This window comes from Oncorhynchus kisutch, unplaced genomic scaffold, assembly GCF_002021735.2.
Source record: "Oncorhynchus kisutch isolate 150728-3 unplaced genomic scaffold, Okis_V2 scaffold1012, whole genome shotgun sequence".
NCBI lineage: Eukaryota > Metazoa > Chordata > Actinopteri > Salmoniformes > Salmonidae > Oncorhynchus > Oncorhynchus kisutch.
The window spans coordinates 794-72882 of record NW_022262957.1 but is presented as its reverse complement, the minus strand read 5'-3'; the positions used below and the strand labels follow the sequence as shown (position 1 = coordinate 72882).

Genomic DNA, 72089 nt, shown 5'->3' with positions numbered 1-72089 from the left:
CGGGCATTGACCCCTGGAGCTGTACAACTATTGCATCAGCGTGCATGAAAACCTATCGTACACACTATCTAACTCCTGAATCTATAGCTATCCCATCGCCAGACAACTACCGACGCCAATTCAAGGCCTACTCTAGTGGTTCCATTCAATGGTTGGAGTACTTGGCCCAGGATAAAGATATTTTTATCCAACATGCTTTGAATCGGGGGGAGAAGGCTTTTGGGCCTTACCATGTAGATGGATACACACAGATTGACGGGGTTGAGACAGTGTATGAGTACAACGGTTGTTTCTTCCACGGTTGTAAATTATGCTTTGTCCCCCAGACCATGTGTGTCCTAACCCAAAAGACTTTTGGGGAAATGTACCAAGAGTTTCAAGACAAACTGAATTCTTTAAAGGCTACTTACGGGTTAAAAGTTGTGGTTTTGTGGGAGCACGAATGGACAGCCCTCAAAAAGGCAGATCCTAGTGTTAAGGCCTTCCTTACCCATTATGACCCTCCAGAGCCCCTGGAACCGCGACAGGCCTTGTTTGGAGGCCGGACCAATGCTTTGACATTGCGTTATGTAGCTCAACCCGACGAGACAATAGGCTATGTAGATTTTACATCCCTATATCCTCATGTAATGAGTTCCTCATTCTATCCTATAGGGCATCCTGAAATTATTCACAGCGACTTTGACGAACCCCAAAATTATTTTGGTTTAATCAAAGCGACTGTCTACCCTCCTAGGGGGCTGTTTATACCTGTGTTGCCTTACAAGGGTCCTAAAGGAAAACTTTTCTTTCCCCTTTGTCGCACATGCTGTGAAAACCACAACCAGGAAAACCCCTGTGATCACACAGATCAAGAAAGAGCCCTGACCGGTGTATGGGTCACTGTAGAATTCTCTAAGGCTTTAGAGAAGGGGTATCGTGTGGCCAAAATCTTTGAAGTGTGGAACTTTTCCAGGAAATCAGACACACTTTTTAAAGAGTACATCAAAACCTTCTTGAGATGCAAGCAGATGGCTTCAGGCTATCCTGCATCGGTCACAGATCAAGAAAGTAAAGACCAGTACATTCAAGACTACCATGACAGAGAAGGCATACTTCTTGACCCTGACAGAATAGAGGTCAACAAAACCAAAAGAAATGTGTCGAAATTGTACTTGAACTCCCTTTGGGGGAAATTAGCGCAGAGATGCAATATGCTAACAACTTCGATCATTAAAGACCCCGAAGAATTTTTGGAATTTGTTTTTTCGGACCAATACGAAATTTCACATTTTTCCTTCTTGAGTCAAGACATTGCCTTGGTGCAATGGAGGCGCCACCAAAAGTGGGTTCTACCCCCGGGTAATGTAAATGTGTTTCTTGCAGCATTTACCGCAGCCTATGGCCGCCTTGAACTGTACACCCTCATGGAACAGCTTCAGAGGCGGGTTCTTTACCACGACACAGACTCTGTGGTCTATGTAAGCAAACCGGGGGATTGGACCCCCCCACTTAGCAACTATCTTGGGGGTTTAACGAGTGAACTCGAAGAGGGTGACCATATTACAGAATGGTCCTCATGTGGTCCAAAAAGCTATGCTTTTAGGACTAAAGCCAATCACGTGGTGTTGAAAGCCAAAGGCGTGACTCAAAACTATGAAAATGCACCGCGCTTGGTCGAGGGGTTCGTAAAGGACAAGAATAGTGACTTGGAGATTTTGAGCTCCTACAACAAAATAGTGAGGGATAAAAAGGGGTTCCATCTAAGAAACGCACCACTCACTAAAAGATTCAGGGTAGTCTATGACAAGAGACAGCTATTGCCTGACGGTACCACATTGCCCTTTGGCTACTGACTTATGCTACAAGCCCCAGTGTGTCTTAAAGCTTAAGATATTATGACTGCTGTCGAGGGTTTTGACCCCCGGCTACAATTGCCTTTTTCAGCATTAATTGCAGGCCCTTCAAACAGTGGTAAAACTTTTTTTGTAAAAAGTATTTTAGAGAATTCTGAACATGTGTTATCTCAAAAGCCTGACAATATTGTATGGTGTTATTCATGTTACCAACCTCTGTATGATGAATTATTGAAGACAATAAAAATCAAGTTTGTTGAAGGAATACCCGATTCTCTGTCTGATGATGAACTTCTCCCCCCACATGTAAATAATCTGCTGGTTTTGGACGATATGCTATTTGCTGGTAGCGAACACCCTGAAATTGCACAAGCTTTTACCCAATATACTCATCATAGAAACCTGTCCGTGCTTTACTTGGTCCAGAATGTGTTTCACCAAGGTAAAAATAGTCGGACCATTAGCTTGAATGCCAACTACATGGTATTGTTTAAAAATCCTAGAGACAAACTGCAAATTAGCACTCTAGCTCAGCAGATGTACCCTGGACGGAAATCATACTTTATGGAGAGCTATGAGGACGCTACCAAAGAGCCATTTTCTTATTTAATCGTGGATTTAAAAGCAAATACTCCAGAACACCTTAGGCTACGTACAGGGCTGTTTCCGGGGGAGAGGCCTGCTGCATACCTTCCTAAAAAGTAAACGCTATGTCTCTGCGTTTAAAAAGAAACCTCCCCCTCTTGAGAAGGCTAGTAGGTTCTACAGCTAAAGAACGGAAGGCCATCTTGGGTCGCTGTTCTTCAGATCTCATATTAGCCCTATGTGAGATTGCTTTGAATCTTCTCAAAGGACGCATTCCACTCACCCTGAACCAATTGAAAAAATTAAGGAGACAAAAGACAGCAATCAAACTCTTTGCCAATAAAAGGGCCAGTCTTCAAAAGAAAAGACATAGTATACAACAGTCTGGGGGTTTTCTTCTACCTTTACTCAGTATAGCCGTGCCCTTCATCACCAGCCTTATTGCGGCCAGACGTGGGGGTTGAACACGTGGTGTGATGGCCACTAAAATGTACTTGGTGCCTCAACAAGAGTTGGATAGACTTAAAAAACAAATGCAGGGTCCTGAAGATATCAGACAAACAGCGGAAAATGATTTGGATACGGCCATGAAGGATGTTTTGAACCGAAAAGGATTGAACCCCTATGATAAGATTCAAAAATACACAAACCTAATGCAAAGGTATTTGACTCGGGTAAAGCAAGGGGAGAGAGAGACTAACCATTTAACCCTTTCCCTACCGGACCCTTTAACAGATGTCGAACCTAACGATAGCCCTGCCCCTGTAAGGCCTGTACCGTTGATCTTACCTAGTGGAGATAATATGTCGGGTGAAGCTCAAATGCCATTTGAAGATAAAGTTATGCATGACCTACTGACACATGTGCCTTTACGTAACAGGAAGAATGTTAAATACATTATGAACAAGATAAAAGACTCAAAGGGGATAGCTGCTTGGAACGACTCTGGAGAGTTTATCCTTCAGGGCTCTGTGGTTAGGGGGTCCCATATGCAGGACTTGCTTAAAAGTACCACGGCTGCCCACAAGGTTGCTGATGACCGAAGGCCTCCCGGCTGGCGTCAGTTTCTTAAGGCCCTGGCAATCCTCAACATCCCCCTCTCCGGTGTACCCAACCATAAGCTTCGTCAACAGATTCAAGCTTTAAAACAAAAGCCTTCAACGAGATACAGCACCCCTAAAGATGCCCCAACGACACCGTCCCCCTATGAAAGCGATGATGCTAACTCATTTACTCCCATGAACGTCTCAGGACCTTTTCCTAAACCCGATCTCTCGGCGTGGTTAGACTTTTGAAAATGACTTTTGAATGACTATGATTAAATTCAATACATTTTTTATTTGAAAAATAAGCAAGTTAACATTTGTGGCATTCTTGAAACATATGACGTGAGCATACGCCTTGATTACGCGTTCTTAAAGGACACACATTTGAACACTTTTGATATTTTCTAACAAAACAAGATACAAGGTTATCATTACTTCTTAAATCATCCTTATAAAGAGACATAACATCTTCAAAAGAAACTCCCCGGGCTCTTTGGCACAGGTAAAATACACAGTGGTGACCGCATGTAGTGGAAAGGTTATCTTGCACTTGTTTGATGTTGTAGTAGATCTTTGTACCGTTTAGGGTCAAAAAATCTTTAATAGATTTAGGGAAATGTGAAAAACCGGGGGGAAAGCCATAGGAATCAAAAAAAGTTGAGATTTTTCGTCCACCTTCCTGTTCTAATGTCATAGCTAACCAATGTTCACCAGGCATGTGTTTAGGATGGGTATTGACAATAAACATTGCAGGCCTCTCAGACCATATCTCAATAGGTAATTCATCACAAGCCAACACTCCACAAAATTGTTTTCCAATCAAGCGGCTCATGAGCCCGTCCAACTCTTGGGTATTCATGTCTTTGTTCAAAGGTCCTTAATAATAATCCACTAAGACCTGTCTTCGGGCATTCACTTCCAAGATTGAATCAGAGCATGCGTAAACAATCATGCTAACTGTACAGGCTAAAGGTGTACGGAAACGCATTTCCAGCCTGAGGTTACCTTGGGACACCACAGACAGATTTCCTGAGGTGTCATCATCAGGTGATAAATTGAAAGCATACAATGTGTAACCCTCTGCAAAATCATTTCTGTCAATAGGTAAAGAGAGATCTTTTAGATGTCGCCCTGTAGCCAGGAATAGATTGTAAAATTCTCGCACAGATATGTTGTTATTAAATTGTGGTTGGAAAGCCTTCGCCGGAACCTGACGTCCGTCCTGACAGAGCGCTACATACTCTGCATTGAAGTGCTGAAAATTAAAGGGTTTTTTATCTAAACTGCCCGTATTAGAGGCGTGATCAACCAGACCTATAACCACATATCTAGGTAAAGGGCCTAGAAATAGGTTTTCTTGACTGCAGATTCTACTGCCCACAGGTATGCTAAAGGTTTTCATGGTAATTCTTTGGAGAGGGTAAAGGGCATTTCCTTTCATCAAAGCATGTGAGTGACCCAGGCGCACGGCCGGAGATACAGATACTTTTTTAATAAAAAGGGTTGCCCCCAACACTTTCAAACTAAAATCCCCGTCTTGGGGAGACATCAGGCAAAAATCATCCTTGGCCCTGGTTAATTTTAATCTTAAATCAACCGAATTTAAGAGTAACCGTTCTTGAAAGAAAATGTCAGAGTGTATAGGGCCTAGCAAATGAAACTCTCGAGATTCGGCGCAGTAGCGAGCTCGTGCCGCTAGTCCTTTGTTTGCACCGGTGGAAGGGTCTGTCGATTCCATAGAGGCTCCTGCAGTATCCTTGCTAAACAGCCCGGCGCTAAATTGGGTTTTGAGAGTGTCTTCGGAGTAGTTTAGTAAACACTCCATGATGGCTCTATAAGGGTATGTAGCGCTGCTTTGACTGATTAGGCGTTCACCCAAAGTCACATCAACTTGGGAGAAAATGGTGGCCAAGGGGTAATTAATGAGACTCACTTTGGCATCGTCTGCAATATTAGACCCATCTCTTTTGGTCACTTTTAGACGTAAATGCACCAAGGTGTTGTTGAGGTCCAGATAGTTGTCACCATGGCCTGGTATGAAAAATTCGATAGGCCCGTTATCGGTAATAGCAGAGAGAGGGGCTATCTCCACATAACTGGATCTATCTATTGAATGCTGCGTTAACGGTGCCGTGAAAAGATCAAGTTCTGTCTTTATAGCTTCAGAGGACATTCGATGTAAAAGAGCCATGTCACTTATTCTTTTAGAAAATACTTCCTAGTATTCTTTTAGCCTGTTTTGGTACAGACCTCCTCACTTTACCCCGTCTTTGACTTACTGAGGTTCTTTTAACAGTTAACCGCCGCTTTTTAGGTGCCGGCCTACGCCTTAAACCAGGGGGTCTCTTTTTTGGCCTTCGAGACAATATCATAAGCCCCGAGCCTTCTTGATGCTCCACCTCTGGTGACGCCCTTCGGGTCATAGCATTGGCTACAACCTCACTTACTATATTTTTAGCCGCTGATTTTAAATGTGGTTTGGCTATGCTGAAGCCTCTCTTCATAAACGGTAAAACCATCCTGAAGAGGTTACGGAATATACCTCCTATCCCCGAACCATACATTGTCGGCGCTCCATGATATCCTGGTAGTCCATTACCCACTTGATCCACATAGTATGAAACATAACGGTTAGGGTCGAGCTGATGGTGCTCCATAACACTTTTATTTGTATTATGTTTATAAATATAATACAGCTATTATATATGTAGAGAGGTTTTGGTGGGTCTAAAGTGGAGTTTTACAATCGTTTTACCATAAGTAAATTCAATGTTTTCGTTCTGATCCGTTTTAAGCTCAACCAGAATGTTTTCAATATAGTTCTTGCTGACATGTACGTAGTGCGGCTTGTCATAATTGACAGTGACGATGTCCCCATCCTTGCCGTCTATATGAACTGTTCGCAGGAGGGGCACACAGCTGTCTCCGACCCTTTGATAGGTTATGATGTCGGTATAGACAAATATGTTGTAAAAGCCTGCATGTATATCCGCAGGGAATGGGAATAATTTATCGTTCACATACGTCCATTTATTGGGACCCATCCCCAACATGTAGGATAAATTACCGCTGGTCTTTATACCTCCGTTAGCAGGCCCTGAGATTTGTATCCTTTTATGGATTGGATTGTAGAATAGGAATATTTCCAACTTGTTCAGGGTTAGGTGTTCATTCAACTCTGAGACGATCCTGTCGACGGTTCTATAGAAACCTTTTTTAAGCTTAATAAGTATCGCAGGTTCCGAGAACCTTTTGCAATAAAAATCACGGTCCTTAGCTTTGATATTATACCAACTATGGGGGTATGTAATCTCGCTGAGACCTACTTCCCAAGCCTCTGATAACTCTATAGGCTTTGGAAAATTGGTTGTATACTTCGAACTCTGATTATTACGATATATCTGTGCCGACGCATTACTGGGGAGAGTCAGGTAGAAGCCGCTGTGTTCCATGATGCCCAACTGTGTACACGCGAATGATGCGCTAGTTATCATGACTAGGGGTTTAAATTAAGCCCTGTTGCCTCCACCACATCCTGCTCCAATACCCAACTGTTGAACTTTTGAGGCCAGTTTTTCCAGCGGACCAGTAACCATTTTTTACCCTTTTCTCTCTTCTGATCTAGAATCTCCTCCACGTGAAAGACTTTGTCTTTACCCAACTGGACCTTCTGTAATTCCTTCTCATAAAAAGATCCCTCTATAAGATCCCCGTCATAATCTTTTAATTTGTAGACCGGCGGAATGCGTGGCAGACATTCGGTAACGGTAAACAACTCCGAGCTAAAGCCTTGTTCGTATTTTTTGTCGAAAACACCCCTCAATTTTGATATACGCACCAAGTCACCCACTAGGAATTTAAAAGTCATTTTTTTCTTACGGCGAAGTGGGAACAAACCATACATATTTTTAAAGACTTGAAAAGAGTTTTCCGAAGAGACCTCCGAGGGCTTCATACGTATAGTCTTATGGTAGCTGTGGTTGTACCCGTTTACTAAATCCTGAACTATGTCTGTATATCGGTTGGTGTTGTGAGCTGTAAAATAGCGCCACATCCGCTCTTTCAAAGTCCTATTAAAGCGTTCCACAACCGAAGCTTTCAAATCAGAGCCTGTAGCAAAATGTACTATATTATACTTATTCATTAGCTTCTGAAATGTTTTATTAAAAAATTCTTTTCCGCCATCCGTCTGCACTTTCTTGGGGGCGCCTCCTGCCTTCAAGATCGATTCAAAGGCCCTGGTCACCTCTGCCCCGCTCTTATTTTTTAACACCCTTACATAGGCTAATTTAGAGAAAATATCTATAACCGTTAGCATGTAGCGATTTCCATCATTTTTATCGGCAAGGGACTGCATGTCACATAGATCCGCCTGAAATTGGGATAATGGATGCGTAGAAAAAACTCTATTTCTTGGAAAATGTTTTCTTACAGGTTTATGTAGAGTGTAGGCATCTTGCTCTGATAACCATTCATTCACTTTAGCATCGCTTAACAGACTACCTGTTTCTTCGACTATAGCTCTCTGTAAACGCTCTTTACCCCCATAAGACCCGGGGTTAGAGGGATTATAATATATGTTTTTCAACAGCTGCTCAGCCATCCTTCTTGCCTCTCTGAGGTACAATAACTGTAATGAGCCACTTTCATATAACGACAACATTTCAGTTTGTGAATTTTTATTTTAAGAATGCAACAATTATTACGTATACAGACAATTCAGGATTTGTTGCAAGATACAAGTCCCCGTTTTCTCAACAATCACAGCATGCAACACCCTGTATATATTGTTTAGATTTACAGGTTTGTTTCGCTGAATTTTTAAAACACACACGTCTGATATATAAGTATATAAACAACAAATATGATACACATTCACATTAAAGGGTGGTTCAAACAAATAATGTAAAATCTTAGCCAAAGTTATTTCTAGTTCTTCAGAATCCTCAACAAGCCTTGATACCATATGTGACCATTGTAAACTCTCGCCCGTATGTCGGACATGTTTCATGATTTGCTCCATTTTTAACACACGCTCTACAATAACCCCTGTATTGTGGGTTGTGTAGAACTTTACATTGTTCACTTTATTTTCAATAATCTGATGCATAACATTTGTAAGGTCTCTCAAAAGAAAAAATGTATTTATTCGCTCAAACATCGTAGACACATAGTTACCCATAGCTCTAAATAAACAAAATGTCACTCGGTCTCTTGGGATTTATTGAGCCAGAAAAGCATCACATCAGCCACCACAGCTTCCCTGTATTTGTTGTCGTCCACCAGGGTGTGTCGGATTTCTTTGAGTTTCTCATGGATGAAGATGGCCTCCTTCAGTTCATGTAGGAAGGCTTCGGTTACCCCGTAAACTCTAGGGATAGACGGCGCAATACCCATAGACTCCAGGGCGATGACCAGCGCTGGTATAAAACGGCAGGACCACAGTCTTTTCACCAGCTCCTCAAAATGTTTGAAAAAGTAGTATCTAGGAGGGTCGTAGAGGCAAGGATGACGACGCTGGCTGGGATGATTGATCTCACAGCCGATGCATTTTTCTCGTATATATTCGCCAATCACCACGTTTAAAAGTGTAGCTACAGAGGCCTTGATTGTATCCACAAAAATAGTACTGGCCACCCCATCAAACACATCCTCAGGCTGGGTAAATGTCGGGGGTGTCACGGGTCTTGCCAGGGGTGCGTAGAGTGTAGGGCTTCGTGGCATAGAGTCTTTAGTGTCGGGCCCCCATGACGTAGTGGCTTCCTCGTAGATGGTCTGGAGATCCATGGTGTATGCTGAAATGAAGAACTGGCTGCTTTTTTCTTTTTATTGTAGAACAAGGCCCTTGGGTATCTGGGGGGGCGGGGTTAAAGCATCCGCTTACTTAGTTTTCTTCTGACGCTGTATCTTCTTGAGGCTCTTTTGCATCGTAATCTTTACGATTCGTATATATTATGCACTTCTTTAAATGAACAAGGCTCTGACGCTGTTGGCTCTGTACAAAGAGAGCATCCAACGGTTGCAACATTTTCAATTCCAGTACATCCCAACTATTAAAAGGAATAAGCAGACGCAGTCGGGTATCCCCAGTCAGGCCACCACCCCTAAGGTTGTGGTTTCGGATTGCCTCGGTGCCGATATAGAACTCCACGCTCCCGCACGGTCGGCCATTCTTTCTTTGTATTTTCACCCTGTGAAATATTTGTCCTGAGGAGTCAGGGGTACCTTCCCAACGGGTCTCGTGGCCCGTGAACACACTATACCCCTTGGTGATAAGGCTCAGTTCAGGACACACAACCTTGCGAAAAACCGACCAGTCTTCAACACCATATTCCAAGCCTACAGTCTGGTCTGTATATTCTTCTCCTTCATCTACCGTATAGAGGGTCACTCTACAGGCCAGGTAATCAAAACGATACCCCCACTGCTGGCCATTAGACATCAACACTTGATCTGTCAGAGCATTTGCTGGCGGTATTTGGGTTCTATACACATTTAAAAAACGTTTTTTTGGCGCATCATATATTGCTGGTTGATACTTTGCCCTTGCTCTATGGGCAACCCGAGGGCCTGCTTCAGTTGTTACCGTCATCACTTGTTTGGTACCGATCCCAAATTCCATGGTTATTCTTAAGATCTTGTGCACTCTTAAACAGGAATTGTTCAGCGGCTTTATAAGGGGCCTTAACCAACCCAAACCGTGAGAAACAGTAACAGGTTGACCTGACACATGGTCACTTACTCAACCCTGGGCATGCACCCTTCTACATGACATAGGGTCATAAATCATTACATAGGGTCATAAATCAGGCTTGGGTCATCAATCATTAACGGCCTGTCAAATGGACCCTTACTCACCCCATAGCCCCCACCTAACCAGGCTTGCCTATCAGGCTTGGGTCATCAATCATTAACGGCCTGTCAAATGGACCCTTACTCACCCCATAGCCCCCACCTAACCAGGCTTGCCTGACCAGAAGACATGCACACGTCATCACTACATAGGGTTCACATAGAGTTCACATAGGTTCACATAGGGTCATCAATCAAAATTTTGACACGTGACATCTACTTTAATCTCTCTCATACACATGGTTAGAAGATGTTACTGGTCACATACACATGGTTAGCAGATGTTATTGGTCACATACACATGGTTAGCAGATGTTATTGGTCACATACACATGGTTAGCAGATGTTATTGGTCACATACACATGGTTAGCAGATGTTATTGGTCACATACACATGGTTAGCAGATGTTATTGGTCACATACACATGGTTAGCAGATGTTATTGGTCACATACACATGGTTAGCAGATGTTATTGGTCACATACACATGGTTAGCAGATGTTATTGGTGACATACACATGGTTAGCAGGTGTTATTGGTCACATGCACATGGTTAGCAGATGTTATTGGTCACATACACATGGTTAGCAGATGTTATTGGTCACATACACATGGTTAGCAGATGTTATTGGTCACATACACATGGTTAGCATATGTTATGGTCACATACACATGGTTAGCAGATGTTATTGGTCACATGCACATGGTTAGCAGATGTTATTGGTCACATACACATGGTTAGCAGATGTTATTGGTCACATACACATGGTTAGCAGATGTTATTGTGAGTGTAGTGAAATGCTTATGCTTCTAGATCCGACAGTACAGCAGTATCAAACAGATAATATCTAACAAATTCCACAACTAAACCTAATACACATAATCCAGTAAAGGAATGGGAAATATAGAAGTAGAAAACATGGATGAGCAGAAACACAGCAGCTAAGATGCAATATATAGTGAAGAATAGATAGTGAAGGATACAGTATTTACAGTTGAAGCTAAAGATTACATACACTTAGGTTGGAGTCATTAAAACTCATTTTTCAACCACTCCACAAATGTCTTGTTAACAAACTATAGTTTTGGCAAGTCGGTTAGGACATCTGTGTTAATGGGACAAGTAATTTTTCCAACAATTGTTTACAGACAGATTATTTCACAATCCCAGTGGGTTAGAAGTTTACATACACTAAGTTGACTGTGCATTTAAACAGCCTTGGAAAATTCCAGAAAATGATGTCTATAGCTTCTGATAGGCTAATTGACATCATTTGAGTCAATTGGAAGAGCACCTGTGAATGTATTTCAAGACCTACCTTGAAACCCAGTGCCTCTTTACTTGACATCATGGGAAAATAAATACAAATCTGCCAAGATCTCAGAAAAAAATGGTAGACCTTCACAAGTCTGGTTCATCCTTGGGAGCGATTTCCAAACGCCTGAAGGGGTCCTCTGGTCTGATGAAACAATAATAGAACTGCTTGGACATAATGACCATCGTTATGTTCGGAGGAAAAAGGGGGATGCTTGCAAGCCGAAGAACACCATCCCAACCGTGAAGCACACAGGTGGCAGCATCACGTTGTGGGGGTGCTTCGCTGCAGGAAGGACTGGGGCACTTCACAAAATAGATGGCATCATGGGGGAGGAAAATTGCGTGAATATATTGAAGCAACATCTCAAGACATCAGTCAGGAAGTTAAAGCTTGGTCGCAAATGGGTCTTTCAAATGGACAATGACGCCAAGCATACTTCCAAAGTTGTGGCAAAATGGCTTAAGGACAACAAAGTCAAGGTATTGGAGTGGGCATCACAACGCCCTGACCTTAATGCTATAGAAAACAGATCATTTTTACCCTTTTAAAAATAGTTATAGGGGGAGGTCCGGGGGATGTCTGTCTTTGAAAGGGTCATTGTAATATTTAAGATGTCCCCTTTACTGATGATCTAAACCTACAAGTCAAGGGGTCTGAATACTTTCCAAAGAACCTGTAAGTGATTGAGGAGAGAGCATAATTGCTATATTCTAATTAAAATCATTGACCCATAAGGGACCACATGACCAAAGGAATGCGTGACCCATGCAGAATTAAAACTATATTCATCTTAATGAGAAATATAATCGAATAAACAAATGTTTGCATAACCAAAGACATGAAAACGGGTGGGAACATTGTATTTAGCTAGGATTTCATAAGGCCAGGAATGTCATTGAGAATAACAATAGACAATAGTTAATGTTGCTAGTTTAGGGATTAAGATAGTGAAGGTTCATCAATGTTAAGCATGTTTTTTTAATTTGACGTGGAGACAACGTTTATTCAACCAGTGGGAGGCTTGTAAAAGCCCACAGGAAAGTGGAATGAGGAACTCTTCATTGAGACAATCATGAAACAGCAATCTGTGGGTGAGTTGTAGTGGATATTATAATATAAGGATCTGCTGGAGTCCAAGTCAAACCAAGATTCTTTATTTCTGAGCTCAGAGAGAACAACAGAGTTCGGTATTTGGTATTTTACTAGGATCCCCATTAGCTGTTGCAAAAGCAGCAGCTACCCCTCCTGCGGTCAACACAAAACATGACACATAATTGTCATGTCTCTCGTCGGAAGGCATGGACCAAAGCACAGCGTGGTAAGTGTTCATGATTTTTATTTAATCAAAAAACATTCGAACAAAATAACAAAGAGAAGAACGAACAGTTCTGTAAGGCAAATCAACTATACAGAAAACAACTACCCAAAAATCACAGGTGGAAAAAGGCTGCCTAAGTATGATTCCCAATTAGAGACAATGATAGACAGCTGCCTCCGATTGGGAACCACACTCCGCCAAAAACAAAGAAATAGAAAACATAGAAATAAAGAAACTGGAATTCCCACCCGAGTCACCCCCTGGCCTAACCAAAATAGAGAATAAAAGACCTCTCTATGGTGTGACAATAATACAGAACATCAATAGACAAGAACAGATCAAGGACAGAACTACATACATTTTGTAAAAGGCACACGTAGCCTCCATATCAATGCATACACACAAACTACCTGGGTCAAATAGGGGAGAGGTGTTGCTTTATCTGTTTTTTGAAACCAGGTTTGCTGTTTATTTGAGCAATATGAGATGGAAGGAAGTTCCATGCAATAAGGGCCCTATATAATACTGTACGCTTTCTTGAATTTGTTCTGGAATCTTGTGAACTGTGAAAAGACCCCCAGTGGCATGTCTGGTGGGATAAGTGTGTGTGTCAGAGATGTGTGTTCAGTGCTAGCCTCTCTACACTGGCTTCCTGTCAAAGCAAGGGCTGATTTCAAGGTTTTACTGCTAACCTACAAAGCATTACATGGGCTTGCTCCTACATATCTCTCTGATTTGGTCCTGCCGTACATACCTATACGTACGCTACGGTCACAAGACGCAGGCCTCCTAATTGTCCCTAGAATTTCTAAGCAAACAGCTGGAGGCAGGGCTTTCTCCTATAGAGCTCCATTTTTATGGAACGGTCTGCCTACCCATGTCAGAGACGCAAACTCGGTCTCAACCTTTAAGTCTTTACTGAAGACTCATCTCTTCAGTGGGTCATATGATTGAGTGTAGTCTGGCCCAGGAGTGGGAAGGTGAACGGAAAGGCTCTGGAGCAACGAACCGCCCTTGCTGTCTCTGCCTGGCCGGTTCCCCTCTTTCCACTGGGATTCTCTGCCTCTAACCCTATTACAGGGGCTGAGTCACTGGCTTGCTGGGGCTCTCTCATGCTGTCCCTGGAGGGGGTGCGTCACCTGAGTGGGTTGATTCACTGTTGTGGTCATCCTGTCTGGGTTGGCGCCCCCCCCCCCCCTTGGGTTGTGCCGTGGCGGAGATCTTTGTGGGCTATACTCAGCCTTGTCTCAGGATGGTAAGTTGGTGGTTGAAGATATCCCTCTAGTGGTGTGGGGGCTGTGCTTTGGCAAAGTGGGTGGGGTTATATCCTTCCTGTTTGGCCCTGTCCGGGGGTGTCCTCGGATGGGGCCACAGTGTCTCCTGACCCCTCCTGTCTCAGCCTCCAGTATTTATGCTGCAGTAGTTTGTGTCGGGGGGCTGGGGTCAGTTTGTTATATCTGGAGTACTTCTCCTGTCCTATTCGGTGTCCTGTGTGAATCTAAGTGTGCGTTCTCTAATTCTCTCCTTCTCTCTTTCTTTCTCTCTCTCGGAGGACCTGAGCCCTAGGACCATGCCCCAGGACTACCTGACATGATGACTCCTTGCTGTCCCCAGTCCACCTGGCCATGCTGCTGTTCCAGTTTCAACTGACCTGAGCCCTAGGACCATGCCCCAGGACTACCTGACATGATGACTCCTTGCTGTCCCCAGTCTACCTGGCCATGCTGCTGCTCCAGTTTCAACTTCCACCTGACTGTGCTGCTGCTCTAGTTTCAACTGTTCTGCCTTATTATTATTCGACCATGCTGGTCATTTATGAACATTGAACATCTTGACCATGTTCTGTTATAATCTCCACCCGGCACAGCCAGAAGAGGACTGGCCACCCCACATAGCCTGGTTCCTCTCTAGGTTTCTTCCTAGGTATTGGCCTTTCTAGGGAGTTTTTCCTAGCCACCGTGCTTCTCCACCTGCATTGCTTGCTGTTTGGGGTTTTAGGCTGGGTTTCTGTACAGCACTTTGAGATATCAGCTGATGTACGAAGGGCTATATAAATAAATTTGATTTGATTTGATTTGATTTGATTTGATGTGTGTAATTTGACTTGTAAGAACTTTGATGATATCTGTACATATATCAGATATATCAGATATATCAGATATACATATATCAGATATCTGTAAAGAATCAGTGGTAGACACCTGGCAAGTGCATGAAAAGGTCAACTGTACAAAGTCAGATGTCTGTGTGTTGAAACTATATTTTAGGTAACAGATGGATAAAGGGAACTAAGAGTTCCTGTTGATACTATGTTCCAGTCTTACTTCCAGTCTTACATGACTAGGTAGTGGATTAATTTGGCTTCCCTCCTAGGCTCATGTTAAAAATATGTCAGATAGGAGTGGCTATAGAGTCAGCTACTGTCCTCAGTAGCTTTCCATCTAAGTTGTCAATGCCAGGAGGTTTGTCATTATTGATCGATAACAATTTTTCCACCTCTCCCACAGTAACTTTACAAAATTCAAAACTTGCAATGCTTTTCTTTCATGATGTTTTTTTACATCATTCTTTATATCATTGATCTTGGCTTCATATTAAAGTTTATTATTTTTGTTGAGTTTGGTCACATAATTTCTCAATTTGCAGTATGTAAGCCAGCCAGATGTGCAGCCAGACTTATTAGCCACTCCTTTGGCCCCAACTCTTTCAAACATACAGTTTTTAAATTCCTCATCAATCCATGGAGCCTTAACATATCTAACAGTCAGTTTCTTAACAGGTACATGTTTATCAATAATTGGAAGAAGCAATTTCATATGGTAAAAACAGGTCAACACATTATAGGCAACAATATAAGACAATGGGAGCACTGTGTATGTTCTCTGAGTTGTGAGTCAATGAGATGTGAAATATCAATATACACGCTAAGAGAAGTAATTTCTCTCTTCTGTGTGGATTCTCTGATGACGTTTAAGTGATTGTTATGAGTGATATGTTTTCCCAAAATCTGAGCTTTTATCCTCTGTGTCATGTTCTTTCAGGCTTCCTAAATTGGCAAAAGCTTTGCACCCTGGGAGCAGTGGTAAGGCTTCTCCCCTGTGTGAATTTTCTCGTGAGCCTTCAGGTGTCCTTTGTGGTTAAACATCTTTCCACATTGTGAGCAGTGGTAAGGCTTCTCCCCTGTGTGAATTTTCTCGTGAGCTTTCAGGTGTCCTTTCTGGTTAAACATCTTTCCACATTGTGAGCAGTGGTAAGGCTTCTCCCCTGTGTGAATTCTCTCATGCTGTTTCAGATCCCCTGACTGGTTGAAACTCTTTCCACACTTGGAGCAATGGTAAGGCTTCTCCCCTGTGTGTATTCTCTCATGTTTTTTCAGATCCCCTGACCAGTTGAAACTCTTCCCGCACTGGGAGCAGTGGTACGGCTTCTCCCCTGTGTGAATTCTCTCATGCTGTTTCAGCTCCCATAACTGGTAGAAACACTTCCCACACTGGGAGCAGTGGTACGGCTTGTCCCCTGTGTGTATTCTCTCATGTTTTTTCAGATCCCCTGACCGGTTGAAACTCTTCCCACACTGGGAGCAGTGGTAAGGCTTGTACCCTGTGTGTATTCTCTCATGTTTTTTCAGATCCCCTGACCCATTGAAACTATTTCCACACTGGAAGCACTGGTGTCGTCTTGCTGGTTTGGACGTCCCTGGCTCTGGTTCCTCTGAGTCTGGTCTTTCTCCTACCAAAGACAGTGTTTTTAAAAATAGAGACCCGAATGAAATCTCCACATGATAAAACAACAGTGCTATGAGAGTAAATCCTAATCGGATCTCTCAACCTGAGGCCAAACAAATGTAGAGCTTCCTGTTTTACAAGTCAGAACACAAAAAACTAAACAGTTCTAGCACACTGAAGACACAGACTTTGCTAGATTCCAATTGAGCAGGTGGTTCTAAATATATAACTTTCATAGCTGTATGATACAGAATGCGACCTACACACTTCCTTAAACATAAAATAACTAAAGAAGTAATTTTGTGTAATAGTTATTACATCAAAGACACAAAGCACATCAGTAACATCTCCCCGTTGTCGAAAGGGATCGACACCTGCTGTTTAAATGGACCAATTTCTTATTTAGACGTTCACGGGTTTTCAACATTTTGACTATCGCTGATGTCATATTTTGGGTAAAGTAAAAAATTTGGTGAAATATTTGGAAAGATGTTCCTAAAACTGATAGTAACTACAATAAACAAATTATAAACGCAACATGTAAAGTGTTGATGTTTCATGAGCTGAAAAAAAAGAATTTTTTACATCCCTGTTAACATTTATTCTCTGCCAAGATAATCCATCCTACTGACAGGTGTGGCATATCAAGAAGCTGATTGAACAGCTTGATTATTACACAGGTGAACCTTGTGCTGGGGAGAATAAAAGGCCACACTAAAATTTGCAGTTGTCACACAACACAATGCCACAGATGTCTCAAGTTTTGAGGGAGCGTGCAATTGGCATGCTGACTTTAGGAATATCCACTAGAGCTGTTACCAGATAATTGAATGTTCAATTCTCTACCAGAAGCCGTCTCCAATGTCGTTTTAGAGAATTTGGCAGTATATCCAACTGGCCTCACAACCACAGACCACATATAATGACGCCAGACCAGGATAGAAAACACTGAAGTTTCTAAAACTGTTTGAATGATGTCTATGAGTATAACAGAACTCATATGGCAGGCAAAACCATGAGAAGAAAATCCAAACAGAAAGTGAGAAATCGAATTTCAAAACACTGCCTATTTAAATCCCTGGTAGTTATGGATGTGCTTGCACTTCCTAGGGCTTCCACTAGATGTCACCGTCTTTAGAACCTGTTTTGAGGATTCTACTATAAAGGAGGGGCTCATAGGAGCTATTTGAGTGAGTGGTCTGGCAGAGAGCCTGGGTCTCATGACGCGCGCTCCCTAGAGAGTTAGCTCCCGTTCCAATGCTTTTCTTCAGACAATGAAATTCTCCGGTTGGAACCTTATTGATGATATGTTAAAAACCTCCTAAAGATTGATTGCAGACATGTTTTGCAGACTTGTTTCTATGACCTGCAACGGAACTTTTTGAGTTTTTGTCATGGAGGAAATGGTCGCGCCTCATGAAGATGGATTACTGGGCTGAACACGCTAACATCAAGTGGCTAAATGATGGGCTTTATGGAACTTTATGGAACAAATCAGTCATTTATTGTCGAACTGGGATTCCTAGGAGTGCCTTCTGATGAAGATCAAAGGTAAGTGAATATTTAGTGTTTTTTCGAACTAATGTTGACTCCAAGATGGCAGAGTTGTCTTTGGCTGTTTTTGGGTACTGAGCGCCGTTCTCAGATTATGCTTTTTCCGTAAAGTTTTTTTGAAATCTGACACAGCGGATGCATAGAGGATAAGTCCATCTTTAATTCTGTGAATAACACTTGCATCTTTTATCAATGTTTATTATGAGTATTTCTGGGAAATTCACCAGATGTTTTGGAATCAAAACATTTCTGCACGTAACGCGCCAATGTAAACTGAGATTTTTGGATATAAATATGCACATTATCGAACAAAACATACATGTATTGTGTAACATGATATCCTATGAGTGTCATCTAATGAAGATCATCAAAGGTTAGTGATTCATTTTATCTATATTTCTGCTTTTTGTGACTGCTATCTTTGGCTGGAAAAATGGCTGTGTTTTTAGGACTTGGCTATGAGCTAACATAATCACATGTTGTGCTTTCGCTGTAAATCATTTTTTAAATCGGACACGGTGGGTAGATTAACAAGATGTTTATCTTTCTTTTGCTGTATTGGACATATTACATAAGTTAAAAAATATTTTTGAATTTCGCTCGCTGCCTTTTCAGCGGAATGTTCTCGTGGGATTCCGCTAGCGGAACACCTTTCCCATCAGGTTAACGACCGTTCCACAGGTGCATGTTCATTAATTGTTCATGGTTCATTGAACAAGCATGGGAAACAGTGTTTAAACCCTTTACAATGAAAGACAAGGTCCTGAAAAAGATCCGTAAATATTTTTGCTGAGTTTATTTTGTATATGTTTTATGGGTTGAAAAGTGTTTTTTCTCAGACATACAGTGCCTTGCGAAAGTATTCGGCCCCCTTGAACTTTGCGACCTTTTGCCACATTTCAGGCTTCAAACAAAGATATAAAACTGTATTTTTTTGTGAAGAATCAACAACAAGTGGGACACAATCATGAAGTGGAACGACATTTATTGGATATTTCAAACTTTTTTAACAAATCAAAAACTGAAAAAATGGGCGTGCAAAATTATGAGAGACAAAGGCCATAGCTGTAATAAAATAACAAATTAACTGGCAAAGCAGCAGAGCGAGGCCCGTATCCAGCAACGTCACGAGTCACGTTTTTGCAGCTGTTTCAGTACAACACTACAGGGAGAGAGAGGGAAAAAAATCCAGTGGACTAGTTTTAATGTATGGAATCACTTAGGAGTTTCTGGATTTTGGGTAAACTTCTCCTTTAAAGCATCAGACACCATAGTAATTCATCATTAGATGCTACAGTCCTCCTTTAATTGGGATAGGGGGCAGCATTTTCACTTTTGGATGAAAAGCGTGCCCAGAGTAAACTGCCTCCTAATCAGTCCCAGGTGCTAATTTGTGCATATTATTAGTAGTACTGGATAGAAAACACTCTAAAGTTTCTAAAACTGTTTGAATGATGTCCGTGAGTATAACAGAACTCATATGTCAGGCAGAAACCTGAGAAAAAATCCAAACTGGAAGTGGGATATCTGAGGTTTGTAGTTTTTCAACTCAGCCCCTATTGAAGATACAGTGGGATATTGGTTATGTTGCACTTCCTAATGCTTCCACTAGATGTCAACAGTCTTTAGAACGTTGTTTGACGCTTCTACTGTGAGGGGGGGCTGAATGAGAGGGGAATGAGTCAGAGGTCTGGCAAAGTGCCTTGGTCTCGTGAATATTTATAATGCTATTTCTGACTAATGTTGACTGCGCAACATGGTGGATATTTCTTTGGCTGGTTTGGGCTCTGAGCTCCGTACTCAGATTATTGCATGGTATGCTTTTTCCGCAAAGTTTTTTTGAAATCTGACACTGCGGTTGCATTAAGGAGAAGTTTATCTAAAGTTCCATGCATAACACTTGTATTTTCATCAACATTTATAATGAGTATTTCTGTAAATTGATGTGGCTCTCTGCAAAATCACTGCATGTTTTGGAACTACTGAACATAACACGCCAATGTAAAATGAGATTTTTGGATATTAATATGCACTTTATCGAACAAAACACACATGTATTGTGTAACATGAAGTCCTGTGAGTGTCATCTGATGAAGATCATCAAAGGTTAGTGATACATTTTTATCTCTTTGTGCTTATTGTCATTTGTGGAGCTTTCGCTGCGAAGCATTTTTGAAATCAGACACTGTGGCTGGATTAACGAAACTTTATCTTTAAAATGGTGCTTAATGCTTGAATGTTTGAGAATTTTGATTTATGAGATTTCTGTTGATTTGTATTTGGCACCCTGCAATTTTATTGGCTGTTGGCGGCAGAACCCCGTTCCCATACAGGTTAAGACTCCATAATGTTTCATCATTAGATGCTACAGTCCTCCTTTAAGACTCCATAATGTTTCATCATTAGATGCTACTGTCCTCCTTTAAGACTCCATAATGTTTCATCATTAGATGCTCCTGTCCTCCTTTAAGACTCCATGTTTAGAATGTGTCTGGAAGCGCTACTCTATTCTACTCTCATCCTTTCAGTTTTAATAATATTTAATAATAATGTTATAACAGGTAATAACTAACTTTAATAACTAGGGTTAATACCTGCCTGGCGCCCCAACAAAATATTTCTTTACCCCCCTCTAACAATACCGCTACAGAATTAGCATAGTAGGCCATGTAATTTAAGGTAATCTGAAATATTTAGGACTAACTTATTCCTTGCCACCCATTCTGAAACTCACTGCAGCTCTTTGTTAAGTGTTGCTGTCATTTCAGTTTCCGTGGTAGCTGACGTGTACAGTGTTGAGTCATCCGCATACAGACACACTGGCTTTACTCAAAAGTCGTTGGCATGTCGTTGGTAAAGATTGAAAGGTCATCATTTTTAAGGAAAAGTTTTTGTAAAACAAGCAGCTTACATTGGATCATCTTGAAACTCTCTCTCTGAAGCTAACTTTATCAAGGTTTTATATGGTCTATTGGTGTCTCTCTAAAGCCAACTTTATCAAGGTTTTATATGGTCTATTGGTTCCTCTCTAAAGCCAACTTTATCAAGGTTTTATATGGTCTATTGGTTCCTCTCTAAAGCCAACTTTATCAAGGTTTTATATGGTCTATTAGTTCCTCTCTAAAGCTAACTTTATCAAGGTTTTATATGGTCTATTGGTTCCTCTCTTTTCATTGGTAGAATCCTTTTCAGTGTTATGATATTCATAACATCCATATCCACCAGTCTATCTTCTTGTCAACTAACAGAACTATGCTGGTTTTCCTGGTAACAGATACCAGTGGGCAGATTGTATTTTATTTGGTCAAACTGAACTACAGCACTTACTTTGATGTGTCAAATCTGATCCTTTCTTCTCTTGTCGTCCTCTCACAGTTCCACTCAGCCCCGTTGTTTTCCTGCAGTCCACCAGCAGCACAGACAACCTCTTCATACCCAGCAGTAAGGCGCTACTGGGAGAGGTACAACACGGGGACTCCGGGAGGGAGGAAGGGCTAGCGTTGTCCTGGTAACCATAAAGAGGGGACACAGACACATATCATTATGGATGCTGATGCCACTGTTGTCATGAAGTGCTTTACAGAAATCCAGCCTAGACCCCGATAGAGCAAGCTGTATGCTAGACCAGACCAAGCTGTACCATCTGGTGTTCTGATCTGGAGAGACTCTTCTCTGCCTCGTCAGCAGGATCAGGATGTTGTTGATGCTCCCCAGAGGATCCACGATAGTCACGTCTCTCTCCTGTGTGAACGAGAACAGCAAACAGACGGTAAACTTATGACCATCTATTGCAATCAAGAGGCATGAATATGTCTAAAATGGCCACTTCCATCATGATTTTGTCAAATATTGTTTGTGTTGCAAATGTAAAGGGTAATTTCCACAAAATGGGTGCCTTTACACCCCTTTGATATTTTAAGTAGATTTTAAAAGCCTGTTATATTAGATGAGGTGAACTTTAATGTAGACCACATGGAGAATGAGAATTCAATACATCGAAGTCCCAAAAACATATGTACCAATGGCAGATTATCCCTTCAACAATTCCCACAGTACTGAACGACATATTCAAGTGTTGAACTGAAGTAGAATGCCCCTTTAAAACAATACATTATTTCAAGAACTACATAGTGTCCCTGTTTTTAAGACAGTACTCACTGGTGGTAGTCTGATCTTCAGCCTCCTCCGCTTTCACTCCCAAAACGTCTTCCTCCTTTTTGATTGAGATAGCCTCCTCTTCCTCTTTTACTCTAAAAGGTTCTTCCTCTTCCTCTTTTACTCTAAAAGGTTCTTCCTCTTCTTTCACTACATTCTCTTCTTTCAATGTTATGGCATCTTCCTCGTTTTTGATTCTGAAAGCTTCTACCTCCTCCCCTTCCACTTTGACAACCTCTTTCCCATCTTCCTCTTTCACTGTAATATCATCCTCTTCTTCTTTCAATGTGATTGCGTCCTCTTCCTCCCTTTTCATCCTGAAAGCTTCTTCCTCTCCTTTCACCAGAGCTTCTTTCTCGGTCGAGCTTTGTGAGCTCATGCTCCGGTCGATTAGCCTAATGCAGTATCAATTTAGTAACACATTTGCTAATTTAACAAGCAAATGACGTTAAAATGAACTAGTAGATGGGTAAACATAATTATATTCAAAACACTAAGAGTAATATACACACGATTGGTCTAAAGAGCTTCAAAGACTCAACTTTATGTTCGCTAGCAAAGCAACACGTTGGTTGAATCAGAAGCCTTTTGTCGCTGTTGAAGAAGCCTCCAGTTCCGTCCACTAGATTATACGTCACGCAAGCAGCATCACCTGAAAGACTCATACCGCCATCTGCTGACTGGAGTGGGTAGCAGACTGGAAAAATATTAATAACAATGTTTATTCTGGCAAGCAATGTCATGCGAAGAAATTTAAAAAGAACCAGATGTTATGTTTTCTCTTACTTATTACAGCCAATACTTTACTCCAGGGCTGACCTGCCCGTTAGACAGGATTAGGTGACAGATTAAAGAGTTTTCCACTTTTGTCATCGTTATTCTGAACCGACTGCCTGCAAGTGATCGTTAAATTTGCCTAAGTGATATGTATTTTCCTTCAAGTTTCTGAAGAGGAAACAGTCAGGAAATGCCCCTGTCTGAGTGCATTTGTCTACCACTATGTGTAGCTGTTAGCGATGATGCTAATGACAACCATCTTCTGGTTGATGGAAAAGCTTTCCCAAAAAACCTTGTCAATTAAATGTTAACTACAAAGTAGTCTATGCCTCCCTGGCAGAATGATATCATGACTATTTGCATCAATCCAGTTGTGATTTGTTCAGCAGACTCTGCAATCACATGTGTGCTACAGAGACACCACTAACCAAGCAAGGCTCATGTGTGCTACAGAGACACCACTAACCAAGCAAGGCTCTTGTGTGCTACAGAGACACCACTAACCAAGCAAGGCTCTTGCTGGTGTCACTTCAATTAAAGGGTATCTACACACAAAAATGAACATGTCTTAGATTTTTCTCAGTCTTCAAAAGTGGTCTCCTGATGTGGTTTAAGTGTTGTCGTGGACTTAGAACATCCAATGTTGTTGTTTTCTATTAACAGTGTGATTTAGAGAGAAAAACAGACAAACAGGGACAAATCAGAAACCTGGAAAAATGAAATGGAGAAAATGGAATTAGGTTCAATAAAACGGATTAGATAGAGATGTTATAGAGCCATAAATATTCTATACATTTTCTCCCATTACTGTATTATCTAGGGATAGTGTAGAGTAACAGCTGTTTCCTGAAGTGACCTTTAACCTCCCTGCTCCTCAATACTTCTTCCACTGGATCAAAGCTTCAGCCAAGTAGGAAACATGATAGTGGCAACACATGGAGTTGGGTTGGATAAAGTCATGGTAGGATACATGATAGTGGCAACACATGGAGTTGGGTTGGATATAGTCATGGTAGGATACATGATAGTGACAACACATGGAGTTGGGTTGATATAGTCATGGTAGGATAGATGACAGTGGAAACACATGGAGGATATATTTGTTGGATATAGTCATGGTAGTAGGATACATGATAGTGGCAACACATGGAGTAGGGTTGGATATAGTCATGGTAGGATACATGATAGTGACAACACATGGAGTAGGGTTGATATAGTCATGGTAGGATACATTGAGTGGCAAGATGGATAGGACACCTCACTGCACTCTATACTCTGTAAACTGGTTATCTCTGTATACCAGTCGCAAGACCCACTGGTTTAATGCTTATTTATAAAACCCTCTTAGGCCTCACTCACCCCTATCTAAGATATCTTCTGCAGCCCTCATCCTCCACATACAACACCCGTTCTGACAGTCATATTCTGTTAAAGGTCCCCAAAGCACACACATCCCTGGGTCGCTCCTCTTTTCAGTTCGCTGCAGATAGCGATGAGAACTGTCTGTCTATATAAGGTCCCACAGTTTACAGCGCAAGTCAGAGCAAAAACCAAGCCATGAAGTCGAAGGAATTGTCCGTAGAGTGCCGGCACAGATATGGGGAAGGGAGACAACAACAAAAAATGTCCCGCATTGAAGTTCCCAAAGAACACAGTGGCTACCATCGTTCTTAAAAGGAAAAGTTTGGAACCACCAAGGCTCTTCCTAGAGCTGGCCGCCTGGCCAAACTGCGCAATCAGGGGAGAAGAGCCTTGGTCTGGGAGGTTACCAAGAACCTGATGGTCACTCTGACAGAGATCTAGAGTTCCTCTGTGGAGATGGGAGACACCAACACTTGCCTAAATAGCCCATATGCCACCATAGGAAGTGTTATGTGTTTTTCGCGATGAGCCTTGGTCAATTTAGCTCAGTGTATGCCACCCTATCTGTCACCTTTTTTTAATAGATTTTTTTTCACCTTTATTTAACCAGGTAGGCTAGTTGAGAACAAGTTCTCATTTACAACTGCGACCTGGCCAAGATAAAGCATGTCTGTTCACACTGCTAACACAGAGTTACACATGGAGTAAACAATTAACAAGTCAATAACACAGTAGAAAAAAAAGAGAGTCTATATACATACCTAATCTGGGACCGAGAGACTGAAAAACAGCTTCTATCTCAAGGCCATCAGACTGTTAAACAGCCACCACTAACATTGAGTGGCTGCTGCCAACACACTGTCAATGACACTGACTCAACTCCAGCCACTTTAATAATGGGAATTGATGGGAAATGATGTAAATATATCACTAGCCACTTTAAACAATGCTACCTTATATAATGTTACTTACCCTACATTATTCATCTCATATGCATACGTATATACTGTACTCTATATCATCGACTGCATCCTTATGTAATACATGTATCACTAGCCACTTTAACTATGCCACTTTGTTTACATACTCATCTCATATGTTATACTGTACTCGATATCATCTACTGTATCTTGCCTATGCTGCTCTGTACCATCACTCATTCATATATCCTTATGTACATATTCTTTATCCCCTTACACTGTGTATAAGACAGTCGTTTTTTGGAATTGTTAGTTAGATTACTTGTTCGTTATTACTGCATTGTCGGAACTAGAAGCACAAGCATTTCGCTACACTCGCATTAACATCTGCTAACCATGTGTATGTGACAAATAAAATTTGAATTGATTTGATTTAATCCTGCCTAATAGGCAGGCCAATCCTGGAGGAAAGTATTGGCTGTAAGAAGTAAGAACATAACATCTGGTTATTTTTAAATGACTTCTTATGACATTGCTTGCCAGACTGAACATTGTAATTCATATTTTCCAATTTGCGTGACCCAAACCAGTCAGCAGATGGCGATATGAATTTTTCAGGTGATGCTTCTTACGTGACGTATAATCTAGTGGACGGGACAGGAAGCTTCTTCAACAGCGACAAAAGGCTTCTGATTTAACCACGCTATGCTTTGCTAGCAAACCTAAAACCGAAACATTGGAGCTCTTTAGACCAATCTTGTGTATATTACTCTTAGTGATTTCAACATAATTCTGTTTACATATCTACTGGTTCATTTAAACGTAATTTGCTTGTTAAATTAGCAAATGTGTTACATTGATACTGCGCTAGGCTAATCTCCCGGAGCATAAACTCACTAATCTAGACGGAGAAAGAAACTGGTGAAAGGAGGCAAAGAAGTTTGAAGAATGAATAAGGAGGCGATCACATTGAAACAAGAGGATGATATTACAGTGAAAGAGGAATATGGGAACGAGGTTGTCAAAGTGGAAAAAGAGGTAGAAGCTTTCAGAATCAAAAAGGAGGAAGATGCCGTAAAATTGAAAGAGGAGGAAGACCCTTTTGGAGTAAAAGAGGAGGATATCTCAATAAAAGAGGAAGACGTTTTGGGAGTGAAAAATGAGACTGAAGATCCGATTACCACCAGTGAGTACTGTCTTAAAAACGGGCACAAACTATGCAGTTGTTTTTAAAGGGGCATTATACTGAAGTTCTACACTTGAATATGTTGTTCAGTACTGTAGGAATTGTTTATTAAGTGGCAATCTGCCATTGGTACATATATTTTTGGAACTTCAAAGATGGATTTATTGAATTCTCTATGTGGTCTATATTAAAGTGCACTTATTCTAGTATAGCCGGGTTTTAAAATATAATATACAGTGCATTTCTACTTAAAATATCAAGTGGACGCAAAATGCACCCATTTTGTGGAACGGCCCTTTTACATTTGCATCACAGTGGTGGGAAAAGTACCCAGTAAAAGTGAGTCACCCAGTAAAATACTACTTGAGTAAAAGTTCAAATATACTGAAGTATCAAAAGTATATAAATCATTTCAAATACCTTATATTAAGCAAACCAGATGGTGCCATTTTCTTGTTTGTTTTTATTTTATTGACGGATAGCCAGGGACACACTCCAACTCTCTGACAATCTACAATTGAAACGTGTGTTTAGTGAGTCCGCTAGATCAGAGCCAGTAATGATTACCAGGGATGTTCTCTTGATTAGTGAGTGAATTGGACCATTTTCCTGTCCTGCTAAGCCTTTGAAATGTAATGAGTACTTTTGGGTGTCAGGGAAATGTATGGAGTAAAAAGTACATTTTCTTTATGTATGTAGTGAAGTAAAAGTACAATTAGTCAAAAATAGTAAAGTACAGATTCCCTGGAAAGCTACTTAAATAGTACTTATAAGTATTTTTTACTTAAGTACTTTACACCACTGATCACAAACAATATAAAAAAACCACAATTAAAGTGTCTAATTTAGTCCCCTTTTAGATATGTATTCATTCCTCCTGTAAGACTCTGTGATTGCAATAGATGTTGATAAGTTTACCATATTTTTGATGTTCTCATTCACACAGGAGACAGACATGACTATCGTGGATCCTCTGGGGAGCCTCAACAACATCCTGATGCTGATGAAGCAGAGAAGAGTCTCTCCAGATCAGAACACCAGATGGTACAGCTTGGTTTGGTCTAGCATACAGCTTGCTCTCAGGGTCTGGTCTGGGCTTCTGTAAAGCACTTTTTCAACAGTGACATCAGCATCCATAATGATATGTGTCTGTGTCCCCTCTTTATGGTTACCAGGACAACGCTAGCCCCTCCTCCCTCCCGGAGTCCCCATTTCGTACCTCTTCCGGTAGCACCTTACTGCTGGGTAGGAAGAGGTTGTCTGTGCTGCTGGTGGACTGCAGGAAAACAATGGGGCTGAGTGGAACTGTGAGAGGAGGAGAAGAGAAGAAAGGATCAGATTTGACTCATCAAAGTAAGTGCTGTAGTTTAGTTTGAACAAATATAATAGATCTTCCCACTGGTATCTGTTACCAGGACAACCAGCAGAGTTCTGTTAGTTGACATGAAGATGGACTAGTATCTTTTACCAGTGGGGCTGTCCCCGACTAATACAAATCTTGTTTGACTTAGCCACCTGTTCTTTTCACCAATCAATTGGTGCAAATGTTAAACATGTATTTCTATATATACACTACCGTTGAAAAGTTTGGGGTCACTTAGAAATGTCCTTGTTTTTGAAAGATTATTTTTTTTTTGGTCCATTTTAAAATAACATCGACAATCAAAGCCACAAATGCTGATGCTCCAGATACTCAACTAGTCTAAAGGAGGCCAGTTTTATTGCTTCTTTAATCAGAACAACAGTTTTCAGCTGTGCTAATATAATTGCATAAGCGTTTTCTAATGTTCGATTCGCATTTTAAAATGATAAACTTGGATTAGCTAACACAACGTGCCATTGGAACACAGGACTGATGGTTGCTGATAATGGGCCTCTGTAGATAATAATGGGCCTCTGTGTAGATAATAATGGGCCTCTCTGTAGATAATAATGGGCCTCTAGATAATAATGGGCCTCTCTGTAGATAATAATGGGCCTCTGTAGATAATAATGGGCCTCTGTAGATAATAATGGGCCTCTGTAGATAATAATGGCCCTCTATGTAGATAATCAGCCATTTTCCGCTACACCATTAGCAATGTCTACACCGTATGATAAATGTAATGTTGTTTTAACTGACAAAAGGACATGTATATCCTAACACGATCCGTGTTGTAAACAGCATTCTGCATGAATTACGACTCTTTCAACTTGCAACAAAACAATTTTATGAAATCAAATTTTGTTAGCAATCAAACGTAGCTTAACACGGTCAAGTTCGGTTTCTGTGCAATCCTCAGACACTCTAGAAGGCAACCAAACATGTTTCATAATTCTACATTACGTATTGGCTATACAAGACCTGAATTAGCCCATGAAGGTTCTTGGACCAATGACCACCTATCGTTTTGAAACCTAGCTAGATAGCCAATGAGCTGGGATTTCCAGCAGTATGTGAACGCTGTTTGTAGGACAAACAGCCATCATGCTAGAGCTGTGCACAACAGAGTTCATTCTCTGGTGAAAGGAAACCAGATGCACGGTAGTTTACGTTTCACAGCAGTTCGTTCTCTTCTACAGACTTCTCAAGTCTGAAAAAGTTAAACATGGTTACTAAGAGTGGAAAAGCTCAATCTCAGTCCAAGTATAATCATTTTGATGATATTATTGCAGAAATTGACCAGGAGAGTGACACAGAAGGAATGGATGAGGACTCTGTGAGCGACCAGAGTTTTGATTCCAGCGCGGAAGAAATGTTTTTGGAAGGAGAAGATCCACTTTTTGATCAGTAAGTAAAACAAGTTTTTACTTCTCATGCTAATGCAGTTGTTTAAATGGTTGCATATTTGTTTATATATATACACACACACACACACACACACACACACACACACACACACACACACACACACACACACACATACACACACACACACACACACACACACACACACACACACACACACACACACACACACACACACACACACACACACACACACACACACATACATACACACACACACACACACACACACACACACACACACACACACACACACACACACACACACACACACACACACACACACAGTCAGAGTTTACATACACTTAGTTTGGAGTCCTTAAAACTTGTTTTTCAACCACTCCACAAATGTCTTGTTAACCTCTCTGGTACAAGTGCGTCCCACCTCGACAACAGCCAGTGAAATTGCAGGGCGCCAGATTAAAAACAACAGAAATCCCATAATTAAAATTCCTCAAACATACAAGTATTATACACCATTTTAAAGATAAACTTGTTGTAAATCCAGCCATATTGTCCTGTTTCAAATAGGCTTTATCGCGAAAGCACACCAAACACTTGTAAGGCAGCCCCTAGCCACAGAACCATACGGCCATTTTCCAACCAAGGAGAGGTGTCACAAAAGTCAGAAATAGTAAACCCGAATGCACAAAGTCCAGACAAAGTTTTAGAAAAGTACAATAAAAGTTTGTAGAAACAGAATAAACAGTATTATTCTCTAACATGCTAATTCCCATCCTGAACCCGTATGAAAGCATTCAATCACACAGTATGAACATTAACTTAGGTACAGTCTCTTTTTGCTGGGTATGTTCCCCAGCAGTATGTTTTCTCCACGTAAAATAGTCTTTCAGCCACTGGTGGCTTCACATCCCTTTCTGGGTGCGCTTTTGGCTCGGTGAGTATTCTCTCTCCTTCACCCTCTATGTGCATTTTCTGTGGCCTCAGTCTGTGTGGCTGGTAGATCTGGAAGAGCTCTGAGGTGTGTTTTGTTCCTTCGTACCTCTTCTGAGCCTGTGTCCACCACATAGGAGCGTGGGGCATCCGCTTTCCTCAGCACTATTGCTGGTGTCTTTGAGTTTGTAATCCACACACGTTGACCTTCGGTCAGCTCTGGCCTCAGCACGGTGTCACCTATTTAAAGTCTCCAGTTTGAGTTTGTTTCAGCCGTTTGTCCCTCTCAGCGAAGGCCTTCCTGTTAGGCCATCAGGGTTTAAGCTGAGCCTGCGAGACAGGCAATGGGGAACGCAGCCTCCTGCCCATCAGGAGCTCGGCAGGCGACGGCCCATGATGCAGTGGTGTAACTCTGTAAGCTAACAGAGCCCTGTATGGATCCTTGTTCTTTTTTCAGCAGTCCCTTGACTGCTTTCACAGCTCTCTCTGCCTCACCATTACTCTGTGCATGGTAGGGGCTACTGGTCATATTCTGCCTCACCATTACTCTGTGCATGGTAGGGGCTACTGGTCATATTCTGCCTCACCATTACTCTGTGCATGGTAGGGGCTACTGGTCATATTCTGCCTCACCATTACTCTGTGCATGGTAGGGGCTACTGGTCATATTCTGCGGCAAAAGCAGAAAAGGAGCTCGCAGAGAACTGGGGAGCGTTATCTGTAACCAGGACCTCAGCGACCCCTTGCCTGGAAAAAATTGACTTTAATAACACCAGCTGATGTGGTTATGGGTGTCTCTGCTATGTCTTAAGTCTTTGTTTGGTGGAAAGGCTTTCAATGGAAAAACAGCCTTTCAAAATAATAGTACTTCCTGGTTGTATTTTCCTCGTTTTCACCTGCCATATCCGTTCTGTTATACTCACAGACATTATTTTAACAGTTTTGGAAACTTTAGTTTTCTACCCAAATCTACTAATTATATGCATACCCTAGCTTATGGACCTGAGTAGCAGACAGTTTAAAAACCTGTCTAGGACAGGCGTTCCTCTAGGGAAACGTTTAATCAAAAATTGCCCGAAATGTCATTATTATAAATTAAATCAGAAGTGCAATACACCAAATGAAAGCTAAACCTCTGGTTAATCTAGCCACCATGTCAGAATTCAAAAAGCTTTACTGCAAATGCGATTATCGATCAGAAATAGCAATAAAATTCAACAATTACCTTTTGAAGATCTTCTTTTGGCAACACTAAAGGTCACGACAAAACAATAGTGTCGTTTTGTTCAATATAATCAATTTTTATAGCCTAACAGGAAACATTTTGTAAACGGCTTGTCGTAAATTCCGTGTCCTTCAACTTTGGAAGGACACGGACAATTCCAACTTTGGAAGGACAATTACATTTGAATTACTCAATCTAAACGGACGTTTATCGAGTCATGTTTGGTTTCATTGCATTCCTCTGTTTGTTAGTAAAACAACCACACTTCATGGTTCTTTTCCGGGACATATTGACCGAAAGGAACTGATTTGAACACGGCAAACAATGACTGTATTTCGGACCAATGACCACTGATCGTCTTGAAATCTAGCTGGGTAGATAGCCAATGAGCTCAGGTAAACGACAACATGTGATGGTTCTATCCAGGAAGACTATCGTTTGTGGGAAACTCAAGCGTATAGACAACCATTCGCCATTGAAAACTCTACGAGGCAGCCACGCTGGTAACGTGCAGCATTTCTGTTTTGAGAGCATTTTCAGAGAATAATTATGGCAAGTAAATCTTTAAAATCGAAGGCAAAGACAAAGTATACAGATCTACACGATATCATTGACGATATTGATAGAGATAGTGAGAGTGAATTACTACAAGATGAGTCAGACCAGACAGTGACTATTCTTTTCACTCTAAATGGAGAAGATTCTGTTGGATTGGTGAGTAACGTTGTTTGAAATGAATAATATCAAATATTATTCATTTGAGTTGTTTGAGATATATATATATATTTTTTGCCATATATAAAAATATGACGAGGACATGAAATATAAAGTACACATGTGTATAAAGTAAACATTGCTCTACATTGTGGGTGTATCTGTGTGTCTGTATATATTACATATATTTTTACATGTCCATTCCATGTTTAGATAAAATACAGCACCTCACCTTAGTGGATGTTTACTTACTCTATATATAATCTGTGTCTGTTTTGTCTTTATTTCACAGTCCCAGCGATTCTGATTGGGAGCCCATACTGCCAAGGTGCAAATCCCCCACTGAAGCTGGTCCATCCAGCCGGACCCCTGCTGTCTCCGGCACCACACCTACCCCCGCCCGGCCATCAAGAGGTGTGAAGCCGGTGACAAAGAAGCGGAGGAAGGGAAGTGTGGAACCTGCTGGCAGTGCGGAGGAGGGTCGTTGGCACTCTGTACTGGAGGAGGATGTGGCCCCACCACCTCCAATTTTCAGACCAAAGAGGCCACCAGGTCCTCAGCTGGACATGAACTCCAAGTACAGCCCCATGCAACTTTTTCAGTTGTTTTTCACCTCGGCAGTTGTTGATTCCCTGGTGTTGAACACTAATAAGTACGGAGCTAAGAAGCAGGCAGGCAAGAAAGAGACATGGAAGCCCATTTCCAGGTCAGATCTTTTTTGTTACTTTTCTATGGTCATTTACATGGGTCTTGTGAAGCTAAAAACCCTGAAGGACTACTGGAAATCTGCACCCCTCTATCAACTGCCTTTTCCCTCCACAGTCATGTCATGCAAAAGGTTTCTGACAATCTCACGGGCGCTTCATATCAGTGACCCAGAAGTTGATAAGGACAACGAGACGAAACGAGGCACGGCAAGGTTTGATAAGCTCTGCAAAATTAAACCTCTACCTCGACATCATTGAGGCCTGCAATACTTATTTGCAGCCTGCCCAGAACCTTTCCATAGATGAGAGGATGGTAGCCTCAAAGGCCAGAAATGGCCTAAAACACTACATGCGTAACAAACCGACTAAATTGGGTTACAAACTGTTTGTTTTGGCCGATTCTGCGTGTGCATACACGTGCAATTTTTTTGTCTATGAGGGTAAGAACAGTTGTGCGACCGGTAAGGGATTTAGCTATGACTCCGTTATGCAGTTATTAGATTTTCAGCTGCTAGGGAAGGGCTACAAACTGTTTGTGAATAACTTTTACACAAGCCCTACCCTGTTCACAGACCTGAGGAAGCTGGATGTGTGGGCCTGTGGCACCATTCGGACCAACAGAGTGGGCTTTCCGAAAACCAGGGTGAACGACATGCCTAAGCAGGCTGAGCGGGGTACCATGAGATGGATCCGTGAAGATGGCCTGCTGTTTGTGAAGTGGATGGACACCAGAGAGGTGGCGATGTGCTCCACTATCCACAAGTCCTTCAGTGGTGATCACGTCGTCAGGCGTGTGAAGGACGCTACAGGGGCATGGACCACCAAAAATGTCCCCATTCCAACTGCAGTAAAGGACTACAACAAGAGCATGGGGGGAGGTGTGGGCCTATCATATGCGCTGATAGGATACTATAATGTTCTCCACAAAACCATGAAATGGTACAAGACATTGTTTTATCATTTCATTGACATTGCTGTGGTGAATGCCTTCATCCTCCAGAAGGAAATGGCCAAGAGCTGTGGACAGCCCCCCATCTCACAGCTAGCCTTCAGAGAGCTGCTCATCCAGGAGCTTGCTAGCTACAGCACTGTAGCACCTTCATTCCCCTCTACCTCTGTCCCTTCTGCTCCATCAACCAGTGGTGTGCACATGCTTAAATTCCTTATTGCAGGCAGGAATGAGTGCAAAAGGGGCTTAGTAAGGAGGCTTCGTTGTGCTCTTTGCCACAAGAAATCCTCTGTCGGCTGCACCACCTGTTCAGTGACCCTCTGCTTCACAGCAGAAAGAGACTGCTATGGGCTATGGCATCAGCAGCACAATATTGTGTAGAGGGTCTTCACATTATTGAACATTGAGTGTAAATAATTACCCTTGTTATTTTTTATTTTTTGAAATATTAATTTTTTTCTTCAATTTTTCCTGTATATTTTTCCTATATATTTTTCCTATATATTTTTCCTGTATATTTTTCCTGTATATTTTTCCTGTATATTTTTCCTATATATTTTTCCTATATATTTTTCCTGTATATTTTTCCTGTATATTTTTCCTGTATATTTTTCCTGTATATTTTTCCTGTATATTTTTCCTATATATTTTTCCTGTATATTTTTCCTATATATTTTTCCTGTATATTTTTCCTGTATATTTTTCCTGTATATTTTTCCGGGTATGTTTGAATAATTGTTTTGTATATAGTTATTTGCATCAATGTTTCGATGTTCCAATTCGGCCACTTGGGTACATTTGGGAAACTTGTGAGGGACACCTGGGTGACTTCATGCTCAATGGCATGTACCTCACTCATTCCTGAAGGTATCTGTCTGAAACTTTGGTCAAATACTGTTGCCTACTTATGTTCTTATTTGAAATTAGCCCCAGTATCATAACTGAATGTTTGGCTGTTCTAGTTTATTTTAAAGATGCAACAACATTAAAAGAACAGAGAAACACCTGTGTATTTTCTTCTACCAGATCTATGGTGTTATATTCTCCTACATTCAATTCACATTTACACAACCTTCAGAGTGTTTTCTTTCAAATGGTACCAAGAATGTGCATATCCTTGCTTCTGGGCCTGAGCTACAGGCTGTTAGATTAGGGTATGTCTTCAGGCGGAAATTGCACAAAGTAACCCGAAGAGGTTTTTAATAAGGTACGGTAGGTTGAAAGGTTGGTCAGTTGGTTGGTAGGGTCTGTCAGCTGACAGACAGAGAAGATACATAATAAAGGTGTGGTAAAGGAGAGACTATGAGTAAGAAAGTGATCAGAGTAACCATAGCAACAGAGGACATGGTGTCAGCAGCAGCTCTCTACAAAACCTCAAATGTTGCATCACTTGCAGTGGGCCTCAGAGAGACACATCTAGATGGCCTCAAATCTGCCCTTGGACAGATATAAATGAGCTGTTGGCTAAATCTGGTGCTACGCATCACTTCTCACTTCTGAGACTTCTGACACCATTGAAATCAGTAGACATGAAAATTACCAGCACTCTTGACTCTGTCCTGCACCAGGAGAGTCTAATGGACGAGAAACTAGAGAGAGAAAGATTTGTCCATAGCATGAACAGTTACAATTGATTTCCATCCAGCATTATAGCATTTAATCTCACAGCACATTAGTTGTAATGTCTGAGATGAGAGATTCATCATACCTGCTCTTGATGAAGAGTGACCACTGATATCTCCAGATGTCAGGATGTTGTAGAGACGGTTGTGGAGGTGTTTGGGAATGTTGTGAGGTTTGTGAGGGTGTTTGTTGGGGATGTTGTTGGGAGGGTTGTGAAGATGTAGAGGTTGAGGGTTGTGAAGGTGTTTGTTGGGGATGTTGTAGAGAGGTTTGGGAGGGTTGTGAAGGTGTTTGTTGGGGATGTTGTAGAGAGGTTTGGGAGGGTTGTGAAGGTGTTTGTTGGGGATGTTGTAGAGAGGTTTGGGAGGGTTGTGAAGGTGTTTGTTGGGGATGTTGTAGAGAGGTTTGGGAGGGTTGTGAAGGTGTTTGTTGGGGATGTTGTAGAGAGGTTTGGGAGGGTTGTGAAGGTGTTTGTTGGGGATGTTGTAGAGAGGTTTGGGAGGGTTGTGAAGGTATTTGTTGGGGATGTTGTAGAGAGGTTTGGGAGGGTTGTGAAGGTATTTGTTGGGGATGTTGTAGAGAGGTTTGGGAGGGTTGTGAAGGTATTTGTTGGGGATGTTGTAGAGAGGTTTGGGAGGGTTGTGAAGGTGTTTGTTGGGGATGTTGTAGAGAGGTTTGGGAGGGTTGTGAAGGTGTTTGTTGGGGATGTTGTAGAGAGGGTTGTGAAAGTGTGTTCTCTATGTTGATCATCGGAACTCATTTGAAGGTAACCTATACACACAAATGGAAGTACGGAGGTAGTTTTGTGCCCCCAAAAATAAGGAGTTAAATATATGTAAAACAATATAAAATATTACCTGAGCTTTCTTATATCGCCTAGATAAAGGACAGACACTTCAAAGTGTAAAGCCTTATTACTTAAAACAAATATATAGGTATTTTTTTCCAGTTATAAAATGTGTTTTCAATGCATTTCTATGGGCAATATTAGTAAAGCCCAAATTCAATATTTGATTTAAATATATATAAATATATATTCAGTACCAGTCAAAAGTTTGGACACACCTACTCATTGCAGGGGTTTTCTTTATTTGAACTTTTCTACATTACCAAGAGTGTTGCAAAGCTGTCATCAAGGCAAAGGGTGGCTACTTTGAAGACTCTCAAACATAAAATATATTTAGATTTGTTTAACACTTTTTTGGTTCCTACATGATTCTATATATGTTATTTCATAGTTTTGATGTCTTCACTATTATTCTACAAAGCAGAAAAAAGTAAAAAATTATGAAAATCTCAATGAGTGTGTCCAAACTTTTGACTGGTATTACACATATATATATATATATTTATACCTAAAGGGGTCCTAGAATAAAAAATCAAACATCTAAATAATCCACAGTATGGCCATCTTAAAACAATTCCAACCAATAAAATACAGCTACATTTGGAGAGGACAGCATTCGGAAAATATTCAGACACCTTGACTTTTTCCAGATGTTGTTTACGTTACAGCCTTATTCTAAAATGTATTAAATTAAGTTTTTCCGTCATCACAATAACCCATAATGACAAAGCAAAAACATGTTTTTAGGAATTTGAACTGAAATACTACATTTACATAAGTATTCAGACCCTTTACTCAGTACTTTGTTGAAGCACCTTTGGCAGTGATTACAGCCTCAAGCCTTCTTGGGTATGACAACACAAGCTTGGCACACCTGTATTTGGGTAGCTTCTCCCATTCTTCTCTGCAGATCCTCTCAAACTCTGTCAGGTTGGATTGGGAATGTTGCTGCACAGCTATTTTCAGGTCTTTCCAGAGATGTTTGTCGTGCCCTCTTTATATAGCCAAATTATTTTTCACTCAGGATGCTCCGGTAAACAGTGGTTGTTGTGCACTGCTGCCACCACCAGGCCTGGAGTCCATTTTGACTTTGTTGATAGCGAGCCGTGTTAGCTAGCCGTGTTAGCTAGCCGTGTTAGCTAGTTGTCCGGCTAAAGACGTAGCAGCTAGTTGGCTACTGATCAACCTATTGTGTGTATTGAACATTCTTATTGGACAGCCTTACCTATAGAGTAGCACCACCACCCATCAGCCCATTCTCTTCTTGAAGTCAAAGCCCCAGTGTATTGTTGCTATAGGAGTTTATGATTAATAATCCTATTCATTTCAAGCCACACTAAGATGTCACCATACTTTTCATTTAAAGCCCCACTATGTAAGACATACATCATCAGAGTGGGCCTCCAATTTAAATGTAAACAATGGAGCAAATGCATCACATGTGAACATCACTTTATTATCAGAGGAGTGTATTATGACATCATATAGAACTACTCAGACATTCCAAATATCACTTGATTATCGGAGGTGTGTATTATGACATCATATAGAACTACTCAGACATTCCAAATCAGGCTTCATCCATATCATGAAGGTGGATATTGATACAACCATTTCCAAAGTCATGACCGGGCTGATGGAAACAGGATATGCCTGTATACGTTTCTAAATGCCGACAGACGATTTGTTACTTCGTTTGACATGGTGGGGTCTTTTTGTGTCAGTAAAAATGTATAAACGAGAAATGGCGGCATTAATCCTTTATGCGCAAATATCGATTTAATAACGATCATATCTTAGTTAATTTGGAGTCACGCGATGATATATTGTGTGGTCCTCCCACTACGATTTGGGAAACCATGCAGTTTATTAGGCTACAGATTAAATAAATGATGAACTTCACAGGGTGGTGAAAGTGCATGTGTTGAGCTTGATGCTCCTTTCCAATACATGTTGATGGTCTTCTTCTGGTGACATGATGATGATTGATGCTTGGTTGCCATTTGACAAATAAAATAATGTCGCACTCATCCATAATAATCTCATCATGTCGGTAGCCTACCAGCACTGTATATGTGAGCTGTTGGCTACAGAGCGCGTGAGCACGACAAGAGCACGTTTGCTATATAACTCAACGGTTTTTCAAAACCCTCAGTAGAGTTGAAAATGCAATGGAAACCCATTTAACTTGCATTTTTCATTCAGTACATGGGAATTCAACAGGAAAACATTTTTTCCGTGCACCACGTCATCACGCAAAGACTTTTATCCGCAATAAATATGTTTGATGCAAACGTTTCCGGTGGGAAAATGCGTATATTGTTTTATGCAGATTTGAGAATATTCACATGAAAATCTGTCGCAAATTGCATGGAAATGTAGCTACTAATGTGGATATTGATCCAACACCTGCCGCTTATTCAAACCGTCCCACTGGGCACAGACGTCAGTTCAACATCTAGTTTCTATTTACATTTCTTTGATTCGTCAACTAAAGTGAATTCAACATGAAATCAACACAAAATGTCCACCGTCATTGGATTTAGGTTACCAGTAGGGTGAAAAACAAAATGTCACCAGTCAGCGGTTACCAGTTGTGTGAAAATTAATAAAAATACCTTATGTAGATGGATTTTTACATCCAATCCGTTTTCCACATTGATCAAACATCATCACTTGGATTTGTTTTGTTCAAATCAAATGTTATTGGTCACATACACATGGTTAGCAGATGGTGTTGGTCACATACACATGGTTAGCAGATGTTATTGGTCACATATACATAGTTAGCAGATGCTATTGGTCACATACACATGGTTAGCAGATGTTATGGTCACATATACATGGTTAGCAGATGTTATTGGTCACATACACATGGTTAGCAGATGTTATGGTCACATACACATGGTTAGCAGATGTTATGGTCACATACACATGGTTAGCAGATGTTATTGGTCACATATACATGGTTAGCAGATGTTATTGGTGACATACACATGGTTAGCAGATGTTATGGTCACATACACATGGTTAGCAGATGTTATTGGTCACATACACATGGTTGTCAGATGTTATTGGTCACATACACATGGTTAGCAAATGTTATTGGTCACATGCACAGGGTTAGCAGGTGTTATTGTGAGTGTAGTGAAATGCTTATGCTTCTAGATCCGACAGTACAGCAGTATCAAACAGATGATATCTAACAAATTCCACAACTAAACCTAATACACATAATCCAGTAAAGGAATGGGAAATATAGAAGTAGAAAACATGGATGAGCAGAAACACAGCAGCTAAGATGCAATATATAGTGAAGAATAGATAGTGAAGGATACAGTATTTACAGTTGAAGCTAAAGATTACATACACTTAGGTTGGAGTCATTATAACTCATTTTTCAACCACTCCACACATTTCTTGTTAACAAACTATAGTTTTGGCAAGTCGGTTAGGACATCTGTGTTAATGACACAAGTCATTTTTCCAACAATTGTTTACAGACAGATTATTACACAACCCCAGTGGGTCAGAAGTTTACATACACTAAGTTGACTGTGCCTTTAAACAGCCTTGGAAAATGCCAGAAAATTATGTCTATAGCTTCTGATAGGCTAATTGACATCATTGGAGTCAATTGGAACAGCACCTGTGTATGTATTTCATTATGGCTTCGTAATAAATTTGATTACATGTGTCACATAATAGGTCACATCATTTCTCAATTTGCAGTATGTAAGCCAGCCAGATGTGCAGCCAGACTTATTAGCCACTCCTTTGGCCCCAAGTTTTTCAAACATACAGTTTTTAAATTCCTCATCAATTTCATATGGTAAAAACAGGTCAACACATTATAGGCAACAATATAAGACAACGGGAGCACTGGGTATGTTCTCTGATGAATTGTAAGAAAAATGAGATGTGAAATATCAATATACATGCTAAGAGAAGCAATTTCTCTCTCCTGTGTGGATTCTCTAATGACGTTTAAGTGATTGTTATGAGTAATATGTTTTCCCAAAGTCTAAGCTTTTGTAAACATTCTCTGTGTCATGCTCTTTCAGGCTTCCTAAATGGGCAAAAGCTTTGCACCCTGGGTGGAGTGGTAATGCATCTCCCATCTGTGTATTTTCTCATGTTGGTTCAGGCTGTTTTTATGGTAAAAACTCCTTCCACACTGGGAGCAGCAGTAAGGCTTCTCTCCTGCGTGTATTCTCTCGTGCTGTTTCAGATTCCCTGAATGGTTGAAACACTTGCCACACTGGGAGCAGTGGTAAGGCTTCTCCCCTGTGTACTAGCCCGTGTCGTTTCAGGTTCCCTAACCGCTTAAAACACTTGCCACACTGGGAGCAGTGGTAAGGCTTCTCCCCTGTGTGTATTCTTTCGTGGTCTTTCAGATTCCCTAACTGCTTAAAACACTTGCCACACTGGGAGCAGTGGTAAGGCTTCTCCCCTGTGTGTATTCTTTCATGGTCTTTCAGATTCCTTAACCGCTTAAAACACTTCTCGCAGTGGGAGCAGTGGTAAGGCTTCTCCCCTGTATGTACTAGCTCATGGGCTTTCAGGAATTCTGACCTGCCGAAACACTTCCCACACTGGGAGCAGTGGTAAGGCTTCTCCCTTGTGTGTATACTCTCGTGCTGTTTCAGGGCCCATAACCGGTTAAAACACTTGCCACACTGGGAGCAGTGGTAAGGCTTCTCCCCTGTATGTACTATCCCATGGGCTTTCAGGGTTTCTGACCGGCTGAAACACTTGCCACACTGGGAGCAGTGGAAAGGCTTCTCCCCTGTGTGTATTCTCTCGTGCTGTTTCAGGGCCCCTAACCTGTTACAACCCTTTCCACAGTAAGAGCACTGGTGTCTTCTTGCTGGTTTGGACATCCCTGGTTCTGGTTCCTCTGAGTCTGGTCTTTCTCCTGCCAAAGACAGTGTTTAAATGAAAAATAGAGACCGAAAGAAACCTCCACATTATAAAACGGGTAAATCCTAATCAGATCCCTCAATAACCTAAGACCAGTTTTAACAATCTTAGTGTGGGATTGGGATTGTGGCTTAGTGGGGTTTTCTAGGTAAGTCTATGGTTGCCTGAAGTGGTTCTCAATCAGAGGCAGGTGTTTATCGTTGTCTCTGATTGGGAACCATATTTAGGCAGCCATATTCTTTGAGTGTGTCGTGGGTGATTGTTCCTGTCTCTGTGTTTGTTGTCACCAGATAGGCTGTATAGGTTTTCACGTTACGTTTGTTGTTTTTGTATTGTTCGTATTTTCATCGTCATTAAACATGTATCAGGAATACCACGCTGCATTTTGGTCCGACTCTCTTTCACCTAAAGAAAACCGTAACAGGGTGCCCTGAAGCCTTCTTCACAACAATTGAACCGCTCTCCTTGAAGTTCTTGATGAACCGATAAATGGTTGATTTAGGTGCAATCTTACTGGCAGCTATATCCTTGCCTGTGAAGCCCTTTTTGTGCAAAGTAATGATGACGGCACGTGTTTCCTTGCAGGTAACCATGGGTGACAGAGGAAGAACAATGATTCCAAGCACCACCCTCCTTTTGAAGCTTCTAGTTTTTTTTTGGGGGGGGGGGGGTCAGTTCATTTGCATGGCAAAGAGGGACTTTGTAATTCATCTGATCACTCTTCATAACATTCTGGAGTGTATGCAAATATTCATCATAAACTTTGCCGAAAGACACATGTTTTACATATAATTAAAGATACACTGGTTCTTAATGCAACCGCTGTGTCAGATTTTTTTTTAAATGTTACGAAAAAAGCATACCATTCAATAATCTGAGACAATGCTCAGAAGTAAATATATTTCTCCGCTATGTTGGAGTCAACAGAAATACGAAATTACATCATAAATATTCCCTTACCTTTGATGATCTTTCATCAGAATGCAGTGCAAGGAATCCTAGTTCCGCAACAAATCATTGTTTTGTTCCATAATGTCCATTACTAGTGTCCAATTAGCTACTTTTGCTAGCACGTTTAGTTCACACGTCCAAAAACTGCCGCTGGTCCAGGCGAACTCGGACAAAAACTTCAAAAAGTGATATTCCAGGTCGAATAAACTGGTCAAACTAAGTAGAGAATCAATCTTCAGGATGTTATTATCATATATATCCAATAACGTTCCAACCGGAGCATTCATTTTGTCTACAGAGTAATGGAACGCAAGGCGATATAATGACTGGCATTCTGCCAGACCAGTGACTTAAATAGCTGCCATCCGGTCCCACATTACACTAGAGGCTTCATTCCACGTTCTACTGACTTGTTTTTAAGTCGAAGACACAAAGCACATCAGTAAAATCTCTCCGTTGTCGAAAGGGTTCGACACCTGCTGTTTAAATGGCCCAATTTCTTATTTAGACATTCACAGATTTTCAACTTTTTGATTATCACTGATGTCATATTTTGGGTAAAGTAAAAAATAAGGTGAAATATTTGGAAAGATGTTCCTAAAACTGATAGTAACTACAATAAACAAATTATAAACGCAACATGTAAAGTGTTGGAGCTCTCCAAGCTCTCCAAGGTGGAGCTCTCCAAGGTTGGAGCTCTCCAAGGTTGGAGCTCTCCAAGCTCTCCAAGGTGGCATAGCAGTTCAGACGTCTTTTGTCCTCGTCTTGTCGTGTCCTGTATATATATATATTTACAACTTTTTCACATACATTTTATTTTTATTTTCCATCAACTCATCTTCAAAACACTCTCCTGCAACCCGCCTCACCAATGTATATTTATAAAAAAGTATTATTTACCTCAGATCTGTAATCCTCCAAGAAGCTAGCCAGAAACTCCAAGAAGCTAGCCTGAAACTAGCCAGAAGCTAATCCAGAAGCTAGTTCAGAAGCTAGTTAGCTCCTTTACTGGCAAATCGTTAATATTCAGCTAACCACGGTTTGTGGTCATCAGCTATCCTTTAGCTCGAAAATCTATCGCCAGTTCTGTACGGCGCAGCGCGGCTCGGAACGGAACATACCGGACCAATTTTTCTCTCCATGTCCCTGGACATTCATACCCGGATCTCACAGCTAGCTAGCTGCTATCCGTGTGACCATCGGCCTTCGTCGATTCCGGAGCAAACATCAATTGATCCGGAGCTAGCAAGCTCCGTCAATCACTCCTGAGTTCCATCAATCACACCTGGGCTGCAGTCACCTATCCGGACCCGTTTTACTGCCTTCGCGGAGCCCCACCGGGCCTTCACAACTGGACTGCCGACGTTATCTACCCGAAGGAGTTATTCGGCCGGCTCCTCCGTCGCGACGTTACCTGAATGCCCATCTGCGGCCTGCTAACCGTTAGCTGTCTTACCGGCTGCTATCTGAATAGACAATCGGACAATTTTTTAATTATTATTTTTTTTTAAATTATTTTTTAAATTATTATTATTATCTTTTCTTCTTGGGCCTCTATAACTATATCTATTGTTTTTATTTTTGTTGTTGTTGTGTGATTTGGATTAATCCCCTCTACCACACGGAACCCCACTAATCTACTGACGGAACGTAAGGGGTGGCTAACAGACCTCCATCCTATGCTAGCTTGCTACCGATGCCCTGGCTAGCTGTCTAAATCACCAACCAACCTCTCCACTCACCGGACCCTTTTGATCACTCGACTAAGCATGCCTATCCTTAATGTCAATATGTCTTGTCCATTTCTGTTCTGGTTAGTGTTTATTGGCTTATTTCACTGTAGAGCCTCTAGTCCTGCTCACTATACCTTATCCAACCTATTAGTTCCACCACCCACACATGCAATGACATCTCCTGGTTTCAACGATGTTTCTAGAGACAATATCTCTCTCTTCATCACTCAATACCTAGGTTTACCTCCACTGTATTCACATCCTACCATACATTTGTCTGTACATTATACCTTGATGCTATTTTATCGCCCCCAGAAACCTCCTTTTACTCTATGTTCCAGACGTTCTAGACGACCAATTCTCATAGCTTTTAGCCGTACCCTTATTCTACTCCTCCTATGTTCCTCTGGCGATGTAGAGGTGAATCCAGGCCCTGCAGTGCCTAGCTCCACTCCTATTCCCCAGGCGCTCTCTTTTGACGACTTCTGTAACCGTAATAGCCTTGGTTTCATGCATGTTAACATTAGAAGCCTCCTCCCTAAGTTTGTTCTATTCACTGCTTTAGCACACTCTGCCAACCCGGATGTTCTAGCTGTGTCTGAATCCTGGCTTAGGAAGACCACCAAAAACTCAGACATTTTAATTCCAAACTACAACATTTTCAGACAAGATAGAACTGCCAAAGGGGGCGGTGTTGCAATCTACTGCAAAGATAGCCTGCAGAGTTCTGTCCTACTATCCAGGTCTGTACCCAAACAATTTGAACTTCTACTTTTAAAAATCCACCTCTCTAAAAACAAGTCTCTCACTGTTGCCGCCTGCTATAGACCACCCTCTGCCCCCAGCTGTGCTCTGGACACCATATGTGAACTGATTGCCCCCCATCTATCTTCAGAGTTCGTGCTGCTAGGCGACCTAAACTGGAACATGCTTAACACCCCAGCCATCCTACAATCTAAACTTGATGCCCTCAATCTCACACAAATTATCAATGAACCTACCAGGTACCTCCCCAAAACCTTAAACACGGGCACCCTCATAGATATCATCCTAACCAACTTCCCCTCTAAATACACCTCTGCTGTCTTCAACCAAGATCTCAGCGATCACTGCCTCATTGCCTGCATCCGTAATGGGTCAGCGGTCAAACGACCGCCACTCATCACTGTAAAACGCTCCCTGAAACACTTCTGCGAGCAGGCCTTTCTAATCGACCTGGCCGGGGTATCCTGGAAGGATATTGATCTCATCCCGTCAGTAGAGGATGCCTGGATATTTTTTAAAAATGCCTTCCTAACCATCCTAAATAAACATGCCCCATTCAAGAAATTTAGAACCAGGAACAGATATAGCCCTTGGTTCTCCCCAGACCTGACTGCCCTTAACCAACACAAAAACATCCTATGGCGTTCTGCATTAGCATCGAACAGCCCCCGTGATATGCAGCTGTTCAGGGAAGCTAGAAATCATTATACACAGGCAGTTAGAAAAGCCAAGGCTAGCTTTTTCAAGCAGAAATTTGCTTCCTGCAACACTAACTCAAAAAAGTTCTGGGACACTGTAAAGTCCATGGAGAATAAGAACACCTCCTCCCAGCTGCCCACTGCACTGAAGATAGGAAACACTGTCACCACTGATAAATCCACCATAATTGAGAATTTCAATAAGCATTTTTCTACGGCTGGCCATGCTTTCCACCTGGCTACTCCTACCCCGGACAACAGCACTGCACCCCCAACAGCAACTCGCCCAAGCCTTCCCCATTTCTCCTTCTCCCAAATCCATTCAGCTGATGTTCTGAAAGAGCTGCAAAATCTGGACCCCTACAAATCAGCCGGGCTAGACAATCTGGACCCTTTCTTTCTAAAATTATCTGCCGAAATTGTTGCCACCCCTATTACTAGCCTGTTCAACCTCTCTTTCGTGTCGTCTGAGATTCCCAAAGATTGGAAAGCAGCTGCAGTCATCCCCCTCTTCAAAGGGGGGGACACTCTTGACCCAAACTGCTACAGACCTATATCTATCCTACCGTGCCTTTCTAAGGTCTTCGAAAGCCAAGTCAACAAACAGATTACCGACCATTTCGAATCTCACCATACCTTCTCTGCTATGCAATCTGGTTTCAGAGCTGGTCATGGGTGCACCTCAGCCACGCTCAAGGTCCTAAACGATATCTTAACCGCCATCGATAAGAAACATTACTGTGCAGCCGTATTCATTGATCTGGCCAAGGCTTTCGACTCTGTCAATCACCATATCCTCATCGGCAGACTCGACAGCCTTGGTTTCTCAAATGATTGCCTCGCCTGGTTCACCAACTACTTCTCTGATAGAGTTCAGTGTGTCAAATCGGAGGGTCTGCTGTCCGGACCTCTGGCAGTCTCTATGGGGGTGCCACAGGGTTCAATTCTTGGACCGACTCTCTTCTCTGTATACATCAATGAGGTCGCTCTTGCTGCTGGTGAGTCCCTGATCCACCTCTACGCAGACGACACCATTCTGTATACTTCCGGCCCTTCTCTGGACACTGTGTTAACAACCCTCCAGGCAAGCTTCAATGCCATACAACTCTCCTTCCGTGGCCTCCAATTGCTCTTGAATGCAAGTAAAACTAAATGCATGCTCTTCAACCGATCGCTGCCTGCACCTACCCGCCTGTCCAACATCACTACTCTGGACGGCTCTGACTTAGAATACGTGGACAACTACAAATACTTAGGTGTCTGGTTAGACTGTAAACTCTCCTTCCAGACCCATATCAAACATCTCCAATCCAAAGTTAAATCTAGAATTGGCTTCCTATTTCGCAACAAAGCATCCTTCACTCATGCTGCCAAACATACCCTTGTAAAACTGACCATCCTACCAATCCTCGACTTTGGCGATGTCATTTACAAAATAGCCTCCAATACCCTACTCAACAAATTGGATGCAGTCTATCACAGTGCAATCCGTTTTATCACCAAAGCCCCATATACTACCCACCATTGCGACCTGTACGCTCTCGTTGGCTGGCCCTCGCTTCATACTCGTCGCCAAACCCACTGGCTCCATGTCATCTACAAGACACTGCTAGGTAAAGTCCCCCCTTATCTCAGCTCGCTGGTCACCATAGCATCTCCCACCTGTAGCACACGCTCCAGCAGGTATATCTCTCTAGTCACCCCCAAAACCAATTCTTTCTTTGGCCGCCTCTCCTTCCAGTTCTCTGCTGCCAATGACTGGAACGAACTACAAAAATCTCTGAAACTGGAAACACTTATCTCCCTCACTAGCTTTAAGCATCAACTGTCAGAGCAGCTCACAGATTACTGCACCTGTACATAGCCCACCTATAATTTAGCCCAAACAACTACCTCTTTCCCAACTGTATTTAATTTTAATTTATTTATTTATTTTGCTCCTTTGCACCCCATTATTTTTTTATTTCTACTTTGCACATTCTTCCATTGCAAAACTACCATTCCAGTATTTTACTTGCTATATTGTATTTACTTTGCCATCTTGGCCTTTTTTGCCTTTACCTCCCTTCTCACCTCATTTGCTCACATTGTATATAGACTTGTTTATACTGCATTATTGACTGTATGTTTGTTTTTACTCCATGTGTAACTCTGTGTCGTTTTATCTGTCGAACTGCTTTGCTTTATCTTGGCCAGGTCGCAATTGTAAATGAGAACTTGTTCTCAACTTGCCTACCTGGTTAAATAAAGGTAAAATAAATAAATAAAATAAAATAATGAGCTGAAAAAAAAGATTGCAGAATGTTTTACATCCCTGTTAGTTAACACATATTTTCTGCCAAGATAATCCATCCACCTGACAGGTGTGGAATATCAAGAAGCTGATTGAACAGCTTGATTATTTCACAGGTGCACCTTGTGCTGGGGAAAATAAAAGGCCACTCTAAAATGTGCAGTTTTGTCACAACAATGCCACAGATGTCTCAGAGTGGGCGTAAAATTGGCATGCTGACTGCAGGAATGTCCATTTTTATATTATATTTTTTTACATTGGAGACAGACACAAAGCACCCCAGTAATATTTCCCTGTTGTCGATAGGGTGGACACTGAGAAAAATTACAAGATTGTATTAATACTGTTTAGCCATCGAATAGCTTTGATGGGTACTCTCTCATCTGTGTCTATGGGACTGAGTTGGGCCTCTGGAGCTTGAGCTGACAATTGATTCATTACTTACTGATAAAAACCTAAAGCCGGGTTGGGGGGTTAAAACAACACCAGGTGCAGATGACCATAGGATGAACCCAGGATGGCTTGTGATGCCCCCCAATCAGCATGGGAGGGGTGGAACCAGCCCTGACTAAGCATTTATAAGAGCTCTGTTTTTCATTCAAAGTTAAGCTCTCGACAACACACTCAAGAGTGTGGGGTCAACAGCTTCATTATTGCAATCATTAATCTGAAACTGGAAACACTTATCTCCCTCACTAGCTTTAAGCACCAACTGTCAGAGCAGCTCACAGATTACTGCACCTGTACATAGCCCACCTATAATTTAGCCCAAACAACTACCTCTTTCCCAACTGTATTTAATTTTAATTTATTTATTTATTTTGCTCCTTTGCACACCATTATTTTTTTATTTCTACTTTGCACATTCTTCCATTGCAAAACTACCATTCCAGTATTTTACTTGCTATATTGTATTTACTTTGCCATCATGGCCTTTTTTGCCTTTACCTCCCTTCTCACCTCATTTGCTCACATTGTATATAGACTTGTTTATACTGCATTATTGACTGTATGTTTGTTTTTACTCCATGTGTAACTCTGTGTCGTTTTATCTGTCGAACTGCTTTGCTTTATCTTGGCCAGGTCGCAATTGTAAATGAGAACTTGTTCTCAACTTGCCTACCTGGTTAAATAAAGGTAAAATAAAATAAATAAATAAAAATCAATATTGAATAAACGTTCACAAATGTTGTACATTTTGACTATCACAAATGTCATTGATAGTTTTGGGGTAGATGTTGCTAAAAAAATATAAAACACACACAACAGCTTATTACTCAAAAATGTTGAACACAAATTTGTTTACATCGCTGTTAGTAAACATGTCTCCTTTGCCAAGATAATTCATCCACCTGACAGGTGTGGCATATCAAGCTGATTAAACAGCATGATCATTACACAGGTGCACCTTGTGCTGGGGAGAATAAAAGGCCACACTAAAATGTGCAGTTCTGTCACACAACACAATGCCACAGATGTTTCAAGTTTTGAGGGAGTGTGCAATTGGCAGGTTGACTGCAGGAATATCCACTAGAGCGGTTACCAGATAATTGAATGTTCAATTCTCTGCCCGAAGCCGCCTCCAACGTCATTTTAGAGAATTTGGCAGTACATCCAACTGGCCTCACAACCACAGACCACATATAACGAACAACGCCAGCCCAGGACCTCCACATCCTCTGAGACCAGCCACCCGAGTTTTATTTCTATTTGTAATGAAGCCCTTTTGTGGGGAAAAACTCATCCTGATTGGCTGGGCCTGGCTCCGCAATGGGTGGGCTTATGCCCTCCAGGGCCCACCAATGGCTGCTCCCCTGCCCAGTCATGTAAAGTCCATAGATTAGGGCCTAATTGATTTATTTACAATGACTGACTTATATGAGCTGTAAATCATTGATTTGTTTATATTTTGGTTCAGTATACACACAGACACAATGCATTCGTTAAGTATTCAGACCCCTTCACCTTTTACATATTTTGTTAAACAGGAAGTGGAAAATCCGAGGTTTGTAGTTTTTCAACTCAGCCCCTATTGAAGATACAGTGGGATATTGGTTATGTTGCACTTCCTAATGCTTCCACTAGATGTCAACCTTCTTTAGAACGTTGTTTGATGCTTCTACTGTGAGGGGGGGCTGAATGTGAGGGGAATGAGTCAGAGGTCTGGCAAAGTGCCTTGGTCTCATGACGCGCGGTCATGAAAGAGTTACAGACAATGGAATTCTCCGGTTGGAACATTATTGAACTTTTATGATAAAAACATCCTAAAGATTGATTCTATATATCGTTTGATATGTTTATACGACCAGTAATATAACTTTTTGGAATTTTCATCCGATCTTTCCGCAGGAAGTTGCACGCGCGTTTCGATTTGTTTACCAAACGCTAACAAAAGGATGTATATGGATATAAATGATTAACTTTATCTAACAAATCAAACATTGATTGTGGAACTTGGATTCCTGGGAGTGCATTCTGGTTAAGATCATCAAAGGTAAGTGAATATTTATAATGCTATTTCTGACTAATGTTGACTGCGCAACATGGTGGATATTTCTTTGGCTGGTTTAGGCTCTGAGCTCCATACTCAGATTGCATGGTATGCTTTTTCCGTAAAGTTTTTTTGAAATCTGACACAGCGGTTGCATTAAGGAGAAGTTTATCTAAAGTTCCATGCATAACACTTGTATTTTCATCAACATTTATAATGAGTATTTCTGTAAATTGATGTGGCACTCTGCAAAATCACTGCATGTTTTGGAACTACTGAACATAACACGCCAATGTAAAATGAGATTTTTGGATATTAATATGCACTTTATCGAACAAAACACACATGTATTGTGTAACATGAAGTCCTGTGAGTGTCATCTGATGAAGATCATCAAAGTTTAGTGATACATTTTTATCTCTATTTGTGCTTTTTGTGACTCCTCTTTGGCTGGAAAATTGGCTGGGTTTTTCTGTGACTTGGTGGTGACCTAACATAATCGTTTATGGAGCTTTCGATGCGAAGCATTTTTGAAATCAGACACTGTGGCTGGATTAACGAGACTTTATCTTTAAAATGGTGCCTAATGCTTGAATGTTTGAGAAATTTGATTTATGAGATTTCTGTTGATTTGTATTTGGCGCCCTGCAATTTCATTGGCTGTTGGCGGCAGAACCCCGTTCCCATACAGGTTAAGACTCCATAATGTTTCATCATTAGATGCTACAGTCCTCCTTTAAGACTCCATAATGTTTCATCATTAGATGCTACAGGCCTCCTTTAAAACCTCTTACGGATTATGCGCATTTTCGCAGCTTTTTGTTAAAAATCGCGCAACATTTCAGCATCCTGCTACTCATGCCAGGAATATAGTATATGCATATGATAAGTGTGTGTGTATAGAAAACACTCTGAAGTCTCTAAAACTGGTTAAATTGTGTCTGTGGCTAGAACATAACGTGTTTAGGAGTCAAAATCCTTCGAAAAACTGTTCACCAAAAACACAAAAATAATATCCATCAGCCAGTCAATGTATTGTCTAAGGCTGAAGAAAATACATGGCGATCCCCTGTAAACGCCTACAGCTTCCACACGATGTCGCCAGTGCTGGCATTTTGAGGCGGCTTTATCCTTGGTTTGGTAACGTGAGGCATTTCCTTTCTTGGGGCTCACCACAGGATGTTATGAATGTGAAAACATGGACGATGATTTCAAGACTTGCTGCTATCGAATACAGATCGCCCCGTGATCAATTTAATAGATTATTAACGTGTATTAATACCTAAAGTTGGTTTAGAAAAGTAATTTGAAGTGTAAAAGTATATAGGCAACTTTTGTCATTTTAAAAAGTGACGTTGCGTCTTGTAAAGGGGCATTTTTCTGGATCAGACCGGTCTTCAGCAAATCACATTTTGGGTATACAATGACGGATTTAATCGGGAAAAAGACCCAATTGTGATGTTTATGTGACATATAGGGGTGCCAAGAAAGAAGCTCGTCAAAGGTAATGAATGTTTCATATTTTATTTCTGCGTTTTGGGTAGCGCCGGCTACCGCAAAATCTGTTGTTTTGTTGACGGTCTGGTATTCTTGGGGGTGCATGCTATCAGATAATAGCTTCTCATGCTTTCGCCGAAAAGCATTTTACAAATCTGACTTGGTGGCTAGATTCACAACGAGTGTAGCTTTAATTCAGTACCTTGTATGTGTGTTTTAATGAAAGTTTGAGTTTTATCGAAAACTTTCGGTGGCGCTCTAAAATATCCGCTGATTTGATCCCGCCACAGGGACCTCCTCCCTAACAAGTTTTAAGACTACATAATGTTTCATCATTAGATGCTACAGTCCTCCTTTAAGACTCCATAATGTTTCATCATTAGATGCTACAGGCCTCCTTTAAGACTCCATAATGTTTCATCATTAGACGCTACAAGCCTCCTTTAAGACTCCATAATGTTTCATCATTAGACGCTACAAGCCTCCTTTAAGACTCCATAATGTTTCATCATTAGATGCTACAGTCCTCCTTTAAGACTCCATAATGTTTCATCATTAGATGCTACAGTCCTCCTTTAAGCCTCCATAATGTTTCATCATTAGATGTTACAGTCCTCCTTTAAGACTCCATGTTTAGAATGTGTCTGGAAGCGCTACTCTATTCTACTCTCATCCTTTCAGTTTTAATAATATTTAATAATAATGTTATAACAGGTAATAACTAACTTTAATAACTAGGGTTAATACCTGCCTGGCGCTCCAACAAAATATTTATTTACCCCCTTCTAACAATACGCTACAGAATTAGCATAGTAGGCCATGTAATTTAAGGTAATCTGAAATATTTAGGACTAACTTATTCCTTGCCACCCATTCTGAAACTCACTGCAGCTCTTTGTTAAGTGTTGCTGTCATTTCAGTTTCCGTGGTAGCTGACGTGTACAGTGTTGAGTCATCTGCATACAGATACACTGGCTTTACTCAAATGTCGTTGGCACGACGTTGGTAAAGATTGAAAAAGGTAGGTGCCAAACAGCTGCCCTGGGGAATTCCTGATTCTACCTTGATTGTGTTGTACAGGCTTCCATTAAAGAACACTGTCTGTGTTCTGTTAGACAGGTAGCTCTGGGGTGGCAGGTAGCCTAGTGGTTAGAGCGGTAGGTCAGTAACCAAAAGGTTGCTGGATCTTATCCCCGAGATTACAAGGTAAAACTCTGTCGTTCTGCCCCTGAACAAGGTAGTCCTAGGCCGTCATTGAAAATAAGAATTTGTTCTTAACCGACTTGCATAGTTAAATAAAGGGTCGCTTTTTTTTGGAACTATTTATCCACAATATAGCAGGGGGTGTAAAGCCATACGTTTTTTCAGCAGCAGACTATGATCGATAATGTCAAAAGCCGCACTGAAGTCTAACAAAACAGCCCAAACAATATTTTTATCATCATCAATTTCTCTCAGCCAATCAGTCATTTTTAGGTGCTGTGTTTATTGAATGTCCTTCCCTATAAGCCGGATCACAGCTTTCCTCAGTATTCATTAATTAACAGCGTCTAGAGTTTAGTTTGCCTGTTCAACAGTCTTGTAAAGACAGGGGGGTTGACTGGGACAGGCAATGTAATATCCATAATGTTTTAAGGATACGTTTTTGTAAAACAAGCACCTTACATTGGATCATCTTGAAATTTTCTCTCTAAAGCTAACTTTCATCAAGGTTTTATATGGTCTATTGGTTTCTCTCTTTTCATTGGCAGAATCCTTTTTCAGTATTATGATATTCATAACATCCATATCCACCAGTCTATCTTCCTGTCAACTAACAGTACTCTGCTGGTTGTCCTGGTAACAGATACCAGGCCATCTTCCTGTCAACTAATAGAACTCTGCTGGTTGTCCTGGCAACAGATACCAGTGGGCAGATGTATTTTATTTGTTCAAACTGAACTACAGCACTTACTTTGATGAGTTAAATCTGATCCTTTCATCTCTTCTCCACCTCTCACAGTTACACTCAGCCCCGTTGTTTTCCTGCAGTCCACCAGCAGCACAGACAACCTCTTCATACCCAGCAGTAAGGCGCTACTGGGAGAGGCACGACATGGGGACTCCGGGAGGGAGGAAGGGCTAGCGTTGTCCTGGTAACCATAAAGAGGGGACACAGACACATATCATTATGGATGCTGATGCCACTGTTGTCATGAAGTGCTTTACAGAAGCCCAGACCAGACCCCGATAGAGCAAGCTGTATGCTAGACCAGACCAAGCTGTACCATCTGGTGTTCTGATCTGGAGAGACTCTTCTCTTCCTCGTCAGCATCAGGATGTTGTTGATGCTCCCCAGAGGATCCACGATAGTCACGTCTCTCTCCTATGTGAACGAGAACAGCAAACAGACGGTAAACTTATGACCGTCTATTACAATCAAGAGGCATGAATATGTCAAAAATGGCCACTTCCATCATGATTTTGTAAAATATTGTTTCTGTTGCAAATTTAAAGGGTCATTTCCACAAAATGGGTGCCTTTTACATCCCTTTGATATGTTAAGTAGATTTTAAAAGCCTGTTATATTAGATGAGGTGAACTTTAATGTAGACGACATGGAGAATGAGAATTCAATACATCGAAGTCCCAAAAACATATGTACCAATGGCAGATTATCCCTTAAACAATTCCCACAGTACTGAACGACATATTCAAGTGTTGAACTGAAGTAGAATGCCCCTTTAAAACAATACATTATTTCAAGAACTACATAGTGTCCCTGTTTTTAAGACAGTACTCACTGGTGGTAGTCTGATCTTCAGCCTCCTCCGCTTTCACTCCCAAAACGTCTTCCTCCTTTTTTATTGAGATAGCCTCCTCTTCCTCTTTTACTCTAAAAGGTTCTTCCTCTTCTTTCACTACATTCTCTACTTTCAATGTTATGGCATCTTCCTCGTTTTTGATTCTGAAAGCTTCTACCTCCTCCCCTTCCACTTTGACAACCTCTTTCCCATCTTCCTCTTTCACTGTAATATCGTCCTCTTCCTCCCTTTTCATCCTGAAAGCTTCTTCCTCTCCTTTCACCAGAGCTTCTTTCTCGGTCGAGCTTTGTGAGCTCATGCTCCGGTCGATTAGCCTAATGCAGTATCAATTTAGTAACACATTTGCTAATTTAACAAGCAAATTACGTTAAAATGAACTAGTAGATGGGTAAACATAATTATATTCAAAACACTAAGAGTAATATACACACGATTGGTCTAAAGAGCTTCAAAGACTCAACTTTATGTTCGCTAGCAAAGCAACACGTTGGTTGAATCAGAAGTCTTTTGTCGCTGTTGAAGAAGCCTCCAGTTCCGTCCACTAGATTATACGTCACGCAAGCAGCATCACCTGAAAGACTCATATCGCCATCTGCTGACTGGAGTGGGTAACGCAGACTGGAAAAATATTAATAACAATGTTTATTCTGGCAAGCCATGTCATGCGAAGAAATTTAAAAAGAACCAGATGTTATGTTTTCTCTTACTTCTTACAGCCAATACTTTACTCCAGGGCTGACCTGCCCGTTAGACAGGATTAGGTGACAGATTAAAGAGTTTTCCACTTTTGTCATCGTTATTCTGAACCGACTGCCTGCAAGTCATCGTTAAATTTGCCTAAGTGATATGTATTTTCCTTCAAGTTTCTGAAGAGGAAACAGTCAGGAAATGCCCCTGTCTGAGTGCATTTGTCTACCACTATGTGTAGCTGTTAGCGATGATGCTAATGACAACCATCTTCTGGTTGATGGAAAAGCTTTCCCAAAAAATCTTGTCAATTAAATGTTAACTACAAAGTAGTCTATGCCTCCCTGGCAGAATGATATCATGACTATTTGCATCAATCCAGTTGTGATTTGTTCAGCAGACTCTGCAATCACATGTGTGCTACAGAGACACCACTAACCAAGCAAGGCTCTTGTGTGCTACAGAGACACCACTAACCAAGCAAGGCTCTTGTGTGCTACAGAGACACCACTAACCAAGCAAGGCTCTTGCTGGTGTCACTTCAATTAAAGGGTATCTACACACAAAAATGAACATGTCTTAGATTTTTCTCAGACTTCAAAAGTGGTCTCCTGATGTGGTTTAAGTGTTGTCGTGGACTTAGAACATCCAATGTTGTTGTTTTCTATTAACAGTGTGATTTAGAGACAAACAGGGACAAATCAGAAACCTGGAAAAACTAAACAGAGAAAATGGTATTAGGTTCAATAAAACGGATTAGATAGAGATGTTATATATAGATAGAGATGTTATAGAGCCATAAATATTCTATACATTTTCTCTCATTACTGTATTATCTAGGGATAGTGTAGAGTAACAGCTGTATCCTGAAGTGACCTTTAACCTCCCTGCTCCTCAATACTTCTTCCACTGGATCAAAGCTTCAGCCAAGTAGGATACATGATGGTGGCAACACATGGAGGTGGGTTGGATATAGTCATGGTAGGATACATGATAGTGACAACACATGGAGTTGGGTTGGATATAGTCATGGTAGGATACAATGAGCAGCAAGATGTTCTTTACCATTCGGCCATCAGGTTTGCCACTAATGCTGCTTATAGGACACATCACTGCACTCTATACTCCTCTGTAAACTGGTTATCTCTGTATACCAGTCGCCATACCCACTGGTTTAATGCTTATTTATAAAACCCTCTTAGGCCTCACTCACCCCTATCTAAGATAACTACTGCAGCCCTCATCCTCCACATACAACACCCATTCTGCCAGTCACATTCTGTTAAAGGTCCCCAAAACACACACATCCCTGGGTCGCTCCTCTTTTCAGTTCGCTGCAGTGAGCGATGGGAACAAGCTGCAAGAAACCCTCAAACTGGACAGTTTTATCTCCATCTCTTCATTCAAGGACTCAATTGTGGACACTCTTACTGACAGATGTGGCTGCTTCGTGTGATGTATTGTTGTGCCCAATAATGTATGTACCATGTGGTGTTGCTACCATGTTGTTGTTATGTAGTGATGCTACATGTAATAATAACATGTATGATTTAGAAAAAGTTCTTTAGTAAAAAACATTAGTGACATAATTTAATTATTTTATTAAATGTTGTATTTAATATTACATAGTAAACTTTAACAATGGTAATATGTATGTTTAAATGACTGCTAAATTTCTCTCTCTCTTTCTCTCTCCCCTTGGCTGGGAATGTTAAGGGTTAAGAAGTTGTGAATCTAGGGGGCCCTTGCACACAGGGGAACTATATGGACACAAAATAATTAACAACCTGGTCCCCCAGGTGTCTTTGAAAACATCTGTTTTACTAACGTCCTAAACAGATCATTTAAAAAAAATTGTTCTAGGGGGGGATGTCTCAGTCTTTGAACGGGTCATTGTACTCTTTAACTATGCTTCCTTTACTGATGACCTAAACAGATCACTTTTGACCTTTAAAAAATAGTTGTCAGCTATCCAGATATAATGGTCAAGAGGTCGTGAACCTAGAGGGGCCCTTGAACACATGTTGTGTTTAAGTACATATGTTTTCTGTTTATGAAGGAATAAATGATTGAGAGGATAGAGACCACAAAATAAAAGATAACTGTATTCTTGAACGATGTGCCCTTTACTAGTGACTTAAACAGATCATTTTACTCCACGAATAACCTTTTACTGCAGGGGGCTAAAACAGGGGCCTTCAATGCTGCAGAAATGTTTTGGTACCCTTCCCCAGATCTGTGCCTCAACACAATCCTGTCTCGGAGCTCTATGGACAATTCCTTCAACCTCAGGGCTAGGTTTTTGCTCTGACATGCACTGTCAACTGTGGGACCATATAAAGACAGGTGTGTGCCTTTCCAAATTATGTCCAATCAATTGAATTTACCACAGGTGGACTCCAATCTAGTTATAGAAACATCTCAAGGATGATCAATGGAAACAGGATGCACCTGAGCTCAATTTCGAGTCTCATTCAGCAAAGGGTCTGAATATTTATGTAAATCATTTTGTGTTTAATACATTTGCAAAACATTTATAAAAAAAGCTTGTCTCCGCTTTGTCATTTTGGGGTATTTTGTGTCGATTGTTGAGGACATGGTTTTATTTAATCCATTTTAGAATAAGGCTTTTAACGTAGTAAAATGTGAAAAAAGTCAAGGGGTCTGAATACTTTCCAAATAAAGTAGGGTAGCCTAGGGGCGGCAGGGTAGCCTAGGGGCGGCAGGGTAGCCTAGGGGCGGCAGGGTAGCCTAGGGGCGGCAGGGTAGCCTAGGGGCGGCAGGGTAGCCTAGGGGTGGCAGGGTAGCCTAGGGGTGGCAGGGTAGCCTAGGGGCGGCAGGGTAGCCTAGGGGCGGCAGGGTAGCCTAGGGGCGGCAGGGTAGCCTAGGGCCGGCAGGGTAGCCTAGGGGCGGCAGGGTAGCCTAGGGGCGGCAGGGTAGCCTAGGGCCGGCAGGGTAGCCTAGGGGCGGCAGGGTAGCCTAGGGCCGGCAGGGTAGCCTAGGGGCGGCAGGGTAGCAACCACTCACAACTAACAGTGGGAAAACAGGCTACCAAAGTATGGTTCTCAATCAGTGTTAGAGCCAATTTGGACATATTTGTATAGAAGACTGAACATATGGAGCTCCATGTACATTTGTGTAAATATATTAAATATTAATGTAAATGATGAAATATTAGGTACCTTTATGATGTATATTTACCTGATTGAGATATATTCATTTGTTGTTAGTGTAACTCAGTTTTTGGCCCCCCCTCTTGCCTAGTCATTGTATTGTGGTAAGTGTGTTAGGATAAAGGCAGGAAGTTGGGCCTTCGGGAGGGGGAGTACTTGCTAGATGCGGGAGCGGTATAGTTTTTTGACCATACAGACAGGTCATAATATGTATTTTCCATATCAAGTATTCTATGCTTTAAGTTGATTGGAGAATCATTTATTTGTTAGATATAAGAAGAATAAACATTTATTTTGCACCATATCTCTGGATGTCATTGAATGTTTGGCCGTTTGGAAACCTTGAGTGTGGACTGTATGCGTACCAAACAACCCCGCTTCAGGCTTGGGCAGTGGCTATGGTAAAGAGGATAGGAAGCCACTACAATCAGAGACAACGAAAGACAGCTGTCCCTGATTGAGAACCATACCAGGCCAACACATTGAAATAAAAAAACCTAGACATACAAACATAGAATGCCCACCCACATCACACCCTGACCAAACAAAAAATAGAAACATACAAAGCAATCTACGGTCAGGACGTGACACCCATAAGAGAACACATGACCAATGCCAGGCATGACACATATAGAATTAAAATAACATTATTCTTAATGAGAAATAGAATCTAGTAAACAAATGTTTGCATAACCAAAGACATGAAAACGGGTGGGAACATTGTATTTAGCTAGGATTTCATAAGGCCAGGAAGGTCATTGAGAGTAACAATAGACATTAGTTAATGTTGCTAGCAAAACATGACACATAACATCAATAGACAAGAACAGATCAAGGACAGAACTACATACATTTAGCAAAAGGCACACGTAGCCTCCATATCAATGCATACACACAAACTACCTGGGTCAAATAGGGGAGAGGTGTTGCTTTATCTGTTTTTTGAAACCAGGTTTGCTGTTTATTTGAGCAATATGAGATGGAAGGAAGTTCCATGCAATAAGGGCCCTATATAATACTATACGCTTTCTTGAATTTGTTCTGGAATCTTGTGAACTGTGAAAAGACCCCCGGTGGCATGTCTGGTGGGATAAGTGTGTGTGTCAGAGATGTGTGTAATTTGACTTGAAGAACTTTGATGATATCTGTACATTACAGGAACACCTGTGATGACAAAAGTACAATGATTCATGTTTTGCTTTAGCTTGAGATAAAGAATCAGTGGTAGACACCTAGCAAGTGCATGAAAAGGTCAACTGTACATAGTCAGATGTCTGTGTGTTGAAACTATATTTTAGGTAACAGATGGATAAAGGGAACTAAGAGTTCCTGTTGATACTATGTTCCAGTCTTACATGACTAGGTAGTGGATTAATTGGGCTTCCCTCCAGGCCTGAGAACAAAGACCTTCCTCTAGGCTCATGTTAAAAATATGTCAGATAGGAGTGGCTATAGAGTCAGCTACTGTCCTCAGTAGCTTTCCATCTAAGTTGTCAATGCCAGGAGGTTTGTCATTATTGGATCGATAACAATTGTTCCACCTCTCCCACACTAACTTTACAAAATTCAAAACTTGCACTGCTTTTCTTTCATGATGTTTTTTTCCATCATTCTTTATATCATTGATCTTGGCTTCTTAATAAGTTTATTATTTTGATTGAGTTTGGTCACATAATTTCTCAGTTTGCAGTACGTAAGCCAGCCAGATGTGCAGCCATACTTATTAGCCACTCCTTTTGCCCCAACTCTTTCAAACATACAGTTTTTAAATTCCTCATCAATCCATGGAGCCTTAACATATCTAACAGTCAGTTTCTTAACAGGTACATGTTTATCAATAATTGGAAGAAGCAATTTCATCTGGTAAAAACAGGTCAACACATTATAGGCAACAATATAAGACAACGGGAGCACTGTGTATGTTCTCTGATGAATTGTGAGTCAATGAGATGTGAAATATCAATATACATGCTAAGAGAAGTAATTTCTCTCTCCTGTGTGGATTCTCTAATGACGTTGAAGTGATTGTTATGAGTAATATGTTTTCCCAAAATCGAACCTTCTGTAAGCCTTCTCCTCTGTGTCTCATGTTATTTCAGGCTTCCTAAATGGGCAAAAGCTTTGCATCCTGGGAGGAGTGGTAATGCATCTCCCCTGTGTGTATTATCTTGTGCTGTTTCAGGGTCCCTAACTGGTTGAAACACTTGCCACACTGGGAGCAGTGGTAAGGCTTCTCCCCTGTGTGTATTCTCTCGTGCTGTTTCAGGGCCCCTAACTGGTTAAAACACTTGACACAGCGGGAGCAGTGGTAAGGCTTCTCTCCTGTATGTATTCTTTCGTGTCTTTTCAGATCCCCTTCCCCGTTGAAACACTTGCCACACTGGAGGCAGTGGTAAGGCTTCTCCCCTGTGTGTATTCTTTCGTGTTTTTTCAGATACCCTGCCCAGGTGAAACACTTTCCACACTGGGAGCATTGGTAAGGCTTCTCCCCTGTGTGAATTTTCTCGTGGGCTTTCAGGTGTCCTTTCTCGCTATACATCTTTTCACATTGCGAGCAATGGTAAGGCTTCTCCCCTGTGTGTATTCTCTCATGTCGTTTCAGCTTCCCCAAATCGTTAAAACCCTTTCCACACTGGGAGCAGTGGTAACGATTTTCCCCTGTGTGTATTACCTTGTGCTGTTTCAGGGTCCCTAACTGGTTGAAACACTTTCCACAGTGGGAGCAATGGTAAGGCTTCTCCCCTGTGTGTATTCTCTCATGTCGTTTCACCTTGCCCATATCGTTAAAACGCTTTCCACAGTGGGAGCAATGGTAAGGCTTCTCCCCTGTGTGTATTCTCTCATGTCGTTTCAGCTTCCCCAAATCGTTACAACCCTTTCCACACTGGGAGCAGTGGTAAGGCTTCTCCCCTCTGTGTATTCTCTCATGTCGTTCCAGCTTCCCCAAATCGTTAAAACGCCTTCCACACTGGGAGCAGTGGTAAGGCGTATCCCCTGTGTGTATTCTCCCGTGTCGTTTCAGCTTTCCCAAATCGTTAAAACCCTTTCCACACTGGGAGCAGTGGTAAGGCTTCTCCCCTGTGTGTATTCTCTCACGTCGTTTAAGCTCATTTAAGTGGTTACAACCCTTTCCACAGTGGGAACACTGGTGTCTTCTTGCTGGTTTGGACGTCCCTGGCTCTGGTTCCTCTGAGTCTGGTCTTTCTCCTGCCAAAGACAAGTGTGTTTTTTTAAATAGAGACCCGAATGAAACCTCCACATATAAAACGGCCTTGCTACGAGGGTAAATCCTAATCAGATCCCTCAATAACCTAAGGCCAGTTTTAACAATCTCAGTGTGATTTTAAAACAAATGTTGTCGAGTTTCCTGGTAATTACTGACAATGTTTACACTACTTATTTATTCATTCTGTTTGTCAGAACACAAAAAACTAAACAGTTCTAGGACACTCAAGACACAGACGTCACTGGATTCCAATCGAGCAGGTAGTTCTAAATATATAACTTTAATAGTTGTATGATACAGAATGCGACCTACAGTCGTGGCCAAAAGTTTTGAGAATGAAAAATATTAATTTCCACAAAGTTTGCTGCTTCAGTGTCTTTAGATATTTTTGTCAGATGTTACTATGGAATGCTGAAGTATACTTACAAGCATTTCATAAGTGCCAAAGGTTTTTATTTACAATGACATTAAGTTGATGTAGTGTCAATATTTGCAGTGTTGACCCTTCTTTTTCAAGACCTCTGCAATCCGCCCTGGCATGCTGTCAATTACCTTCTGGGCCACATCCTGACTGATGGCAGCCCATTCTTGCATAATCAATGCTTGGAGTTTGTCAGAATTTGTGGGTTTTTGTTTGTCCACCCGCCTCTTGATGATTGACCACAAGTTCTCAATAGGATTAAGGTCTGGGGAGTTTCCTGGCCATGGACCCAAAATACTGATGTTTTGTTACCCTTGCCTTATGGCAAGGTGCTCCATCATGCTGGAAAAGGCATTGTTCGTCACCGAACTGTTCCTGGATGGTTGGGAGAAGTTGCTCTTCGAGGATGTGTTGGTACCATTCTTTATTCATGGCTGTGTTCTTAGGCAACATTGTGAGTGTGTCCACACCCTTGGCTGAGAAGCAACCCCACACATGAATGGTCTCAGGATCCTTTACTGTTGGCATGACACAGGACTGATGGTTGCGCTCACCTTGTCTTCTCCGGACAAGCTTTTTTCCAGATGCCCCAAACAATCGGAAAGGGGATTCATCAGAGAAAATGACTTTACCCCAGTCCTCAGCAGGTCAATCCCTGTAACTTTTGCAGAATATCAGTCTGTCCCTGATGTTTTTCCTGGAGAGAATTGGTTTCTTTGCTGTCCTTCTTGACACCAAAAGTCTTCGCTTCACTGTGCGTGCAGATGCACTCACACCTGCCTGCTGCCATTCCTGAGCTCTGTACTGGTGGTGCCCCGGTCCCGCAGCTGAATCAACTTTAGGAGATGGTCCTGGCACTTGCTGGACTTTCTTGGGTGCCCTGAAGCCTTCTTCACAACAATTGAATGGCATTTTAATGGCATCGGACCGAGGCTCTGCATCTGTCCTCGTGCTCCTAGACCTTAGTGCTGCTTTTGATACCATCGATCACCACATTCTTTTGGAGAGATTGGAAACCGAAATTGGTCTACACGGACAAGTTCTGGCCTGGTTTAGATCTTATCTGTCGGAAAGATATCGGTTTGTCTCTGTGAATGGTTTGTCCTCTGACAAATCAACTGTAAATTTCGGTGTTCCTCAAGGTTCCGTTTTGGGACCACTATTGTTTTCACTATATATTTTACCTCTTGGGGATGTTATTCATTCATTAATGTTAACTTTCACTGCTATGCGGATGACACACAGCTGTACATTTCAATGAAACATGGTGAAGCCCCAAAATTACCCTTGCTAGAAGCATGTGTTTCAGACATAAGGAAGTGGATGGCTGCAAACTTTCTACTTTTAAACTCGGACAAAACAGAGATGCTTGTTCTAGGTCCCAAGAAACAAAGAGATCTTCTGTTGAATCTGACAATTAATCTTAATGGTTGTACAGTCGTCTCAAATAAAACTGTGAAGGACCTCGGCGTTACTCTGGACCCCGATCTCTCTTTTGAAGAACATATCAAGACAATTTCAAGGACAGCTTTTTTCCCATCTACGTAACATTGCAAAAATCAGAAACTTTGTCCAAAAATGATGCAGAAAAATTAATCCCTGCTTTTGTCTCTTCTAGGTTAGACTACTGCAATGCTCTACTTTCCGGCTACCCGGATAAAGCACTAAATAAACTTCAGTTGGTGCTAAATACGGCTGCTAGAATCCTGACTAGAACCAAAAAATTTGATCATATTACTCCAGTGCTAGCCTCTCTACACTGGCTTCCTGTCAAAGCAAGGGCTGATTTCAAGGTTTTACTGCTAACCTACAAAGCATTACATGGGCTTGCTCCTACCTATCTCTCTGATTTGGTCCTGCCGTACATACCTACACGTACGCTACGGTCACAAGACACAGGCCTCCTAATTGTCCCTAGAATTTCTAAGCAAACAGCTGGAGGCAGGGCTTTTTCCTATAGAGCTCCATTTTTATGGAACGGTCTGCCTACCCATGTCAGAGACGCAAACTCGGTCTCAACCTTTAAGTCTTTACTGAAGACTCATCTCTTCAGTGGGTCGTATGATTGAATGTAGTCTGGCCCAGGAGTGGGAAGGTGAACGGAAAGGCTCTGGAGCAACGAACCGCCCTTGCTGTCTCTGCCTGGCCGGTTCCCCTCTTTCCACTGGGATTCTCTGCCTCTAACCCTATTACAGGGGCTGAGTCACTGGCTTACTGGGGCTCTCTCATGCCGTCCCTGGAAGGGGTGCGTCACCTGAGTGGGTTGATTCACTGATGTGGTCATCCTGTCTGGGTTGGCGCCCCCCCCTTGGGTTGTGCCATGGCGGAGATCTTTGTGGGCTATACTCAGCCTTGTCTCAGGATGGAAAGTTGGTGGTTGAAGATATCCCTCTAGTGGTGTGGGGGCTGTGCTTTGGCAAAGTGGGTGGGGTTATATCCTTCCTGTTTGGCCCTGTCCGGGGGTGTCCTCGGATGGGGCCACAGTGTCTCCTGACCCCTCCTGTCTCAGCCTCCAGTATTTATGCTGCAGTGGTTTGTGTCGGGGGGCTAGGGTCAGTTTGTTATATCTGGAGTACCTCTCCTGTCCTATTCGGTGTCCTGTGTGAATCTAAGTGTGCGTTCTCTAATTCTCTCTCTCTCTCGGAGGACCTGAGGCCTAGGACCATGCCCCAGGACTACCTGACATGATGACGCCTTGCTGTCCCCAGTCCACCTGACCGTGCTGCTGCTCCAGTTTCAACTGACCTGAGCCCTAGGACCATGCCCCAGGACTACCTGACATGATGACTCCTTGCTGTCCCCAGTCCACCTGACCGTGCTGCTGCTCCAGTTTCAACTGTTCTGCCTTATTATTATACGACCATGCTGGTCATTTATGAACATTTGAACATCTTGGCCATGTTCTGTTCTAATCTCCACCCCACATAGCCTGGTTCCTCTCTAGGTTTCTTCCTAGGTTTTGGCCTTTCTAGGGAGTTTTTCCTAGCCACCGTGCTTCTACACCTGCATTGCTTGCTGTTTGGGGTTTAAAGCTGGGTTTCTGTACAGCACTTTGAGATATCAGCTGATGTACGAAGGGCTATATAAATAAATTTGATTTGAACCGCTCTCCTTGAAGTTCTTGATGATCCAATAAATGGTTGATTTTGGTGCAATCTTACTGGCAGCTATATCCTTGCCTGTGAAGCCCTTTTTGTGCAAAGCAATGATGACGGCACCTGTTTCCTTGCACGTAACCGTGGGTGACATATGAAGAGCAATGATTCCAAGCACCACCCTCCTTTTGAAGCTTCCAGTTTTGGGGGGGGATTCAGTTCATTTGCATGGAAAATAGGGACATTGTAATTAATTGCAATTCATCTGAACACTCTTCATAACATTCTGGAGTATATGCAAAAAGCCATCATACAAACTGAGGCAGCAGATTTGGTGAAAATTAACATGTGTCATTCTCAAAACTTTTGGCCACGACTGTACACACTTCCTTAAACATAAAATAAGTAAATAAGTCATTTTAAGTGGAAGTCCAAAACTTGTTTTTATGTTGAAGACACAAAGCACATCAGTAAAATCTCCCCGTTGTTGAAAGGGTTCAACACCTGCTGTTTTAGTGGCCCAATTTCTTATTTAGACGTTCACAGATTTAACATTTTGACTATCGCTGATGTCATATTTTGGGTAAAGTAAAAATAAAGTGAAATATTTGGAAAGATGTTCCTAAAACTGATAATAACTACAATAAACTAATTATAAATGCAACATGTAAAGTGTTGGATGTTTAATGAGCTGGGAAAAAAAGATTGCAGAATTTTTTACATCCCTGTTAGTTAACATTTATTCTCTGCCAAGATAATCCATCAACCTGACAGGTGTGGCATATCAAGAAGCTGATTGAACAGCTTGATTATTACACAGGTGCACCTTGTGCCGGGGAAAATAAAAGGCCACTCTAAAATATGCAGTTTTGTCACAACACAATGCCACAGATGTCTCAAGTTTTGAGGGTGCGTGCAATTGGCATGCTGACTGCAGGAATATCCACTAGAGTGGTTACCAGATAATTGAATGTTCAATTCTCTACCAGAAGCCTTGCAACGTCATTTTAGAGAATTTGGCAGTACATCCAACTGGCCTCACAACCACAGACCACATATAACGACGCCAGCCCAGGATCCCCACAGCATCTGAGACCAGCCACCCGAGTTGTATTTCTATTTGTAATGAAGCCCTTTTGTGGGGAAAAACTCATTCTGATTGGCTGGGCTTGGCTCCGCAATGGGTGGGCTTATGCCCTCCAGGGCCCACCAATGGCTGCACCCCTCAGTCATGTAAAGTCCATAGATTAGGGCCTAATTTATTTATTTACAATGACTGACTTATATGAACTGTAAATCGTTGAAATGGTTGTTTATATTTTGGTTCAGTATACACACAGACACAGTGCATTCGTTAAGTATTCAGACCCCTTCGCCTTTTCCAAATTTTGTTTCATTTCAGCATTATTCTAAAATTGATTAAATTGTTTCCCCCCTCGCCAATCTAATCTCAGAAAAAAAAAGAAATGTCCTCTTACAGTCAAATGCGTTTATTTTCAGCAAACTTAAGATGTGTAAATATTTGTTGGAACATAAGATTCAACAGCATACAATAAACTGAACAAGTTCCACAGACATGTGACTAACTGAAATGGAATAATGTGTCCCTGAACAAAGGTGGAGTGTCAAAATCAAAAGTAACAGTCAGTATCTGGGGAGCTGGAAACAGCAGAAGGGTAGCCTAGTGGTTAGAGAGTTGGACTAGTAACCGAAAGGTTGCAAGTTCATATCCCCGAGCTGACAAGGTACAAATCTGTCGTTCAGTTAACCCACTGGCCGTCATTGAAAATAAGAATTTGTTCTTAACTGACTTGCCTAGTTAAATAAAGGTAAAATTAAAATAAATACAAAATCTGGTGTGGCCACCAGCTGCATTAAGTACCTACAAGCCCTCAGTCCAGCCTCTCTCAGCCTATTGCGGACAGTCTGTGCACTGATGGAGGGATAGTGCGTTCCTGGTGTAACTTGGGCAGTTGTTGTTGGCATCCTGTACCTGTTCCGCAGGTGTGATGGTCGGATGTCCCGATCCTGTGCAGGTGTTGTTACACGTGGTCTGCCACTGCGAGGACGATAAGCTGTCCGTCCTGTCTCACTGTAGCACGGTCTTAGGCGTCTCACAGTACAGACATTGCAATTTATTTCCCTGGCCACATCTTTCTTTTGGTGTTTCCAGATTCAGTAGAAAGACCTCTTTAGTGTCCTAAGTTTTCATAACTGTAACCTTAATGCAAGCTGTAACCGTCTGCAAGCTGTTGGTGTCTTAACGACCGTTCCACAGGTGCATGTTCATTAATCGTTTATGGTTCATTGAAGCATGGGAAACAGTGTTTAAACCATTTACAATAAAGATCTGTGACGTAATTTGGATTTTTTACCAATAATCTTTGAAAGACAAGGTCCTGAAAAGATCCGTATATTTTTTTGCTGAGTTTAGTTTGTATATGTTTTATGAGTTGAAAGGTGTTTTTTTCTCAGACATAAACAAACAACTCCAGGTGAAAGACAAAGGCCATAGCTGTAATAAAATAACAAATTAACTGGCAAAGCAGCAGAGTAAGGCCCGCACCCAGCAACGTCACGAGTCACGTTTTGCAGTTGTTTCAAAACAGCACTACAGGGAGAGAGAGGGGGAGAGGGAAAAAATCCACAGGACTTCTCCTTTAAAGCATCAGACTCCATAGTAATTCATCATTAGATGCTACAGTTCTCCTTTAAGACTGGAAGCACTACTCTATCTATTCAACTAACTTTAATAACTAGGGTTAATACCTGCCTGGCACCCCAACAAAACTTTATCTATACCCCCCTCTAACAATACCGCTACAGAATTAGCATAGTAGGCCATGTAATTTAAGGCAATCTGAAATATTTAGGACTAACTTATTCCTTGCCACCCATTCTGAAACTCACTGCAGCTCTTTGTAAGTGTTGCTGCCATTTCAGTTTCCGTGGTAGCTGACGTGTACAGTGTTGAGTCATCCGCATACAGACACACTGGCTTTACTCAAATGTCGTTGGCATGTCATTGGTAAAGATTGAAAAAGGTAGGTGCCAAACAGCTGCCCTGGGGAATTCCTTATTCTCCCTCGATTTTGTTGTACAGGCTTCCATTAAAGAACACTCTCTGTGTTCTGTTAGACAGGTAGCTCTGGGCGGCAGGTAGCCTAGTGGTTAAAGCGGTAGGCCAGTAACCAAAAGGTTGCTGGATCTTATCCCCGAGATGACAAGGTAAAACTCTGTCGTTCTGCCCCTGAACAAGGCAGTCCTAGGCCGGCATTGAAAATAAGAATTTGTTCTTAAAGGCTAGCTTATTTTGGAACTCTTTATCCACAATATAGCAGGGGGTATAAAGACATACGTTTTTTCAGCAGCAGACTACGATCGATAATGTCAAAAGCCGCACTGAAGTCTAACAAAACAGCACAAACAATATTTTTATCATCATCAATTTCTCTCAGCCAATCAGTCATTTTTAAGTGCTGTGTTTATTGAATGTCCTTCCCTATAAGCCTGATCACAGCTTTCCTCAGTATTAGTTAATTAATTAACAGTGTCTAGAGTTTAGTTTGCCTGTTCAACAGTCTTGTAAGGATAGGGGGGTTGACTGGGACAGCCAATGTAATATCCATAATGTTTCAAGGATAAGTTTTTGTAAAACAAGCACCTTACATTGGATCATCTTGAAATGTTCTCTCTAAAGCTGACTTTCATCAAGGTTTTATATGGTCTATTGGTTTCTCTCTTTTCATTAGCAGAATCCTTTTTCAGTGTTACATCCATATACACCAGTCTATCTTCCTGTCAACTAACATAACTCCACTGGTTGTCCTGGTAACAGATACCAGTGGGCAGATCTATTGTATTTGTTCAAACTAAACTACAGCACTTACTTTGATGTGTCAAATCTGATCCTTTCATCTCTTCTCCTCCTCTCACAGTTCCACTCAGCCCCGTTGTTTTCCTGAAGTCCACCAGCAGCACAGACAACCTCTTCATACCCAGCAGTAAGGTGCGACCGGGAGAGGCACGACACATGGACTCCGGGAGGGAGGAAGGGCTAGCATTGTCCTGGTAACCATAAAGAGGGGACACAAACGCACATCATTATGGATGCTGATGTCACTGTTGTCATAAAGTGCTCTACAGAAACCCAGCCCAAGCCGATAAAGCAAGCTGTATGCTAGACCAGACCAAGCTGTACCATCTGGTGCTCTGATCTGGAGAGACTCTTCTCTGCCTCTTCGGCATCAGGATGTTGTTGAGGCTCCGCAGAGGATCCACCATAGTCATGTCTCTCTCCTGTGTGAATGAGAACATCAAACAGATGGTAAACTTATGATCTTCTATTGCAATCACAGTCTTACAAGGGGCATGAATATGACTAAAAAGAGCCTAAAATGGCCACTTTCATCTTGATTTCTTAAAAAAATATTTGTGTTGCAAATGTAAAATGGTTGTTCCACAAAATGGGTGCCTTTTTATATTTTAAGTAGAACATACGCACCAATATTGAATTTTAAAAGACTGTTATACTAGATGAGGGGAACTTTAATGTCGACCACATGGAGAATTCAAAACATCTAATTAAAAAGTCCCAAAAGTATATGAACCAATGGCAGATCGACCATTTAACAATTCCTACAGTAAGAATGCCCATTAAAACCCCACATTAGTTCAACAACTGCATAGTTTGTGTCCCTGTTTTCAAGACAGTACTCACTGGTGTCAATCGGCACTTCTGTCTCCTCCTTTTTCACTCTCAAAACGTCTTCCTCCTTCACGTTTATTAAGATAGCATCCTCTTCCTCTCTAAAACGTTCGTTCTCTTCTTTCACAATAACAGCCTCCTCTTCCTCCTTTTTCACTCTCAAATATTCTTTCTCCGTAAAGCAGACCTCCTCTTCATTAGCAAGGGAGGAGTAGTTCAGTGAGCTCATGGTCAGGGACGTTAGCTAGCTAGCATTAGCGACTAGCCTAGTGCTAACCTCAGTATCAATCTTTAACAAGTTTGCAAATTGAACAAGCACATGAGGTTAAAGTTCACCAGTAGATACGTCAACCGAAATTTGTCTAAAACTCTGAGATTAGCTCATGTACAATAACATGGTCCAAAGAATCAATATTTTAGTTTTATTGTCAAGCAGGCTACCGAGGTGGTTGAAAGAGTTGGCGCCTTGTTGTTCCTGAAGAAGCGTCCCGTCCAGTCCATTATACGTCACGCAAGAAGCATCACCTGAAAGACGCCCATCGCCATCTGCTGGCTGGAGTGGGTAACGCAGTTTGAAAACAATAGGTACTACACTTTTTGTGTTGGAAAGAACGTCATAATAATTTAACAATAAACTGATATATTTTCTCTTACGTCTTACAAATAATACGTTCCTGTACACTGACGTAGAAGCTTAATATGAATATGTGGATGATGAATAAATACTTCTACTAATAGGTAGTGTGTTAAAACACATTTGTGTTACATTTCTCACATTTTTCACATTTCAAATATCTCCAATCCAAAGTTAAATCTAGAATTGGCTTCCTATTTCGCAACAAAGCATCCTTCACTCATGCTGCCAAACATACCCTTGTAAAACTGACCATCCTACCAATCCTCGACTTTGGTGATGTCATTTACAAAATAGCCTCCAATACCCTACTCAACAAATTGGATGCAGTCTATCACAGAGCAATCCGTTTTGTCACCAAAGCCCCATATACTACCCACCATTGCGACCTGTACGCTCTCGTTGGCTGGCCCTCGCTTCATACTCGTCGCCAAACCCACTGGCTCCATGTCATCTACAAGACCCTGCTAGGTAAAGTCCCCCCTTATCTCAGCCTGCTGGTCACCATAGCATCTCCCACCTGTAGCACACGCTCCAGCAGGTATATCTCTCTAGTCACCCCCAAAACCAATTATTTCTTTGGCCGCCTCTCCTTCCAGTTCTCTGCTGCCAATGACTGGAACGAACTACAAAAAGCACTGAAACTGGAAACACTTATCTCCCTCACTAGCTTTAAGCACCAACTGTCAGAGCAGCTCACAGATTACTGCACCTGTACATAGCCCACCTATATTTTAGCCCAAACAACTACCTCTTTCCCTACTGTATTTAATTTATTTATTATTTTGCTCCTTTGCACCCCATTATTTTTATTTATACTTTGCACATTCTTCCATTGCAAATCTACCATTCCAGTGTTTTACTTGCTATATTGTATTTACTTTGCCACCATGGCTTTTTTTTGCCTTTACCCTCCCTTATCTCACCCTCATTTGCTCACATCGTATATAGACTTGTTTATACTGTATTATTGACTGTATGTTTATTTTACTCCATGTGTAACTCTGTGTCGTTGTATGTGTCGAACTGCTTTGCTTTATCTTGGCCAGGTCGCAATTGTAAATGAGAACTTGTTCTCAACTTGCCTACCTGGTTAAATAAAGGTGTTCTCAACTTGCCTACCTGGTTAAATAAAGGTGTTCTCAACTAGCCTACCTGGTTAAATAAAGGTGTTCTCAACTTGCCTACCTGGTTAAATAAAGGTGTTCTCAACTAGCCTACCTGGTTAAATAAAGGTGTTCTCAACTAGCCTACCTGGTTAAATAAAGGTGTTCTCAACTAGCCTACCTGGTTAAATAAATAAATAAAAAGACATACACCATCAGAGTGGGCCTCCAACTTAAATGTAAACAATGGAGCAAATGCATCACATGTGAATATCACTTGATTATCGGAGGTGTGTATTATGACATCAGATAGAACTACTCAGACATTCCAAATCAGGCTTCATCCATATCATGAAGGTGGATATTGATCCAACCATTTCCAAAGTCATGACAGGGCTGATGGAAACAGGATATGCCTGTACACTTTTCTAAATGCCGACAGACGATTTGTTACTTCGTTTGACATGGTGGGGTCGTTTTGTGTCAGTAAAAATGTATAAACG

At 41.5% G+C, this 72089-nt stretch overlaps 4 protein-coding genes across 4 annotated transcripts; 1 reads left to right on the top strand and 3 right to left on the bottom strand.

Moving 5' to 3' along the window:
• Positions 1-15444: 15444 nt before the first annotated feature.
• On the bottom strand, positions 15445-22993 carry LOC109877342 (zinc finger protein 23-like). Its single transcript, XM_031817390.1, has 4 exons — positions 22393-22993; positions 21875-21975; positions 21562-21739; positions 15445-16684 (listed from the first exon to the last, which is right to left on the bottom strand). The coding sequence occupies exons 1-4, from the start codon at positions 22766-22768 to the stop codon at positions 16002-16004; spliced, it is 1338 nt and encodes a 445-aa protein (XP_031673250.1). The 5' UTR covers positions 22769-22993; the 3' UTR covers positions 15445-16001.
• Positions 22994-27943: 4950 nt separating this feature from the next.
• LOC116364156 (piggyBac transposable element-derived protein 4-like) lies at positions 27944-33981 on the top strand. The gene is made up of 3 exons (XM_031817393.1): positions 27944-27987; positions 29290-29404; positions 32548-33981. The coding sequence occupies exons 2-3, from the start codon at positions 29319-29321 to the stop codon at positions 33218-33220; spliced, it is 759 nt and encodes a 252-aa protein (XP_031673253.1). The 5' UTR covers positions 27944-27987; positions 29290-29318; the 3' UTR covers positions 33221-33981.
• A 5991-nt stretch (positions 33982-39972) lies between these two features.
• LOC116364155 (gastrula zinc finger protein XlCGF71.1-like) lies at positions 39973-41511 on the bottom strand. The gene is given in 2 exon segments (XM_031817392.1): positions 39973-40670; positions 40672-41511. Coding segments are annotated over 2 exon segments (813 nt in total). The 5' UTR covers positions 41265-41511; the 3' UTR covers positions 39973-40450.
• Positions 41512-58639: 17128 nt separating this feature from the next.
• Positions 58640-70038, bottom strand: LOC116364158 (zinc finger protein 501-like; the record flags this gene model as incomplete). Its single annotated transcript, XM_031817395.1, has 3 exons — positions 58640-61603; positions 69029-69043; positions 69859-70038. Coding segments are annotated over 3 exons (1298 nt in total), but the record flags the coding sequence as incomplete, so codon positions are not given.
• Between the last annotated feature and the right edge of the window lie 2051 nt (positions 70039-72089).

What these genes read in the sequence shown, in the direction of transcription:
- LOC116364156 (XM_031817393.1), top strand. Translation starts at nt 29,319, where the DNA reads ATGGATGAGGACTCTGTGAGCGACCAGAGTTTTGATTCCAGCGCGGAA. An exon ending in GAAGATCCACTTTTTGATCA is followed by an intron (nt 29,405 to 32,547) that starts GTAAGTAAAACA and finishes TTTATTTCACAG; the next exon opens with TCCCAGCGATTCTGATTGGG.
- LOC109877342 (XM_031817390.1), bottom strand. Translation starts at nt 22,768, where the DNA reads ATGAGCTCACAAAGCTCGACCGAGAAAGAAGCTCTGGTGAAAGGAGAG. An exon ending in TGAAGATCAGACTACCACCA is followed by an intron (nt 21,976 to 22,392) that starts GTGAGTACTGTC and finishes TCGTTCACACAG; the next exon opens with GAGAGAGACGTGACTATCGT. An exon ending in ATCAGATTTGACACATCAAA is followed by an intron (nt 16,685 to 21,561) that starts GTAAGTGCTGTA and finishes TGTCTTTGGTAG; the next exon opens with GAGAAAGACCAGACTCAGAG.